Below are 52,636 nucleotides of genomic sequence, written 5' to 3' on the forward strand. Positions count from 1 at the left end.
GTCATAACTTTCCTTCCAAGGAGTAAGCGTCTTTTAATTTCATGGCTGCAATCACCATCTGCAGTGATTTTGGAGCCCCTCAAAATAAAGTCTGACTCTGTTTCCACTGTTTCCCCATCTATTTCCCATGAAGTGATGGGACCAGATGCCATGATCTTCGTTTTCTGAATGTTGAGCTTTAAGCCAACTTTTTCACTCTCCTCTTTTCACTTTCAAGAGGCTTTTTAGTTCCTCTTCACTTTCTGCCATAAGGGTGGTGTCATCTGCATATCTGAGGTTATTGATATTTCTCCCCGCAATCTTGATTCCAGCTTATGCTTCTTCCAGCCCAGCATTTCTCACGATGTACTCTGCATATAAGTTAAATAAGTAGGGTGACAATACACAGCCTTGACGTACTCCTTCTCCTATTTGGAACCAGTCTGTTGTTCCACGTCCAGTTCTAACTGTTGCTTCCTGACCTACATATAGGTTTCTCAAGAGGCAGGTCAGGTGGTCTGCTATTTCCATCTCTTTCAGAATTTTCCAGTTTATTGTGATCCACACAGTCAAAGGCTTTGGCATTGTCGATAAAGCAGAAATACATGTTTTTTCTGGAACTCTCTTGCTTTTACTATGATCCAGCGGATGTTGGCAATTTGATCTCTGGTTCCTCTGCCTTTTCTAAAACCAGCTTGAACATCTGGAAGTTCATGGTTCACTATTTCAAATCCTGAAAGATGATGCTGTGAAAGTGCTGCACTCAATATGCCAGCAAATTTGGAAAACGCAGCCGTGGCCACAGGACTGGAAAAGGTCAGTTTTCATTCCAATCCTAAAGGCAATGCCAAAGAATGCTCAAACCACCCCACAATTGCACTCATCTCACACACTAGTAAAGTAATGCTCAATACACTTGTTGCTGCTGCTGCTGCTAAGTCGCTTCAGTCGTGTCCAACTCTGTGCGACCCCATATATGGCAGCCCACGAGGATCCCTCATCCCTGGGATTCTCCAGGCAACAACACTGGAGTCGGTTGCCATTTCCTTCTCCAATGCATGAAAGTGAAAAGTGAAAGTGAAGTCGCTCAGTCGTGTCCAACTCTTAGAGACCCCATGGACTGCAGCCTACCAGGCTCCTCCGTCCGTGGGATTTTGCAGGCAAGAGTACTGGAGTGGGGTCCCACAGAGTCAGACACGACTGAAGTGACTTAGCAGTAGCAGTCCTTTAAAATAAGGCATGCTACGTAAATCTGAGCAACGGGTAAAAGGTTTCTATTACCCTATTCTTTTGCAGTCCGTGGGGTCTTAAGAGTCGGACACGACTTAGCGACTGACAACAGCAGCAACTCTCCTTTTGACATATTTAAAATAAAAATGTAACGGACTTTGATTAAAAGCACTAAAGCAATGCTTGACTATTTGCTGGAGAACCAGCACCATCAGGAGGACAGCTCTCGACTCCTCAGTAATGTCATTGAGTGAGTGAGTGAGGTCACTCAGTCGTGTCCGACTCTTAAGACCCCGTGGACTGTAGCCCACCAGGCTCCTCCGTCCATAAGTTTCTCCAACCAAGAATACTGGAGTGGGTTGCCATTTCCTCCTCCAGGGGATCTTCCCAACCCAGGTTTCGAACCCATGTCTCCGGAATTGCAGGCAGACGCTTTAACCTCTGAGCCACCAGGGAAGTCCAGTAATGTCACTGGGTCCCATCAAAAGGTCAGGACACAACTGTTAACAGTATTACAATGTAACTCAATGGCTTTAAGGCAGATTCACAGGTCACCGGAGCTGTGACCTCACCGCTTAAAGCTACCAACTGCAATCACGCGATCAAGTGTAAAATTAAATAAGAGCAAGAAAGGACGTCCACGTTTGGAGGCGGTGTCGGGGTCGACGGGGGGGGGGGGGGGGGGGCGACACGTGCGGACACTCATCAAAGACAGATGGACAAGCACGTCTGGCCTTGAACAGCTCGGGACTAAGGGACTTCCAACAAACTCAATGTGCAGCTGAAGTGGATTCCACGGCACCGGAAACGGCAACTCCCACTTGGGGCGCTGCGGACACACGAGTCCAGGCTGCCTTCCAGGAAGCCAAAAAAAAAAAAAAAAGGAAAAGAAAGAAAGAAAAAGGAGGGATAGTGGAGAGCAGGGCTCCGGCCGCCGCCCACAACGTCGAGCCCTCGCCTCCAGACGGTCGCTGCAGACCGCACTCGGCCCCAGGCACTTCCAGGTGGCCCAGCCCTCAGACCCCGCGGCCGGCCGGGCGCTGCCCGCCGGCGGGGACCTCAGGTGCGTATCCCGCCCCCGCCGCAGCCGCCATTAAGAGCGGGTGCTTTGCTTGGAACTTTCTCGTCCCGAAGACCTGGCGGAGGGGAAGCCTGGGGAAGCTACCCGCCCAGGCGCGCGCTGCGAGCGCCCCCTCCTCAGGCGGCCCGACGGGCCTCCCGAACCGGTTCCCGGCGGGCAGGGCCCAAGGAGTGGGGGTGGGGCGGGGAAGCCCAGGCACGGGGGCAACGGTCGCACGCACGGAACGCGCATCCCTCTCCCTTCTGATTGGCTGAGCGGTGGCGGTGGGGGCGGGTGCTTGCCGGTCTGGAAGCTAGGGCCTGATGTGCCGGAGGTCACGCTCCGGCGGTCGTACGCATGCGCTGCGTGTGGAAGTGCGTGATTGGTTAGGTGGTGGGGGCAGGTTAGCCGCTGTTGCCTGGTAACTGCGTCCAGCTCCCCGGCGGAGGCGTCCCGATCCCTTGCCTCCTGTCGCGCGCGTTGACGAGTGCCGCGCGACGTGGGTTTTGTCGTGGGTGTGGTCAGTGGGTTGGTCACCCGCGGCCGGCTTGTGAGCAGAAAACCAATCCAGAGGCCGGAAGAAGAGTCTCTGGTCCTGAACTACACTGCATCACGGTTATGATTTAGACGTAAAGGAGAAAAAAGCCTTGGAGGGCTGTTTTCCCCGTCCTTAAAACCCAAGGCTTGATGTTTAATAGCAGCTTTATTGACACTCCATGAAATTCACCTTTAAAAGTGTGTAGTTTAGTGTGTGTAAGGTGCTAAATCGCTTCAGTCGTGTCGACTCAACGACCCAATGGAGCCCGCCAGGCTTCGCTGTCCGTGGGATTTCCCAGGCGAGAATACTGGAGTGGGTTGCCATCTCCAGGAGATCTGCCCGACCCAGGGATCGAACCCATGGCTCTTGGCCTCCTAGGCGGGTTCTTGACCACTAGCACCACCTGGAAAGCCCCGTATAGTTAAGTGATTATTGTTCATTCACAGTTATGCAGCCATCACCACTAATTGCAGAACATTTCAGTTCAGTTCAGTCGCTCAGCCGTGTCCGACTCTTTGGGACCCCATGAATCGCAGCATGCCAGGCCTCCCTGTCCATCACCAACTCCTGGAGTTTACCCAAACTCATGTCCATCGAGTGGTGATGCCATCCAGCCATCTCATCCTCTGTCATCCCCTTCTCCTCCTGCCCCCAATCCCTCCCAGCATCAGGGTCTTTTCCAATGAGTCAACTCTTCGCATGAGGTGGCCAAAGTATTGGAGTTTCAGCCTCAGCATCAGTCCTTCCAGTGAACACCCAGGACTGATCTCCTTTAGAATGGACTGGTTGGATCTCCTTGCAGTCCAAGGGACTCTCAAGGGTCTTCTCCAACACCACAGTTCAAAAGCATCAATTCTTCAGTGCTCAGCTTTCTTCACAGTCCAACTCTCACATCCATACATGACCACAGGAAAAACCATAGCCTTGACTAGACGGACCTTACATTTTCATCACCCCCAAAAGAAATGCCGGATCCATGAAGACAGTCGTTCCCCTTTCCCACCCCAGCCGTGGACACTTCCAATATTCATTCTGTCCCTATGTCTCTGATATTCCAAATAGTTCTTGTTCCAGATTGTTCCTAAGCACAGAATCATCAAAGGATCTTTGGGATCTGGCTTCATTCATTCATTCCTTCTTATGGCTGATTAATAATCCATTGTATGGGTATACCACATTTTCATTTTCTGTCAAATGATGAATTTTTTAAATTTTTTCCACTGTTTGGCTATTATGAATATTGCAGTGAACAGCCATGTTCACGTTTGTGTGTGTGTGGACGTTTGTTTTCAACTCTTGAGTACCTGCCAAGGAGTGGAATTGCTGGGCCAAAAATGTCACCGTTTAGTTTCCTGCTGCAGATATGTAGATACAAGATTGGGAATTGGGAAACTGGGTATTGCTCACAGCTCCAAGTGAAGAACTGAGCAGGCTCTTCTCCCTTCTTACATTTGGAGAGGAAGGTTTGGTCTGCGTGACCGGCCACCTTGCCTTCAGAGGACACAGGGCTTGGCACCAGGCAGCCGCAGGTGTCAGTCCATTTGCAGTGGGTCCCTGTTCTTCCTGCCTTCCTGTTATTTAGCCCTAGGGTTTGCTGCCCAGAGCTCTGGGTCTTTGCCCACACCTGCAGCCTGGATGGTCTCTTCGCTTCTTCTTAGGCTTTAGAACTTGCTCACATGCTTTCATTGTCATCCCGGACATTGTTGACTCAGCAGACTAGGGGAGCAGACTCAGGGGCATCTGGCTCCCATTTTGCCTTTATCACCTGCTATTCTGCTGTGTCTTTGCTGCTGTGTCTCACTCCAGAGCACAGGGTGTGGATTTTATTCACTTTTGTTTCCCCCGTCCTTCCTGTCAGCAGTATATGTTTTCATACAGCTGGTGCACATTACATTTTAAAAACTTTCAAGCATGTGTTCGGCTAAGCTGAAGCACTTGACTATTTGTTAAGCATTTAATTTTAACTAGTTTGGTTTTTTTTTTTTTTTCATTTTTTTGTCATTGAAAATATATTTCTAGTTCTTTTCCGTACTCCTTGATCCTTCCAGAAGAGTCCTTGTTGTCTTGAAATTTGTTATTATTCTTTTTTTTAGAATATTTTCCCCAGATTGAGATATAATTGACATATAACTTTCTATTAGTTTCAGGAGTACAACATAGTGATTTGACATATGTATATATTGTGAAATGACTGGTGAACATCCATCACATCACATACTTAACAATTTTTTTATCTTGTGGTAAGATCGATTCTCTCAGCCACTTTCAAATATACAGTACAGTATTGTTCGCTATGGGCTTCCCAGGTGGCTCAGTGGTAAAGAATTCACCTGCTGATGCAGGAGATGTGCGTTCGATCTTTGGGTCAGGCAGATCCCCTGTGGAAGGAAATGGCAACCCACTCCTGGATTCTTGCCTGGGAAATCGCATGGACAGAGGAACGTGGCAGGCTACAGTCCATGGGGTCTCAAAGAGTCAGACACGACTGAGCACACGTGCACGCATTATTAACTATTGTCACCAAGCTGTCTGTTACATCCTCAGAACTTACTGATTTTATAACTGGGAGTTTGTACCTCTCGACCACTTCAGTACGTTGCTGTTGAACGGTGAATAGGTACACTTGGGTTTGCAGTTTCCGTTTACTGTAGACCCGGGAGAAGGTGGCACTTTAGGAACTTGCTAAATACAATCAAGGCCTCAGGGACCTGAAAAAATTAACCTTTGAAAAGAAAAATCTGGGAACGGCTTAAAAAGCAAAGCAGACGTCTGTTTCAGGATTTCAGAGTTTTGATAAATGGAGTGGATGCTATTCCAAATGATGAAAATTATAAGTGGTAGAAATGAAATCTAGAACAGGGATGGGCAAACTTTTTTTTGCAAGGGGTCAGATAATAAATACTTCCAGCTCTGAGGGCACGTGGTCTCTGTCACCTGCAACCCTGTCTTTGCGGAAAAACAGTCAGTGGACAAGACTTGAACCAGTGAGTGTGGCTGTGTTCCAGTACAACTATTTGCCAAAATAGGAGGCAGTCTGGTTTGGATGTTCGTTTTTCATTAGTAAAACATAACATTGAAAAGGAAAGTCTTCAAAGGCTTCTGGGAGAGCTAAGAGATTTGAGAGTTGTTTTAGTGTACATCTCAAGTTTTAAAAAGGCAAAAAGTTAAGCACAGTGTAAAATCTGTGATCTAAATGAACATTCCCAGTGCTTTGAATTTCAACCACTATATTGGCTTTGGGGGCTTGAACTCCGTGGTACTAGCTCTCATTGTCTAGGACTTTTACTTTATTAGAATGCAGTGATTTCTTTTTTTTTCCTCAGTGTTCTCAAGGTGAGAAACCACAAAATTAGCTAATCATGGTTCATTAGTTTTGATGTGCTATTAACGCATGATGTGTTCTAAAGCATAAAGTATAAAAGACAAAGTTCCTGCCTCCATTTGTTGTTAAGTAAAGGGTGCAAGTAGGCGATAATTACAAAACATTCATTTTTAAAATTAAATTACAAAAAAAATTAAATTACAAAACATTCATTTTTTTAAATTACTACCATTGATGCCCACTGATAAGATCTTTTTTGAGTTCCAACTAGTTTCATTCTGCCTATTATTTTATTCTCTGTTAAAGTTTTGGCATCACAGTCCTCTCAGAGATTTTTGTGGTGTAATTACAGATTGTATGCGAGCGTAAAATAAGAGCCTGGAATACGCCAGTCCTTTAAGTGGGCTCATCTCTGGTAGCTGTCAGTGTGAGCATCTCACAACATCAAGTCTGATTATATTATTTTAAAATGTGTATTTTTCATACATTATGGCCCCTCACTACATCATTGGATAATTAATGGTGGCAACAATGATCCATGTCAACACTGCAGGGAAAACTGGCTCTGAGGGACTTAGCAAGAGATCACAGCAAGGTCACGATGAATCCAGAATTCATGCCATCGACAGGAGAGTCACCAAACTGTGGCATTGAGGGCTCCGGTGGTTGCTAAGTGACCAGCCAAGAGAAGGCTTGAGAGAGGCTGAAAAGTATTAAAGTTGTGGCTGGAAGACATGAACTCTAACGACATATCTGTCAATGGCAAAATTCTAAGACAAAAGGGAAACCACCACCAGAGAGGGGATGGACTGGCGATAGACAAGGCAGAGCCTGCCAAGGGTGGCTGACACATTTCAGAACCACTTACCCGAAAAAGTGTGCAGTGTCGGCAAGGTTGCACATGCAGATTAAGAGTTAGAAAAGCCTCTCTCCTAAACAATTAAAGAAATCGTAGAAGAAAAGTGTTCCCTCTGGGAAAGGTGTTCATTGCTTCCTCCGATGGTGTTGACCGTACTTGAATTTGCCTTTCGGTGTACCTACTTGCATTGTAAGACACAACTCTGCCAAACAAGATATAGTCTTATTTTTAAGCAGTATTCGAATTAATTGACTCAGAAAGATGATAGTCAAGAATATCAGTTTCTTTGGACTTCCCTGGCAGTCTAATGGTTGACACTTCAACTTCCAATGTAGGAGGTCTGGGTTTGATCCCTGGTGGGGGAGGGCAGCCAAAAAACCAAAACATAAAACAGAAGCAGTATTGTAAACAAACTCAGTAAAGACTTTCAAAATGATTCACATCGAAAATAATATTAATAATAATAAAGACTATCAGCTTCTTCATCACAGTTTTAAATAATGCCTCAGATGGTAAAGAATCTGCCTGCAACGGAGGAGACGCAGGTTTAATCCCTGAGTCAGGAAGATCTTCTGGAGAAAGGAATGGCTACCCGCTCCAGTATTCTTGCCTGGAGAATTCCATGGACAGAGAGAGGAGCCTGGTGGGCTACAGTCCAGGGGGTTGCAAAGAGTCAGACACGACTTAGCGACTAAACATCAACAGCAAGATAAAAGTTGACCAATGTTCGATATATTTAAAAGCTGATTTAAAAATCCTTGTGAGATTTCTATAACTTACAATGGGAAAGAGATTTTAATATTTCAACCAAGTAATGCAGGCGATGTGTAAAAATATAGAGAAAAAATAGAAGTGAAATTCTGTCTTTGCCAATAGATGGATTTTGCACAAGTAAAAATTATTTCAAGTTGGGCCTTTCCCATGAAGTAGTTTAATCTGAATTCTTGATGATACAGTCTAAATACTTATTAAAGGAATTATAAAACCCATTGACTGTACAATTTTAAGAAACAGAAATGTGTGTATATTTGATGTAAGCTTAAAAAATAATTTTTAGAAATTTGAAACAGTATCAAACTTACAGAAAAATTGCAAGTGTAAATACAAAGAAGTTTTATTTTTTCTGAACCATTTGAGATGAAGTTATCTGGCCACATCATCCTTAGATTACTGATAAACATCATAAAGTTTTATCAGTTATCTCTGTGTACTGTTCCCTATAGCAAAACATTGGGTTGCTACATTTCCCAATATAGGAAATATTGGGTTGGCCCAAAAAGTTCATTTAGATTTTCCATACCATCTTATAGAAAAACCTGAATGAACTTTTTGGCCAGCCCAATATTTGCCCATCACACATAAAAGATTTGTATCCAGAAAATATAAAGAATCTATAAACTCAATAATAATAACCACAATCTAGTTTCAAAATGGACAAAAGATCTGAACAAGACATTCCACTAAATAAGCTATATGGATGGCAGAAAAGCACATGAAAAGATGCCTAGCATTTTTAATCATTAGGAAATTGCCAACTAAAACTGCAAAGTGATATTACTACCCACCTATTAAAATTGTGAAAAAGAATTTTTTTTTAAGTTGACAATACTGCATGTTGACAAGGATGCAGAGCAACTGGAATTCTCACATATTAGTGGTAGGGATATATTCTCATAGGGCTTCCCTGGTAGCTCAGTTGGTAAAGAATCCGCCTGCAGTGCAGGAGACCTTGGTTTGATTCCTGGGTCAAGAAGATCTCCTGGAGAAGGGAAGGGCTACCTGCTCCAGTATTTGTGTGCTTCCCTTATGACTCAGCTGGTAAAGAATCTGCCTGCGATGCGGGAGACCTGGGTTCGATCCCTGGGTTGGGAAGATCCCCTGGAGAAGGGAAAGGCTACCTGCTCTTGTATTCTGGCCTAGAGAATTCCATGGACTGTATAGGCCACGGGGTCACAAAGAGTCGGTCACGACTGATCGACTTTCCTTTCACTATCTTCTCAAATATTAGTGGTAGGAATTGGAAAAGATCCTGATGCTGGGAAGGATTAAAGGCAAAAGAAGAAGAGGGTGGCAGAGGATGAGATGGTGAGGTAGCATTACTGACTCAATGGTCATGAATTTGAGCAAGCTCCGGGAGATAGTGCAGGACAGGGGAGCCTGGCCTGCTGCAGTCCATGGGGTCAAAAAGAGTCAGACACGACCTAGCACCCAAACAACACCAAAAGTGGTAGGAATACAAAATGGTACAACCAGTTTGGAAAACAGTTTCACTTCTTTTGAAGCTAAAAAAAAACAAACCAAAAAAACCTCAAGATACATGACCCAGCAATCCCACTCTTAGGTCTTTACGCAAGAGAAATGAAACCTTAGGTTGACACAATAGTGGTTTTATTCACCAGTTCAGTTGCTCAGTCATGTCTGACTCTTTGTGACCCCATGAACTGGAGCACGCCAGGCCTCCCTGACCATCGCCAACTCCCAGAGTTTACTCAAACTCATGTCCGTTGAGTCAGTGATGCCATTCAACCATCTCATCCTCTGTCATCCCCTTCTCCTCCCACCTTCAATCAGCATCAGGCTCTTTTCCAATGAGTCAGTTCTTTGCCTCAGGTGGCCAAAGTTTTGGAGTTTCAGCTTCAGCATCAGTCCTTCCAATGAATATTCAGGACTGATTTCCTTTAGGATGGACTGGTTGGATCTCCTTGCTGTCTCAAGGGACTCTCAAGAATCTTCTCCAACACCACAGCTCAAAAGCATCAATTCTTCGGTGCTCAGCTTTCTTTATAGTCCAATTCTCACATCCATACATGTCTACTGGAAAAACCATAGCTTTGACTAGATGGACCTTTGTTGGCAAACTAATGTCTCTGCTTTTTAATATGCTGTCTAGGTTGGTCATAACTTTTTTTCCAAGGAGCAAGCGTCTTTTAATTTATGGTTTTATTCATAGTCATCAAAAAACTTCAGACAGCCCAAAAGTTCTGTAAATGGCAAAAGGGTTAATTTAACTGTGTTTCATCCCTACAGTGGAATATTCAGTAACACAAAGAACAAATTACTGATACAGCCCCAGCACAGTATAGGATTCCATTTATGTGATATTCAGGAATAAGCAAAACTATTGGGACAGAAGACAGATCAGTTCTGGCCAGAGGTTGGGGTGGGGTAGCTGACAAAGAGGCATGGAGGAATCTGGGGTATGATGGAGCAGTTCACACCATGATTTCAGTGGTGGCTACGTAACTTTATATTTGCTAAAAATGTACAGAACCATACATTAGACAAGGTTAAACTTTTTGCAAAGTGTACTTCAATTTCTAAAAATATTTTTAAGGAGAATTCCCTGGAGGTTCAGTGGTTAGGAGTCGGCACTTTTACTGTGGAGGACCCGGGTTCGATCCATGGATCGGGAAGATCCCCTGGAGGTGGGCATGGCAACCCACTCCAGTACTCTTGCCTGGAGAATCCCATGGACAGAGGAGCCTGGCGGGCTACAGTCCATGGGGCCAAAAGGAGTCAGATACAACTGAGCAACAGGGCACACAGACACACACACTCAGCAAACTAAGATCCTACAAGCCACGCCTTGGCCAAAACCACCACAACAAAAATTTTTTTTAAGGATACATGACTTCATGTTCAAGTGATTTTTTTGTTTCACAAACCACCCACATGTTACAATGCATCTTCCAGGCGCTTGAGAGAGAGAAGTGAAGTGAAGTGAAGTGGCTCAGTCGTGTCCAACTCTTTGTGACCCCATGGACTGTAGCCAGCCAGGCTCCTCCGTCCATGGAATTTTCCAGACAAGAATACTGGAGTGGGTTGCCATTTCCTTCTCCAGGGGATCTTCCCGACCCAGGAATCAAACCTGGGTCTCCCGCACTGCAGGCAGACACTTTACTGTCTGAGCCACCAGGGAAAGAAGGGAGGACTATTAATGACTTACCTGCAAGGCAGGTTACATGAGTTCTGTCCCAGCCGAGGACGTGTGGTCTCTCTAATCGTGGGGCTCCTGCCTTTGGAGATCCTTTTTCTAAGCTCCCTGAGCTCCTTGGTTTGCCATCCGCTCCTCCACTGCGTTCCCAGCCCCTGTTGCTCCACGAATCATCCTGTGCGTTAGCATGGGACCTTAGACAGTGTGCGGGTAGCAAATCAGATGATCAGAAAAGCACTGGCATGTGGTGTATGTTTGGGGAGTGTTAATTTCCTTTGTCGCCATCCAACCTCTCTTTGATTTCCTTTGATTTTCTTTCTAATTTTTAGTTTTTTGGCCACGCTGCACGGCATGTAGGACTTATTGCCCCTAAAGGGACCCACCCGAGCCCCTTCCTTGAAGCAGAAGGGTGGAGCCTTAGCCACTGGACCACCAGGGAAGTCCTGTCATTTGATTTCTTAATAGCTTTTTGTCCTTGTTGTTGGGCCCACAGCTGGGCTTGTGGGAGCTTAGTTTCCTGACCAGGGATTGAACCCCCCGACCCGGCAGTGAAAGCACCAAGTTGTAACCCCTGAAACCACCCCCCTTTCTTTTTTTGAAATAAAATTCACCCATTTAAAGTATACAGTTCAGTGGCTTTTAATATATGCATATGGTTGGGCAATCGTAACCACAGACAATTTTAGAATAGTTTCATCACTCCTGAAAAGAAACCCTGTACCATTTATCTACCCACCTCCCAGCCCTAAGCAACCCGAAGTCTACTTCCATCTCTGTAGATTTCCCTGTTCTGAACATTACATATTCATAGACTCCTATAAATGTGTGGTTCCCTTGATTTTAAGGCGAGGGGGCTCATAAAAGGTGAGAGGTGAAAAGACCCTTCCTGGGAGGTGAGTAATCGGGTGTCTGATCAGAGAGGAGGCGGCGGAGGGCAGCCCACCGGGGTCTCGGAGCTGCTTGGTGGTCTGGGGCGCCCTAACCTGGCTTTCCTGCTCCTGGCTCTGGGAGGGCCCGCCCATCTGGCCTCGTGCTCTGGAAGCTCGTGTCACCACCTGGCCTGGTGTATCCTCGCGCGGTCGCAGTTAATGCGGCGGTGCGATGACAGTTTCTTTCTCGCAAAGGGCGGAGGAGCGGACGCAGTCAGGGGTTAGGGGTGCAGGGACTGTTCCACGCGCCCTGTTGACTAAGGGCTCTCAGGGAAGTGACCCAGATGCAGCCATTTCTAGAGAGCAGAAAGCCCCAGACAGAATTGGCCTTCCCCATGGAGCCCAACTGGACTCCACCGCCTCCAGGGTTCTTCCCATCAAAGAGTACTGAGATGGTCCCGAGAAGTTCTGTTAATGAAGCGGGAGCTCTCGTCTCCTGTGGCTTCCCCACAGGCTGTTAGGATGGCATCCCTCCCATTATTTTTGTAAAATTTTTTAAATTGAAGGATAATTGCTTTACAATGTGTTGGTTCCTGTTGTACGTGAATCAACCATGTGTAGACATATATCCCCTCCCTCTGAAGTCTCCCTCCCTCCCCTCTAGGTCGCAGCAGAGCACCAGGCTAAGCTTCCTGAGTTACATAGCAACTTCCTACTAGCTATCTGTTTTACATGTGATAATGTATATATCTCATTGCTACTCTCAATTTGTCCCACCCTGTCTTTCCCCATTTCTTAACACACACTGAATGTGATTGATATCATAGCAATGCATACATGCATGCCAACTCACTTCAGTCACGTCCAACTCTTTGGAACCCAATGGACTGTAGCCTGCCAGGCTCCTCTGTCCATGGGGATTCTCCAGGCAAGAATACTGGAGTGGGTTGCCATGCCCCACTCCAGGGGATCTTCCCAACCCAGTATTCAAACTCCTGTCTCTTACATCTCCTGCATTGGCAGGCAGGTTCTTACCACTAGCACCACCCAGGAAGCCCTGACATCTCAGCAGACCTAGGGCAATTGAAGGTGAGAAGTGGAAACAGCAGTAGCCAGAAAGTTGCCCTGGTTCTAGCTTTGCATGGACAAATCAACATGTTTGTGACCTGAGAATGCGTCTGCTCCTTTTTCTGTGTCTGGGATAGTAGGCAAAATGCGAATTTTGAATGAAAGTATTCTGAGCTCCCAAAGTAATAAGGATGGAGCATAATCTAAGTGAACATTCTGGTGAGTGGGAAGCATAACGTGCCTTTGCGGCTTCATACTTTGTGATACGCATTTCCTTGGTCTGATGTGCAAAGTGATAATCATGGAATCTAGCCGCTGCAGGAAAGAGTTTCTAAGACAACACGAGTGCCTGCTGGGTGCTGCTTGCTGCTTTTTCTTTTTCAATTTTTTTTTTAAATTGAAGGATAATTGCTTTACAGAATTCTGTTGTTTTCTGTCAAACCTCAACATGAATCAGCCATAGATATACACATATCCCCTCCCTTTTGAACCTCCCTCCCCATCTCACCCCTCTAGGTTGATACAGAGCCCCTGTTTGAGTTTCCTGAACCATATAGCAAATTCCCATTGGCTATCTATTTTACACATGGTAATGTAAGTTTCCATGTGACTCTTTCCATCCATCTCACCCTCTCCTCCCCTCTCCCCATGTCCATAAGTCTATTCTCTATGTCTGTTTCTCCACCGCTGCCCTGTAAGCAAATTCTTAAGTACCATTTTTCTATATTCCGTATATGTGCGTTAGAATATGGTATTTATCTTTCTCTTTCTGACTTACTTCATGCTGTATAATAGGTTCTCGGATCATCCACCTCATTAGAACTGACTCAAAGGCATTCCTTTTTGTGGCTGAGTAATATTCCATTGTGTATATATATCACAACTTCTTTATCCATTCATCTGTTGCTGGACATCTAGTTTGCTTCCATGTTCTAGCTATTGTAAATAGTACTGCAATGAACAATGGGATACATGTGTCTTTTTCGATTTTGGTTTCCTCAGGGTATATACCTGGGAGTGGGATTGCTGGGTCATATGGTGGTTTTATTCCTAGTTTCTTAAGGAATCTCCATATCATCTTCCATAGTGGCAATATCAGTTTACATTCCCACAAACAGTGCAAGAGGGTTCCCTTTTCTCCACACCCTCTCCAGCATTTATTGTTTGTAGACTTTTTGATAGCAGCCATTCTGACTGGTGTGAGGTGATATCTCATTGCAGTTTTGATTTGCATTTCTCTAACAATGAGTGATGTTGAGTATCTTTTCATGTGTCTGTTAGCCATCTGTATGTCTTTGGAGAAGTGTCTGTTTAGGTCTTTTTCCCACTTTTTGACTGGGTTGTTTGTTTTTCCGGTATTGAGTTGTATGAACTGCTTGTATATTTTGGAAATTAATTCTTTGTCAGTTGTTTCATTTGCTATTATTTTCTCCCATTTTGAGGGTTGTCTTTTCACCTTGCTTATAGTTTCCTTTGCTGTTTAAAAGTTTTTAAGTTTAATCAGGTCCCGCTTGTTTACTTGTGTTTTTATTTCTGTTACTGTAGGAGGTGGGTCATAGAGGATCTTGCTTTGATTTATGTCAGTGAGTGTTCTGCCTATGTTTTCCTCTAAGAGTTTAGTAGTTTCTGGTCTTACATTTAGGTCTTTAATCCATTTTGAGTTTATCTTTGTGTATGGTGTTAGGAAATGTTCTAATATCATTGTTTTACATGTAGCTGTCCAGTTTTCCCAGCACCAATTTATTGAAGAGGCTGTCTTTGCCCCATTGTATATTCTTGCCTCCTTTGTCAAAAATAAGGTACCCATAGGGGCATGGGCTTATTTCTGGGCTTTCTATCTTGTTCCATTGGTCTATATTTCTGCTTTTGTGTCAGCACCATACTGTCTTGATGATTGTAGTTTTGTAGTATAATCTGAAGTCAGGAAGGTTGATTCCTTCAGCTCCATTCTTCTTTCTCAGGACTGGTTTGGCTATTCAGGGTCTTTTGTGTTTCCACATGAATTGTGAAATTTTTTGTTCTGGTTCTGTGGAAAATGTCATTGGTAATTTGATAGGGATCACATTGAATCTGTAGATTGCGCTTGGTAGTATAGTCATTTTCACAATATTGATTCTTCCTACACAGGAACATGGAATATCTCTCCATCTGTTTATGTCATCTTTGATTTCTTTCATTAGTGTCTTATAATTTTCTGTGTACAGTTCTTTTGTCTCCTTAGGTAAGTTTATTCCTAGATATTTAATTCTTTTTGTTGCAGTGGTGAATGGGATTGATTCCTTAATTTCTCTTTCTGACTTTTCATTGTTAGTATATAGAAATGCAAGTGATTTCTGTGCATTGATTTTGTATCCTGAAACTTTGCTAAATTCACTGAATAGCTCTAGTAATTTTCTGTCTTTAGGGTTTTCTATGTACAGTATCATGTCATCTGCAAACAGTGAGAGCTTTACTTCTTTTCTGATCTGGATTCCTTTTATTACTTTTTCCTCTCTAATTGCTGTAGCTAGGACTTTCAGAACTATGTTGAATAATAGTGGTGAAAGTGGACACCCTTGTCTTGTTCCTGATCTTAGGGAGAATGCTTTCAGTTTCTCACCATTGAGAATAATGTTTGCTGTAGGCTTATCATATATGGCCTTTACTATGTTGAGGTAGATTCCTTCTATGCCCATTTTTTTAAGCGTTTTAATCATAAATGGGTACTAATTTTTGTCAAAGGCTTTTTATGCATCTATTTTTATATCATATGGTTTTTATCTTTCAATTTGTTAATATGGTGTATCACATTGATTGATTTGCATATATTGAAGAATCCTTGCATCCCTAGAATAAACCCAACTTGATCATGGTGTATGAGCTTTTTGATGTGTTGCGGAATTCTGTTTGCTAAAGTTTTGTTGAGGATCTTTGCATCTATGTTCATCAGTGATATTGGCCTGTAGTTTTCTCTTTTTGTGTTGTCTTTGTCTGGCTTTGGTATCAGGGTATGGTGGCCTCATAGAATGAGTTTGGAAGTGTTGCTTCCTCTGCAATTTTTTGAAAGAGTTTTATAAGGATAGGCATTAGCTCTTCTCTAAATGTTTGATGGAATTCTCCTGTGAAGCCATCTGGTCCTGGGGTTTTGTTTTGGGGGAGATTTTTGATCACAGCTTCAACTTCAGTGCTTGTAATTGGAGTTGTTCATAATTTCTGTTTCTTCCTGGTTCAGTCTTGGAAGATTGAACTTTTCTAAGAATCCGTCCATTTCTCCCAGGTTATTCTGTTTGCTGCTTTTTCTGACTCCAGCTCTGTTGCTGAAACAGAGTCCTTGTGATGGGCAGCAATAGTCACCAACTTCTGTTTGTTCTCAAATGCGGTGTAATAACAAGAAGAGAGTCAAAGGCTTGATTTTAAGATAATTGTTTTAAAGATTCAAATTGGGACTTCCCGATGGTCTGGTAGTTAGGACTCCAAACTTCCACTGCAGAGAGCACAGGTTCCATCCCTGGTCAGGGAACTAAGATCTAAGATCCAGCATGCCTAAGTGGCATGCCTGGTACATAAATCAATTTTTAAATAAATAAAAACTTCAAATTGATGTGTATTTCCTCACCTGTTCATGCCCAGGTCATGCCTGTTAATTCATGTTCTTGGGCTTCTCAGGTGGCTCTAGTGGTAAAAAATCAGCCTGCCAATGCAGGAGACATAAGAGTTGTGGGTTCGATCCCTGGGTCAGGAAGATCCCCTGGAGGAGGGCACGGCAACCCACTCCAGTATTCTTGCCTGGAGAATCCCCATGGACCGAGGAGCTTGGCAGGCTGCAGTCCACAGGGTCGCAAAGAGTCGGACACGACTGAAGTGATTTAGCTCGCTTGCTCGGTATGATGTCACATTCTTATGCTCTATTTCATAATAGGCAGAGTTGTTTTAAAAAAAAAAAAAAAGCTTTAATTCTAACAAATTCTAACAATTTGCATCCTAATGGCTCTGTGTGTGCTAGTCTACTTTCTTTCTCAGGGAGGCTTTGACTTTAATGTAAGAGATCCTCAAGGATCCTCCGGTGGCTTCAGAAAATCCAGATAGATGAGTAGTTACATTTTTAGAGTTCCTTTTCAGCATGGTTTATCCATCCAGATTGGCCAGGGTAAGCGATGGTCAAAAAACCACCAGATTTGGGTGCGTTCAAGGAGCAAGGATTGATTCCTTGTTTGCACTGGAGGTCTCTTGTGAGTTGGCTGTGGGTCTGATCTGTGTTTTTCTCTGGAACCTGATCACATGGAACCTGACAGATCAAACTGCAGAGGAAGAGGGAGTACAGTGGAATCCCCATCGTGGAAGTGATGCCACTTCCCTGATGTCCTCGGCCAACACAAGGCACATGGCCACACACCTTCAAGTGGTCAAGAAATCAATTCAGGAAGAAACATTTGCAGATATTTCTGAATAGTCTTAGAGGACCACCATGCTTCATGCCCATAGATCTTTGGGCTTCCTCCCATATAGTTATGTTGATCTGTTTATCTTTTGCTTACAAATATAATTAAGTTAGCTATTGCAGGGACAGGACATGACAGATATTAATACACTGCGTGCTCTATTTCAAAGAACTCTTTTTACGGTGCTGCAGAAAATTTTTCAAAGAAGCTTTCTAATGCTCACTTGGTATAGAATTTAGCAAAAGCTAGCATGAGCTTTCATTGCAGGAGAAGTCCTAAGAGGAGAGGAAGGAAGGGGTTTTCTTCTCTTCCAGGCTCTAGTACACAAACCCACTGCCCTCCTTTTTCTGTGTATGTGGCCCGGAATGTGGTATCAGTCACCACAATGCTGGAATCAGACAAAACAACGCTGGATCAGTAAGAGACGTTACCTTCTCTCCTCCTCACTTGGGAAATAGGTAACATGCCTCTCTAGTGTAATACCCGACTTCATTTAATGAAATACATGTCGAGGTTTAGTGGGAAATACACAGTCTTAGGCAAATCATATTATTGTTGTTCAGTCGCTCAGTCGTGTCCAACTCTTTGCGACCCCATGGACCGCAGTGCACCAGGCCTCCCTATCCATCATCAGCTCCCAGAGCTTGCTCAAACTCATGTCCATCGAGTCAGTGATGCCATCCAACCCTCTCATCCTCTGTCATCCCCTATCCTCCTGCCTTCAATCTTTCCCAGCATCAGTGTCTTTTCTAATGAGTCAGTTCTTTGCATCAGGTGGCCAAAGTATTGGAACTTCAGCTTCAACATCAGTCCTTCCAATGAATATTCAGGGTTGATTTCCTTTAGGATTGATTTGATCTCTTTGCAGTTCAGGGGACTCTCAAGAGTCTTCTGCAACACCACAGTTAAAAGCATCAATTCTTCACCGCTCAGCTTTCTTTGTGGTCCAACTCTCACATCCATACATGACAAGTGGATCATATATTGTCCTTTTTTGGGGGGAGTGGGAGGTGCTCTGGGTCTTCACTGTGGCAAGCAGGCTTCTCTAGTTGCAGCATACAGACTTAATTGCCCCTTGGCTTGTGGGGCCTTTAGTTCCCCAACGAGGGATCACACCACAGTTCCCTGCATTGGAAGGTGAATTCTTAACCACTGGATCACCAGAGAAGTCCCCATGTACTGGTTTTAAGTGCCAGCTTTAAAGGAAGGTTTGCACTAGGTCACCTGTGAGGACCCTCCCAGTTCTAAACGAGTTGAGCAGGACACAATTTCTACCACTCACTTTCTTAATACTTCTCTCTCCTAGGGATTATGGCACAAGTAGCAGTGTCCACGCCGCCCATTGCACACGAGGAGTCCTCGGAGAGCAGAATGGTAGTGACCTTCCTCGTGTCTGCTCTTGAGTCCATGGTGAGATGGTTTGCAGTTCTATAAAATGTCATCTGGTTGGATCACTGCTGAATTACAAAACACTTCGCCAACATGTCAGACATTCAGCTACAGAGTTAAATCCTATTTGTGTACACATACCCTTTTTAAGAAAGAATGATGGGCTTGTCAGATAATTAAGAACTGTTTTCCTACTTTATGGATGGAATCATATAAAGCTAAGCTCTCCAGATCTGAAAATTTAATGCAGGCATTTCTGTTACCTTGTTTGAAAATACTTGTTTAAATTCAAAGGTCAATTAATAATCTATTTATATGCATCTATTTACATCCAAAGTATAAACTTTACCCAATGGGTAAAAATTTGAGGGGAAATCTACATAACCTCAGGGGCTTCTCTGGTGGCTCAGATGGTAAAGAATCTGCCTGCCATGCAGGAGACCTGGGTTTGATTGCTGGGTTGGGAAAGACCCCCTGGAGAAGGGAATGGCTACCCACTCCAGTATTTTTGCCTGGAGAATTCCATGGACAGAGGAGCCTGGTGGGCTACAGTCCATGGGGTCACAAAGAGTAGAACACGACTAACTTACATAATCTCAAAGCATCTGATTACAAGATACTTATGGATTAAACCAGGAACAATCAGTAACTTTATAAAAGTGGACAAACTTGACAGCCACCTCCTTAATCAAGTGATCAACAGGAACATGGGCAGAGATGGGCCAGAGGGACCTCTGGAGCTTCCTGGTGGGAGGCACTCAGAAGCAGCAGTACTGCTTCCATGGCATTCATGCCTCGAAGGAGGGAGCATTGAACAAACCCAAAATAACTGGGCTGCACTTCCATAAATGTCAGTCTCGTGCAAGACAAAGAAAGACGGAGATCTGTCTGTCCCACATGGAAAGAGACTGGAGAGACAGGACAGCAAAAGAAAGTGCAACCCTGGATTGGATCCTGGACCACGAAAAAATCAGCTAGAGAGATTTTGTTTTTCTGTAATTTTGTGTTTTTTCTTAAAGCAGACCTCCCAGGCCCCACGAAATTTGGATCCACCCATGTAGATAACATTTCATTCTGTTTTTCATTTCAGTGTAAAGAACTGGCCAAGTCCAAGGCGGAAGTGGCCTGCATCGCTATGTATGAAGCAGATGTGTTTGTTATTGGAACAGAGAAAGGACGTGCTTTTGTCAATGCCAGGACGGATTTACAGAAGGATTTTGCAAAATACTGTAGGTGTTAACGATTTTATCCTTTGTATTCATAAATCTTACAGGCAAGACTTATATATTGTTTTCTTCTAAGATGTCATCATGGTGGCTCCATGGAAAAGAATCTGCTTGCAATGCAGGAGACCTGGGTTCTATCCTTGGGTGGGGAAGATCCTCTGGAAAAGGGAATGGCCACCCACTCCAGTCCTCTTGCCTCGAGAATCTCATGGACAGAGGAGCCTGGCGGGCTACAGCCTATAGAGTCTCAGAGAATCAGACAAGACTGAAGCCACTTTGCATGCATGCACGTTAAGGATGTTATCCTTTGTATTTATAAATCTTAGAATATTTGCAGGCAAGACTTGTGTGTTGTTTTCTTCTAAGATGTCATCAGCATTATCCTAAAAATGGTTTGGACACATCCCTTTGACCTAGCAAAACACTGAGTCCAAGACCTCTCCCGTTTTTGCTTACTGGCTCCAGGCAGGGAAGACCAACCTCTGACCTGCTGTCTGTTCTGCTAAGTCACTTCAGTCGTGTCCGACTCTGTGTGACCCCGTAGACGGCAGCCCACCAGGTTCCCCCGTCCCTGGGATTTTCCAGGCAAGAGTACTGGAGTGGGGTGCCATTGCCTTCTCCAGCTGTCTGTTCTAGAACCTCGCAAATCTTTTTGACTCTCTTTCGCCCCCTGGTGTCTCCCCGCAGAACTGCAGCTCTGAATTAAGTCGTGTGCTCTGAGTCAGGCAAGATAGAAATCAGTTCCTCCAGCAACTCCCAGACAAGCCAGAAGGTTGAACACTCAGTCCACTCTTGTGTTTGCACCCCAAGGGAGGAGGCTCAGACTGAGGGATTCCTTCCCAGCTGCTCTGCACTGTGCCACGTAGAAGGAGAGGCACACACAGGCACACCAAATGCTGAGAATCTTCCTACGCCTATGCTGAAGTCTCTTCTTGGTTTTCCAGTGGCTGGGGTGCTGTAGCTTCTCAGATGGTCTGTAGTTCTCGAAGAGGTGTTCTGCTCCATCTATTGTTAATTTGGTGTATCCGTGGAAGAAAGAAGGCCTGTTGCTTCCTAGTCTGCTATCATGCCAACATCATTCTTGCTTTTGTTTTTGAAGAATTTTTTTTTGAAGTATAGTTGATTTTACAATGCTGTGTTAGTTTCAGGTGTACAGCAAAGTGATTCAGTTACACCTGTGTTTATATATTTTTTCAGATTGTTTTTCATTATGGGTTATTGAATACAGACCCCTGGGCCACCATGCAGTAGGTTCCTGTTGTTTTTTGAAGACTGTTTTTCACTCGCTGTGAAACCTGGCTTGACAGTTTCTTTCCCTCCAGCCTTTTTTTCTGGCCATGCCGCAAAGCTTATGGGATCTTAGTTCCCCAACCAGGAATTGAACCTGCGCCCTCGGCAGTGAAAGCATGGCGTCCCAACTGTTGGACTGCCGGGGAATTTCCTTCCTCCAGCCCTTCAGCTGTTTCATTCCATTGTCTCCTGGCTGCCACTGTTTTAGATAACAAAATTAGGTTAGAATTCTTATTTTTGTTCCCTTGGAGGTAATGTGTGTTTTTCCCTAGCTCTGTCTCATCTTTGGTTTTTAGCCATTTGACCGTGAAATGCCCATTTATGACCTTCTTTGCTTCTGCCTTACTTGGTCTGTGGAGTTTACTGAATCTGCAGGTTGATGTCTTTGTTAACAGTGGACGTTTTTGGCTATCATCTCTTCAAATATTCATTCCAATTCTCTTCATTTACACAGAGAGGGAAAATCGCTCTTTATTGTCTCACAGGTCATTAAGGCTCTGTTCCTTTTGTGTATGTGTCCCTTTTTATATTCAAGCTTCAGATTGGATAGTTTCTACTAGCGTTTCTTTGAGGACACTGATTCTTCCTTCTGCCATATCCAGGGCACTATTCATCTGGGGAAATTTTCATTTCCACCTGTTTTCCATTTCGAAAATTCCATTTTCTTTCTTCTTTCTCTGGTTAGCATTTTCATTTCTCTGTTGGAATTCCCCTTATATTCATTTGTTGTGCTCACCATGGCTATATAAAGTCCTTCGTGTGTTTATAGCAGTTGTCTTAAGTCCGTATCTGGTCATTTCAACTGAGTCATTAGTGGTTCTGAGTCTATAAATTGCTTTTTTTCTCTTTTGATCATGGGTCACATCTTCCTGCTTCTTCACATTTCTAATTTTTTGGTTTTTTGTGTATGGAGCTTTTGGGTTTTTTTTTTTTTTACTGTGCTGTACAGCATGTGGGATCTTACTTCCCCAAACAGGGATTGAACCTGTGCCCCCTGCGTTGGGAGCCCAGAGTCTTGACCACTGGACTGCCAGGGAAGTCCCTACTAATTTTAAATTTCATACAGGGTATTATGCATGCTGTGTTGTAAAGGTCTGCTAAATAAAACTGCGTTTTGTTCTGGCAGGCAGGTCACCTGGTCCCCACGTGGACAAGTGATGTCCTTGGCCCTGGAGGATCCATCCCTCTTAGTCTCGGAGGGAGGCCCCTCCTCCTAAGATGTGCCCCTTAGTTTTACAAAGTGTTCAACAAGCTTCCCAAACCTGGCGAATCCTAAACCCTGTTTAAATATGTTTAAACCCTGTTGGGTGTTAAATCTCTGCTAAACAATTTAGCTTCCAAACGTTGCTTCTACTTAAAGCCTCACCCTGTGCTTGCACAGTTTGAGGACCAGTTGAGGCTCCTCTGGTGGCTCAGATGGTAAAGAATCCGCCTGTAGTGCAAGAGACTTGGGTTCGATCCCTGGGCCAGGAAGATCCCCTGGAGGAGGAAACGGCAACCCACTCCAGTATTCTTGCCTGGGAAATCCCATAGACAGAGGAGCCTGGCGGGGCTACTGTCCGTGGGGTCGCAAAGCGTGGGACACGACTTAGCAACGAAAACAACAAGAATCCGAGGGAAGTTGCTGTGACGATATTGGGTCTTCCACCTTGTGACTCACTCTTCTCCAGAACTTCCGCTTCACTGTCTAACCACAATGGCAGTCCTGACCTGTGATGTAGATTTCCTCATGTCAACTAAGTCCCCTGCTGTTAGTGCCCAGGCACTCAGTTGTGTCCAACTCTTTGCAGCCCCATGGACTGTAGCCCACCAGGCTCCCCCATCCATGGGATTCTCCAGGCAAGAATACTGGAGTGGGTTGCCGTTTCCTCCTTCAGGGAATCTTCCCGGCCCAGGGATCTTGCATCTCCTGCATTGGCAGGCAGATTCTTTACCCCCAGCTGCTTTTTTTGGTTAAGCTCTATTTCTTCCGGAACCCCAGGTGAAGTAAGGAGTTCCCACAGGGGAAAAGCCAGGTCAGCATGCATCTCACTCCCTGTGTCCTTCCCTTCTTTCAAGGACATCATTGCTTTCTGGTTTTGCCTATTTCTGACTGTTCTTCAAAGCTTTCATGTAATCGATCCTAGAACTTCCCTTGGTGGTCCGAAGGTTAAGATGCCATGTTTCCAACGCAGGATCCATAGGTTCAATCCCTGATCAGGGAACAAGGATCCTACGAGCCATGCGGCATGGCCAAAAAAAAAAAGAAGTAATTCATCTTAAGATTTTGTTCAGAGCTAATCACTGGGGGGCTGGTCCTAAATCTCTGCAGTTCTGAGTGTCTTCCTGCCTAGTGACTTGCAAACTCAGTAGTAAATAATTTTCTATGATATTTCCCTTTGAACTACTAAATTCTGTTTCCTCATATGTGAATCATTGATTGTTTATCCATAGAGTCATTTCAGAGACTATCACCTTGTTATTTTACCCTATTTTTTTAATTAAAAGATCCTGTTTTATGTCAGTTCCTTTCCCCCTTTTTCCTTCCGGTACTGGAAGCATGGATGTTAAGGAAATGAACTATACAGATGCTTGGCTTCTGACTTTGTACTGATGGCTCATTCACAGGTGTTGCTGAAGGGCTGCAGGAGGTGAAACCCCCAGGCCCCGCCAACGCCAGCAGGATGCAGGTTGATTCAGGAGAAACGGAAATCCTCAGAAAAGCTGTTGAAGACTATTTCTGCTTCTGTTACGGTAAAGCTCACCTTAGGCATTCATTCCCTGACTAGTTCACTACAGAAGATGGTGGTGGTGTTTAGTCGCTCAGTCGTGTCCGACTCTTCTGTGACCCTATGGACTGTAGCTGCCCCCAGGCTCCTCTATCCATTGGATTCTCCAGGCAAGAATACTGGAGTGGATGGCCATTTCCTTCTCGAGGGGATCTTCCTGACCCAGGGATGGAACCCTCATATCCTGCATTGGCAGGCTGATTCTTTACTGCTGAGCCACTAGGGAAGCCAACAAAGATGGTATTCAGTTCAGTTCAGTTGCTCAGTCGTGTCCGACTCTTTGTGACCCCATGAACCACAGCACACCAGGCCTCCCTGTTCATCACCAATTCCCGGAGTTTATACAAACCCATGTCCATTGAGTCGGTGATGCGATCCAACCATCTCATCCTCTGTTGTCCCCTTCTCCTCCTGCCTTCAATCTTTCCCAGCATCAGGGTCTTTTCAAATGAGTCGGCCCTTTGCATCAGGTGGCCAAAGTATTGGAGTTTCAGCTCCAGCATCAGTCCTTCCAGTGAACACCCAGGACTGATCTCCTTTAGGATGGACTGGTTGGACCTCCTTGCAGTCCAAGGGACTCTCAAGAGTCTTCTCCAACACCACAGTTCAAAAGCATTGATTCTGTGGTGCTCAACTTTCTTTATAGTCCAACTCTCACACCCAGACATGACTGCTAGAAAAACCATAGCCTTGACTAGACAAACCTTTGTTGGCAAAGATGGTATTAGAGATCATTTTATCAGTGTGACTATATAAACTCTCTCTAACATTAGAGAAATCCACATTTGCATCAAGTGAACAGCCAGTTAAGTACCAGATCAACTTGGTCTCTTCCCATTTGTCAGAACATCTGGATACATCAGCCTTCAGTCTGCGGAGCCCCCTCCCCACGGCCACGTAGTTATGACAGATGTTCATGCTTGGTTCACACACCAGCCTCATCCTCACTGGTCTCCCCACAGGCCTGGAGACGGGAATTTTTTTTAATTTATTTTTTAATTGGAGGAAAATCGCTTTGCAGTGTTGTGTTGGTTTCTGCCGTACAACAGCGCAAATCAGCCATAATTATACACATATCCCCTCCCTCCTGAGCCTCACTCCCCTGAGATGGTTTTTTTTTTTTAAATACCTACACAATGCTTTAGATAGGGGTGTTCCCAGGTGGTCCAATGTTTAAGAATCTGTGCTTCCACTGCCAGGGGCGTGGTACTATGCCAGAAGTAACATCTGGCATGCAACACAGAGCATTTAAAAAAAACACACACACAAAACAAAAAACCACTTAAAAGCTAGATAACAAGGATGTCTGCAGGTGTTATATTTGCATTAGAAGCCCATGAGCATCTTCGGGCCTGGCTCTTCTTTCCTATACAGCTGCACACATCTGTGTGACCTGCAGTGAGCGTCTGTATTTGGGGACCCCAGCTAGGGAATCTTAAGGTCTCAGGTTATACTTCCCTATGAAAAATGAGGCTCCAGCACCTTGGGGATGGCCAGCGGTGCAGAGAGACTGCCACAGCCCCAGGTGGTGACGTGAGGCCTCAGCTGTCTCCAGGCAAGGCCTGGTCTGTACCATGTGACACAGGGACAGATGAGCTTTGGGCCAGGCCCTCATCCTCAGCTGGCAGCATCGTGAATAACCACACAGGCTGTTCCCTGCAGCCCTGGGTGCCCCAGAGTGCACACCCTGAATCGTGTGACCGCCAAGAGAAGAGAAAAAAGACCTATTGTTGTCTTTTCTTTCAGAAATGGATTACTTTTAGTTTACTTATTGAAATATAGTTGACTTACCTTATATTACTTTCCAGTGTACAACATACTGATTCAGTGTTTTTATAGATTATGCAACCTGTTATTTTCTCTTCTGTGAAGATTTAAAGGAAAACAGATTCTATGTATTCTTTTGGCTGTTTGATTGGAAATGTTACGAACTTGAGATATAGCGGCATGGGACACTTCAGGATTTTAATAAACTTTGGAGCCAAATGTCACCACCTGGGTTTATGGCATTAACTGAAATTGACGGTCAGGGTTTCTTATGCTCCTGTTGTTTAAAGATGTCCTGCTGATGCTTCCAGGCAAAGCCTTGGGGACAGCAGCCATGGTACCTGTTCCTTACGAGAAGATGCTGATGGACCAGGAGGCTATAGTGGTGCAGGGGCTCCCAGAAGGGGTCCCCTTCCAACACCCTGAGAACTATGACCTTGCAACGCTGAAGTGGATTTTGGAGAACAAAGCGGGGATTTCATTCCTCATCAACAGGTGACAGGCTCTCCCCCTTTTCTCACAGCTGGTTCATCTGCAGATAAACTGACAACTTAATTTCAGTTGGTTAAATCTGTCCCGATATGTTTATTTATTGGGATTGTTGTATTTATTTAAATGATTTTATGTATCTATTTTGACTGTGCTGGGGCTTCATTGCTGCATGGGCTTTTCTCTAGTTGCGGCGAGCAGCGGCTCCTCTCTAGTCGTGACGCACAGACTTCTCATTTAGGTGGCTTCTCTTGTTGCCGATCCCCACCTCTAGGGCACGCGGACTTCTGTAGTTGAGGCACATGGGCTCAGTAGTTTTAGCTCATGGGCTCTAGAGCACAGACTCAGTAGTTGCAATGCACGGGCTTAGTTGCTGCACGGCGTGTGGGATCTTCCCAGACCAGGGATCAAACCCATGTCTCCTGCATTGGCAGGCAGATTTTTTACCACTAAGCCCCCAAGGAAGCCCCTGTCCTCTTATGTTTAGAAGTTGGTTCTTCAGATGTTTACTCTGTGTGTCTGGTGTGTGCATGTCAGCTGTTAATATATGGGTTTTTTTTGCAGACCTTTCCCGGGTCCAGCGAATCAACCGGGTAAGTGACAGCTTCTCCTACTTGGTGGCTGCCCAGTTTGCTTTTCTTAGTTAAAGTGCGAGTTTGGCACATTCTAAAACTTGTTTAGGCTGTGTCTTTCCTGCATTGAGGAGGCCACCTCTGATCCCGGGACCTGGGGTGATGTTTGCAGGCACTACAGCTCAGGGAAACACACACATCCAGCCCAGGAGCCGAGACACCACCCTCCTCCAGCTTGCATGCCAGCGGACTTCTGCGTGCAGGCTTCACAGGGCGGGAGACCTGCCTTGTCCACACGCATAGGAAAGTGAGGATGCTGGTCTTTGCACACCAACCATGGGCCAGGCATTGTGAGCTTCAAGAGTAGGTCTGGGCTGTGTGGCCATTCCTGTAATTCTGAGATGTCTACGAGAAGGAATGAGACTGTTCAGAGAACCAGGGGTGGTGACCCTGAGAGCCCTTGGGAAAGGGTTAGAATTGTATGGTCAGAATAGCTTCCTGGAGAAGCTGGCCCCCGAGATAAGCAGGGTCTTAACAGCTTGGTTCCCCCAGGAAGCCCATTCCATGTGGTCAGGCAGAAAGCTTGTGCAGGGTGTTGGAGACTACGTTTGGGAACCCAGAACCACTCATAATCTCCTCATAATGATGAAGGAACCAAAAAAAGAAGCAGTCTTACCAGGAGCATTTAGAGATCCATCTACGCCCACTTCTTGTTTTCTCAGATCGTTATTCTGGATGTAGATGGAAACCTTGGGTCATGAAATGTTCATGAAAGACCAGGTCTAAAGAGAGTGTCATGCTGAGCCTACCTAGGTGCAGAAACCAAGTGGCTGGGGTGGGCGGAGGTCTCACTGTCCACAAGACGCACCTCGGGGTACAGACAGTGATGAGACCCTCCTGTGCATGGACTGCTCACAGAAGAAGTATTTCTGGAGCAGTTGTGAGTTCCTGGGGGCCCAGCTCACCTTAGAGGAGGGACTGGAGCGTGAGGGGTGGCTGGTGACCGCTGTCCCAGGAGGCTTGTGTTGTCCCTACAGAATAATGATAATAACTGCTGACACATTCTGTGATGGACACTGTTCTAAGCACCTTGCATGGATGAATTAATCCTTACTCAACCACCATCCTCAGATGAGGAAACTGAGGCATGGGGAGGCTTAGTAACCTGCTGGAGGTCACTCTGGCCCCATCTGCTGCTCAGCCCCTATCTTGCCCACACAAGTCGCCCAAGCCTTGGGGGCTGCTTTGAGCTGGTCTCTCTGCTGCCCTTCTCTGATGACCTGGAACCTGGAGTTCGGTCCTCTCTGTATTTGCCTTCCCTTTATATGCCTTTGTCATGTTTCAGGATGCATGAAACCAGCTAGCGTGTGTCTTTTTACTCCTGCACAGGTGGGCCTGGGGTGGTAACTGACACTGATAAGTCAGTGACATCACCAAGTGAAAGGTAAGGGACAAATAAAATATTAACTCCACATCTAAACCCAATGTGTTAGTGTTTAGAGTATGGAATGGCTTATTTTGTTACATATTCCTTATTCAAAGGGATGTTTGGGGTTATGAAACTATATTCTGTTGACACCTTTAACTTTCTTCATGGTGTCATTTAACTTTATGAAATTAAAGTCGAGGTAGCTGTGCATTCAGTTTGATGAGGGGCGGGGTACCGTGACATCACGGAGATCTGGGGAGTGGGCTCAGTGTGTCCAGATGCCTGTGGGCAGTTCTTTTCCTGCCCATCTTGACCAGCGTTCCCTTCTCCTTTTAGCTGCACCCCCATCCGTGTGAAGACTGAACCCATGGAAGATTCTGGTATGTATACTGATGCTTGTAGAATGAGCTATTCAGCAGGTCGTTATTTGACTCCTTTTAATACCCACTGCAGTATTTTGGCCTGAGAATTCCATTGACAAGGGGCCTGGCGGGCTACAGTCCATGGGTCTCAAAGAGTCAGACACGACTGAGCAACTTTCAGTTTCACTTCACATTTTTTGTAAAAATGGTACTTTCAGTAAAGCAGGACTAGAGAGGAACTTCCTCAACTTGATTAAAAAATTCTTCAAAAAACCTATAGCTGACATCATATTTAATGATGAGAAACTATAATTTTTCCCACTAAGATCAGGAAGGATGTCCCCTCTCATCACTCCCTTTCAGTATCATACTGAAAGTCCTAGTTAATGCAATAAGACAAGAAAAGGAAATATATGGTATATGATTGGGAATAATCAATAAAACTGTCTTTAATTTTCAGATGATCTATTGATCCATGTAGAAAATCCAGTTAACCTCAACTGTGGCCTTATTTGCAGAATCATATTTTACTCAAATATCTAGAAAAAAGTCTTCTAGTTCAATAAATACTGGGTACTAAAATGTTATTGGGCTTCCTTGGTGGTTCAGACAGTAAAGAATCCACCTGCAATGTGGGAGACCTGGGTTTGGTCCCTGGGTTAGGAAGATCCCCTGGAAAAGGGAACGGCTACCCACTCCAGTATTCTGGCCTGGAGAATTCCATGGACAGAGGATCCTGGCAGGCTACAGTCCATGGGGTCACTAAGTAGATATATTTGTATGTAAAGTGTTATTTTAATCGTATGGAAATTAGAACTTGACTGTTAAATAGGTAAAAAAGTCTTATACATTTGGAATTATGAATTTGATTTATGAATAAAGTATGAATAAACAACTTGTTTTATTGCTTTCTTACACTCTGTAATTTCTAAATGTTCTACAATAGACATGCATTACTACGATAATCTATATTGGCAGAAAAGAAATCCCTCTTTGATGGGTGAGAGCAGTTAACCCCCATCCCTGCCTCTCCCACTTCTCAAAAAAGAAAAGAAAAAAGAAAAATGGCATTAGGGGAAAATGTTAAAGGTTAAAAATAGAAAAAAATTTAAAAGTCAAATGTTTAATCAAGGAATGGAAAAATATTGAAAGCATTAGAAGTTAAAAGCTTAGGCAGCCTAAAATAAACAAGTACATAAAACTAAACCTCAAACCTCCGAAAGGTAAAGATGAATGCAAACTGGCTATAAGGAGGTAAAGGGCTTCCCTGGTGGCTCAGCGGTAGAGAATCTGCCTGCAATGCAGAAGACAAGAATTTGATCCCTGGGTCGGGAAGATCCCCTAGAGAAGGAAATGGCAACCCACTCCAGTATTCTTGCCTGGAGAATCCCATGGACAGAGGAGCCTGGAGGCACACAGTCCCTGGGGAAGAAAGAGTTGGACATGACTTAGTAACTAAACCACCTACTACCATAAGGGGGTAAAACTAGAATTTAATGATGTTTAGAAAAGCAATCTAAAAATAAACAGTTCCAAACTTCCAAAAGTTAAATGAGAGAATCTAAAAGAAAAATATTCAACATTAAGACTACATGTAGAGGAAAGGCAGAGAGAGACTTTATCTTCAGTGAAATGGAGGTCAGAGCATCCACGTTTCTGAAGGTGTCAGGGCGTGGTTTATGCCCGGCTGCCTCCCCCAGTCCCTTGGGGCAAGAGAGCCTGACCCGTCCCTTGTCGTACACCAGGGTCACTCCTGTCTACATGGAAATGTGTGCTTGGTGGAAGCTCCACCTTAAATACCATGGTCTGAAAAATAAGAGTGCATGTCCATTGTAGTTATTCTGGGTAAAACCAACACAAGTCAGGAGGAGCCGAGGATTCCAGCTAGCAGAATTCAGCTGTGTAGTCTTCATCCCCCTTACACGTGATGCCCCTTTAATCTTAGGGATGTGTGTGCGCTCAGTCATGTGCGACTCTTTGTGACCCTATGGACTGTGGCCCACCAGGCTCCTCTGTCCATGGGCTTTCCCAGGCAAGAATACTGGAGTGGGTTGCCATTTCCTCCATCAGGATGTCTTCCTGATCCAGGGATCAAACCCTCATCTCCTGTGTCTCTTGCATTACAGACGGATTCTGTACCGCTGAGCCGCCAGAGAAGCCCCTGTAATCTTAGCCATGATGCATTTCCAAGATACAGGAATGCATTTCAGATACATTCTGCCTGTGTCTCTGTTGGTCACGGAGAATTTAAAACCCCCAAGCCACAGTCTCCTGTCAGAAACTTGGAAAACAGATGGGATGAGAGTGAGGGGTTGTTAGCCCTCCCTGAGGGGGGCCCTTTCACAGAACCATGCCCCTCGCCCGCCCCCGCCCCCCTCTCCTTCCTCACCAGCTGTAGGGTGGATGAGCCATTCCCACTGGCCTTAAAATAGGCCTCTTTTGTGGAGGTCTCTGTTTGGAGATGTGGTTCCCTTTAAGATAAAATATGTGTTCCCTAATAATGTGACTTTCTGCTGTGAATTTCATGGTACGAATCGCTTCCAGCTGCCTACAGGCTTCTGAGAGCTGACCATCCCTTGGCCTTACTTCCCACGACGTCTGTGTAGCACCTGACGCACCGAACAGCTGTTTAAACGGGTTCTGCCTTTTGAATTTCCGCCTCGTGTGTTGAGGAAAAGCTGAAGCCAGCCCGTTTTCATTACCATTTCAAACACATTGTGCATTCCGCAGCTTCAAATCTGCTTTCAGTTGCCTGCATTGAACAGGCGTTTTTCTTTGACAGCCCAGCCGTCACATATTTATCAGATGTTTGAGTACAGGCATTAGTGCCTAATCAACTTGGAAATTGTACCTAGAAGTTTGACTGTAAGTTACAAAAGCTATACACGTTTCAAACAAAAATTCAGGCTAGTGATATGTGAAAAGTGAAAGTCGCTCCGTCGTGTCTGACTCTTTGCTACCCCATGGACTATACAGTCCTTGGAATTCTCCAGGCCAGAATACTGGAGTGGGTAGCCTTTCCCTTCTCCAGGGGATCTTCCCAACCCAGGGGAAGAACCCAGGTCTCACACATTGCAGGCAGATTCTTTACCAGCTGAGCCACCAGGGAAGCCCTTTTGATAATCACATTCTTTAATACCCCATCTCACTATCCCTATGCCAACAGAGCTGTTAATTTCAGAAGGCCCCCACCCCCACCACGGAACTTGTTAATTAATGCTGAACAGTGAAATCCCAAGCTGTGTCACAATTACTGTTTTTGCCTCTGTTAACTTCCACAGTTAGATTATATGTATACTTCAGTATCAGTTATCTATTGCAGTATAAAAGACCGCCTGTACCCCAGAACTTAGTGGCTTCAAACTGTGATTCCATCTCTCTCACACGTCTGTGTGTGGACCAGGCTGTCCTCTGGGCTGGGCTGGCCGTCCTCCGGGGTCGCGGCCTCAGGCAGCAGAGCTGAGTCTCTCTCCTCTGAGCCTCACATCCTCCAGGTTCATTCACCTGGCATCTCTGCTCCAAAAACAACAGAAGCGGAGCCCCAGGCACATTTCAAGCCTCTGTCTACATCCCATTGGCCGAAGCAAGTCACATGGCCACCCCAGGTTTACAAGGCGGGTAGTTTTCCACTTGGAGAAAACAGGAGTGGGAAAGTTAGGTTGCAAACAGGCGTGTATACTGGGATGGGAGACATCTGTGGCTAATTTTTGCCATCTCCCACACCTTTCCCTGATAAAGCCTTTGGGTTTTACTAATGTAGTTTCCCCAGCTTTTGAAATTCATCCTGTTGTAATAAGTAAATTAAGATAATCTGTGCCAATTCAGGCCCCATTACAGAAGAAGATTTACAGTATTTCATGTGAATACATGCACATATTCAGCCATCTTGAAAGGGAGAATCTCTCCAAACTGGGAACTAGACCTCTTTCTCCTTCTCTTCTTTCCCTCCCTCCCTCAGTCTTTCATTTCTTTTATGCTGTGTTATATTTTTATGTGGATTAACCCATCCGTTCATAGCGCATGAGCTACAGGTTCTTTTGCTGACCACAGTGTTACTGTGTTAAACAACCTGGAAGGGATATTAGCTGGTCACATCTCTGTTGGTGAGTTTAACGCATCATTTTATAATTTCCATTGCATTCCAAGGTATTTCACTGAAAGCAGAAGTTGTGTCAGTCAAGAAAGAATCAGAAGATCCTAATTACTATGAATATAGTATGCAAGGTAATGCCATTTTATAATAACTTTCTTCTCTAAAAGTTGTCTGTGATGGAAACTTTTAATTAGTGCTCATCTGAACAAATAAGCAAAGAGTCATAAAGATCCATGTATATTTATGTAGAATCTAGCACAGTGACATTAAGGTGAACAATTTCACAGTCATAAAATGGATTGTATTAATACGTAGCCTGAATCCATATGATTCTGGGCATACGTGACTGTAAAGGTATTTCAGGCTGCCTTTTACTTGAGTTTGTCTATTAAGTATTGTTTTGTGTGTTCTAAAATATTCCCCTCTTAAGCTGCTTCTGTCCAGTCTGAGTTGCTGAGAAGATATTAAGATAAAAGAGATGGAGACAGAGTTAAGAAACTCAAGTGCCTTTTTTTTTACTAGAAAGGCAGCATATGAGTTCCCTGCCAGCATATAAATTCAACAGGAAGAAGATGGTTGTTATCAAATGCACAAGCATTCCAAAGGCGGTGCAGGTGGGGTGGTCTGTGCGGTCGGGTGGCTCTGTTCTCCACGCAAAGAATCCTGCCAGCCCCCGGCTGATGATGGTTGATGGTCAGCTGGGGCCCTCATGGTGACAGGATACCGTCTTACTGCTATGACAACTGCACAGTGTTCCAGTCCTTTCTCCATCTTCCAGCTCCACTGCAGAGTGTAGGACGATTTGCAATTACTTCCTCAGACATTATCAGATTGAAAATGTTTCCTACAAAATCATAAACTTTGGAATTTTCCTGCAGCATTACTTAGCTCTGTAAGTTTTACTAAAAACACCTTTTCCAAAAGATCTAAAAGGCAGAGACCAACGGAAGTTCTGTTGTAATTGCTCTGTCGTGGGCCAACCCCACCCACCCTCTTCTGCCCCCTCCTGCCCTGTGCCCCACGACCAGTCTCCTTACATCTGGGCAGAGGGGCAGAGGATCTCTTCTCAGCCCATCCCATACATCCTGCTGCTGCTGCTAAGTCACTTCAGTTGTGTCCGACTCTGTGTGACCCCATAGACGGCAGCCCACCAGGCTCCCCCGTCCCTGGGATTCTCCAGGCAAGAACACTGGAGTGGGGTGCCATTTCCTTCTCCAATGCATGAAAGTGAAAAGTGAAAGTGAAGTCGCTCAGTCGTGTCCGACTCTTAGCAACCCCATGGACTGCAGCCTACCAGGCTCCTTCATCCATGGGATTTTCCAGGCAAGAGTACTGGAGTGGGTGCCATCTCCTTGTCCGCCCATACATCCTAACCCACCCCAATTGTGTATTCTTTGAAAGCTGGGATCTGTTCACGTCTCTCCCCCATTCACATTGTCTGTGGCTCCGTATCACCTGTAAAGTCCCAGTTTCCTTCCATGTTCCTACTGTTCCTTTTCTTTTTTGGCTACCCCATGAGGCATGCAGGATCTTAGCTCCCTGAGAGAGAGAGAGTGAAGTAGCTCGGTTATGTCCGACTCTTTGCAACCCCATGAACTGTAGCCTGCCAGGCTCCTCCATCCATGGGATTTTCCAAGCAAGAATATTGGAGTGGATTGTCATTTCCTTCTCCAGGAGATCTTCCCAAACCAGGGATTGAACCTGGGTCTCCTGCACTGCAGGCAGACTCTACCTGAGCCACCAGAGAAGCCCTAGAGGTGAAAATTGCTCAGATCCCATGGACTACACAGTCCATGGAATTCTCCAAGCCAGAATACTGGAGTGGGTAGCCGTTCCCTTCAGCAGGGGATCTTCCCAACCCAGGGATCAAACCCAGGTCTTACACATTGCGGGCAGATTCTTTACCAGCTGAGCCACAAGGGAAACCCAAGAATACTAGAGTGGGTAGCCTATCCCTTCTCCAGCAGATCTTCCCAACCCAGGAATTGAACTAGGGTCTCCTGCATTGCAGGCGGATTGTGAGCAGACCAGGGATCACATCTGTGCCCCAGGCAGCGGAAGCTCAGAATCTTAACCACTTGACCGCCAGGAAAGTACCCCTGCTGCTCTTTCTGGTGTTCCCTCCTGTGTCATCTGCCTCCCCCACCATCACCCTCCCTCCGTTCTTCAGACACGTGCTCTGTCTGTGGTTCCTTGTACATGGCCCCGAGTCCCCCTTCCACGGGGCTTTTATATAAGCTGATCCCTCGCTGTGGCTCTCCTTCCTATCCTGCAGACTTCTGAGGAGCGTCCCCCTTCTTTCTGGGCACAGTCAGAACCTCAACTCCTGCAGGAGCTTCCAGCATTTAGTGTGACCTGCTGTGTTCTATTTTTGCCTTTTTTTTTTTTTTTTGGGCACACCAAACAGCATGTGCCATCTTAGTGCCCCAACCAGGGATCGAAGCCATGCCCGCCCACATTGGACGGGTGGAGTCTTAACCCCTGGACCGCCAGGGAAGTCCTATATTTATGCTTTTACCGAGGACTCCCTCAGCTAGTGGCGGGAAACATAGCATCTTACTCCCGCCCTGGAGTCCCAAGCCCGGGACTTTCTACATCCTGGACATTCAGATGTGCTTGCTGAATTCAGTATGAAGAATCAGTGTAACATTTGTTTCTAAATGACTGTTGTTCGAAACAATAGTCATTTAGAAACAAATTCTTAACTCCCAAGAATGTATTTTTGAACTTAAATGATCAAATTGTGTACAATCAGGGATAGGATACTTACTGATTCTGCTCTGAAAGGCATCAGTGAAATAAATAAATTAGATGCACCTGCAATCACTCTATTTTAACTTTTCAGAAAGAAGTACATTGTTTGAAGAGAAATATTTACATTAAATGTATGACTTTATAGTCTTTCTTCCACTTGGCTTGAAAATGACAGAACCATTCAAGACATCTTTGTAGAACAGCTTCCTTCTTGATACCAAAAAAGCTCCAGATTGCCTGACATCATGGACAATATTCCATAGCACTGAATGTTTTTATAACCACTTAGGTTAAATACATGCTGAAGTATTGATATCTTTCTGTCTCCTTTAAGTAAGGGAGATAGTTTTAAATCCAAAAAGACCATCAATGTGACCTGCTCAGAATGGCGACTGGCCCCTAGGGAGCCCCCAGTGAAGTCAGCCATGGCCCCACAAGTGCTCAGAAGCTACCCCACACACACACCAGGACCTCATGATCCATCTGTAACACAGATCTCTCAGAAGACCCCCGACACAACGTCTACACAGGTTCATATAGTATCCTGGCCCACGTGAAGCCCATGGACGTCCCGTAGGTCTTTTAGGTCTGCAGGGACCCATCTCTTCCCGGAAATGAAGAACGCCCTGTGTAAGCTTTGCTGAGCTGTACTGCACCCAGGCTGCCTTGATGTGGATGGATGTCAGAGCACCACTACCATTCTGGCCTCTTCCCGGCCGACGTGGCGTGATGTGGGGGGAAAGGCTTCCAGGACAAGGGAACAAGGTCAAGGTCAAGGAGCCCAAGAACAAGAGGTCCAAGGTCAAGAAATTAATGTAGCCTTTCCCAAAATACATCACTGCAACACTGATCTTTCTGCCTTCCTTTTCCACATTGAAATACTCTGAACATTGATTACACAGAGCCCAGCTGGATAATGCAGGATAATCTTTTCTGAAGGTTATCAATGAGGACACCTAATCCTATCTTCCCCTTGCCATGTAACATAAAAATTCACAGGTTTTGGATATCTTTTTTTTTTGCAGGGGCGGGGGGGTCATCTGCCTATCACAAATAGTAAACAATTGTATGCCAACAAGTTGAGTCACCTAAATGAAATGGACAAATTACTGAAACTGACTAAAGATAAAACACAAATTTTGAACAGTCACATAACAAGAATTTTGAATAGTCGTTGAAAAGCTTCCTACAAACAAAAGCCCAGGATCAGGTGACTTCACTGGTGAATTCTACCAAATGTTTAAAGAATGAACACCACAACTTCAAAAACTCTTACAGAAAACAGAGGAGGGAATACTTCTCAACTCATTCTGTTAAGCCAGTATCACCCTGATACAAAAACCAGACCAAACAGCACAAGGAAACTACAAAACAATATCGCTTATTAACAGATAAACAAAAATCCTCAATAAAACAGTCATAAGTTTATACATCCATACCTGTTGGGTATGTACCTCCGCCTCAGGCCTGCAAACCTTGAGAACAAAGAAAAAGCCCAGCGACAAAGACATCAGTGGCTTATTGGATAAGGGATCTTACACATCTGAAGCAAAGTCCTGGAGCAACACGCACTTTGTGCAGCAAACAGCAGACAAGAAGTGACAGCAACCTTCGCTAACTCGGAGGAGGAGGCTTTCATTTATAGGGAGGAACTGACGTCAGATTGGCTCTTCGGTTACCGGGGAAACCAACAGTTGGGGTAGGGGGCAAGCGAGGTAGGTAGTTACTAATTAAGCCCCAATTAAGAGGATGGAGAAGGAAATGGCAACCCACTCCAGTGTTCTTGCCTGGAGAATCCCAGGGACGGGGGAGCCTGGTGGGCTGCCGTCTATGGGGTCGCACAGAGTCGGACACGACTGAAGTGACTTAGCGGCAGCAAGAGGATGGAGGTAGTCCTGTGGGTGAAGCAGGGTCTGGTTGAGTGGGGAGATGTACTAAGAGCAAGAGAACAGCCATCTTGAATGGCCTGACCACACAGTGACCATATAGTGATTGCTCCTAGGAAGGCAAGATTAGCTCAACTTATGGAAATGAGTCAACAGAAGAGCAACATAATGAATAAAGGACAAAACCCACATGATTGTCCTCGTAGATGTAGGAAAAAGGCATTTGACAAAATCTAATACCTTTCATGATTTTTAAAAAACGCTCAAGAAACTAGGAACCGAAGGGAACTTTTTCAACATAATTAAAAGCGTCTATTTAAAAACTTATATAGATCATGTCATACTTAAAGATTGAAGACTTTCCCCCTAAGACCAGGAACAAGACAAGTATGTCAGGGACTTCTTTGGTGGCCCATTGGTTAAGAATATGTCTGCCAATGCAGGGGACATGGGTTCGACGTCTGACTCAGAAAGGTCCCACGTGCTGCGGGGCAGCTAAGCTCGCGCACCACAACTACTGAAGCCCCTGCACCTGGGCCCTGTGTTCCACAACGAGAGAAACCACCGCAGTGAAAAGCCCGCGCACAGCAAGGAAGAGTAGCCCCTCTCTCTGCAGCGAGAGAAAGCCTGCACGAAGCGACAAAGACCCAGCACAGTGAAAAATAATGATTAATTAAAAAAAAAAAAAAAACATGTCTGTTCTTGCCACTTCTTTTCAACACTGTATTGAAGGTCCTAAGCAGAGCAATTAGGCAAGATCAAAAAAGAAATCCAGATGTGTGTCTCTATCTGGAGCCAGAGATCGGGAAAGACAAAGATCACAAACGGTAAATTATTAGCATTTTGCTATCTGAGTAAAGGGTAGATGGAACTTTTTTGTACTATTTTATTTTTGCAACTTTCCCGTAAGTTTAAAACTACTTCCAGTATAAAGTATGTGTCTTTTTTTTTTCAAAGACAGGTATGAGAATTGAGGAAACTTGGAACACTGACTAGATATGAGATGATGATGCTAATTGTTCGTTGTGTGGGTCGTCGCAATACGGTGTCGCTAACAGAAGAGAGATGGACTCCTCCAGTGTAGGCATTTGCACACTGCATTCCGAGATTCACAGTGAACTACCAATGGGGGTACTTACTTTTCTTTGCCCACAAAGTTCGTATACTCAAAGGCACAGTTCTTCCAGTGGTCGTGAGGGTTGGATCCTAAAGAAGGCTGAGCTTCAAACAATTGATGCTTTCAAACTGTGGTGCGAGAAGACTCTTGAGGGTCCCTTGGACTGCAAGGAGATCAAACCAGTCCATCTTAAAGGCAACCAACCCTGAATATTCATGGAAGGACTGATGCTGAAGCTGAAGCTCCAATACTTTGGCCACCTGACGTGAAGAGCCGACACATTGGAAAAGACCCTGATGCTGGGAAAGACTGATGGCAGGAGAAGGGGACGACAGAGGATGAGATGGTTGGATGGCATCACCGACTCGAGAGACATGAGTTTGAGCAAACTCAGGGAGACTGAAAGACAGGGAAGGCTGGTGTGCTGCAGTCCATGGGGTTGCAAAGATCTGACACGACTGAGTGACTAAACAACAGCAGCCGGGGGGGTGGTGGTTGGGGCACAGATAGAATGACCTGAGTCGATGACTTGATGCTGGAGGATGGACAAATGGCCTCATTTTGCCTTCTCTCTGCTTTTCTATGTTTTAAGTTTTTCCAAAGCATAGGTTAAGGGGAAAAAAAGCATAAAGAAAGGATCATTTGTATGAATTCTATTTCAAGGAGTCTATAAATATTTCGTGGGTATTCCTTTGTGGGTCTTGAATTCTTTGCCTTAGTTTCAAATGATGTCTTTTTTAAAATATGTGTTTCTGCCTTTTTAATATATTGTTTGCTTTCCTTTCAGAGAGCCGTCATTCTTCTGCAGGCACTGAAGTAATAGAAACGGAATTACCAATGGAAGGTTAGAAAATTGAGGCATTCTCTCTCTCTCTTTTTTTTTTTTAGTTTACAGTATTTTGCAGAGAATAAACTTTTTCTTAAAAGACTATTTTGATATGAACCATTTTTTAAAAGTCTTTATTGAATTCGTTACAATACTGCTTCTGTTTTATGTTTTGGTTTTTTGGCCCCGAGGCTTGTGGGATCTCAGCTCCCCGACCAGAGATCAAACCCAAACCCCCTGCTCTGGAGGATGAAGTCTGAACCACTGGACTGCCAGGGGAGCCCCTTGTTTGATTTTTAAAAGCTTTCTATTTTATGCCAGTCCCTTTATTCTTTCTTTATTGACCAAACCACACGGCCTACCAGATTTCAATTCCCTAGGCAGGGATTAAAACCCACACCATGGTAGTGAAAGCCCAGAAAGCCCAGGCCTAACTCCTAGGCCACCAGAAAACTCCCTGAAACCTTTTTATTTTAAAGGAGTTATAGTCGATCCCCGGGTCGGGAAGATCCCCTGGAGAAGGAAATGGTAACCCACTCCAATATTCTTGCCTGGGAAATGCCATGGACAGAGGTGCCCTGTGGACTATAGTCCATGGGGTCGCAAAGAGTCAGACACAGCTTAGCAACTGAACAATAGATTCAGAAGAAGCTGCAAGAACAGCACACGCAGCCCAATGTGCCTTCAGCCATTTTTCCCTAAAGGTTGCATCTCATACGACGACAGTACAAAATCAAAACAGTCTTGTGTTCTAGTCTTTTCTTCTTTTACTAACAATTGATTAATGTAACAACTGACAGATCTTTCTAAAATGAGCCCGTCAGGTGAGATAATCTAGCCAGGCTCTTGTCTGTATGTAGAACGTGTATGTTGTTGCTGTTGTTCGGTCGCTCAGTTGTGTCCAGCTCTTTGCAACCCCGTGAACTGCAGCATCCAGGCTTCCCTGTCCTTCACCATCTCCTGGAGCTTGCACAGACTCATTTCCATTGAGTCCGGTGACGCCAGCTTGATGTACGTGTCACAATTCTTATCCAGCAGAAAACTCAATTATGAGTCCAAGTAATGATAGACCTTGAATCACCTGGGGGCTGCTGGCAGGATAAGAGAGGAGCAAATAGCTTTCGAAAAATCTCAGTAATTCCCAACAACAACCAGAAAACACTGTTGCCAGTGAATTCCATTAGCTCAAAGAGAAGAATATTCTGTGTCCCTTACTGTGGGTAACTTCGTATCATTTGCTCCCTGAAAGTTTCTTATCTCCCCTTATCCCCTGTAAGTTAAGGCAAACTTTTATTACTCTGTTATCCCTTTTAAAATTAAAATTACCTTTGTGTTTATACCTCTGTTTATTAAATATGGAATGCATTTAAAATGCCAGGATAAGCGACTTTGGGGATAGAGAAGCAGTAAAATATTAGAACATGAGCATATGTAACAATGAATGTCATTTTAGAAAATTTTTTTCTCAAGATTCTACTCAACTTGTCCCTTCAGAAACGAGTGAGGACCCTGAAGCTGAGGTGAAAATTGAAGGTTGGTTGCCAAAAACCTTGCCGAATTTGCACTGCTAAGTATAGCGTTCCTTTTGCCTCAAAAGACTGCTCCGGGGAAAAGAGTGAAATCGATGTGTGTGTGTGTGTGACCAGGGCAGGGAGGAGCAGGGTGGGGTGGCTCCTCATGTCCTTCTGAGGTCTTGCTCTCCGACGTAGAATCTCAGATATCCAAGTAGTTAATCGTTCACAGAACACAGGGACTGAGCTCCGAGTCCCTCAGAAAGGACTAGACGGGCTCATTTCATTTCTCACGTAGAACTTAAGGGAGCGTAGTGTCTGTCATTTGACCAGACCGTGATAATATCAGCTGCGCTTTTACTATTTAACCCCATCTGAGCTTTTCCTTGACTGTCTTGTTTCATCATTTCTCATGGGTCGTCTGCTTCTTAAGTGCTCTCTTGTATGCACTCATATGTCTTCCTTTCTTCACCCCTCCTTAATTGAGAATAACAATAAAGGGATTTTTTTTTCTTTTCCTTTGGCCAAGTGGCATGCAGGATCTTAATTCCTCAAGCAGGGAATGAACCTGTGCCCCCTGCGTTGGGAGCTTGGGGTCTTAACCACTGGACCACTAGGGAAGTCCCGGGAAATGTATTTTTAAACAGTCTTCTTTTTAAATCAATTTAGACTGACTGTGAGGTATCAGGGGCTACAAACTAAGTAAAAGCCATGGAGCCCTTTCCCCTTTGACACAGAGATTAAACTGCAGAGACTCAAACATCAATTAATGCCAAGCCAGCTTGTTATTCCACAGCTAAATATTCTCTGGAGTTTTAAAAATTTAGTCTGGCCTTTTTTTTTTTTTTTTGGCCACATTGGGCTGCTTGCAGAATCTTAGTTCCCCATCCGGCACTGAACCCGGGCCCTTGGAGGTGAAAGCCCCAAGTCACAATCACTAGGTCACCGGGAATTCCCTCCTCGGGCCTTCTGATCAGAATGGCAGTTTGATAGTTTTAGAGCAGAAGTCGTCTAATTTTCTATAAGTTCTGAATTTCAATTTCTGTTTAAGGAAACACCAGTTCACCCAATATTACAAATTCTGCAGCAGGTGTTGAAGACCTTAACATCGTTCAGGTGACAGTCCCAGGTATAGAATTCTATCTGATTTTGTCAAAATTTAGACTGTGTTTTTCATTTTATTGTATTTTAACTGTTTTGTGACATGGGTTAACCTCTCGGAGCTATTTCTTTGCTAAGTTCACCCTGTCAACTAAGGACAGACATCTCTAATGCCTTAAATTTACAAATTTACAAAATGCTTACTTTTTGCTAAACGTAAATTGATAAGCCAGGTAAAGTACTTTCTCGTGAGCTAATGGGGGTTTTCTCCAATGGCCTTTTGGGGTCGGGGGCAAATACATAAATAAACTTTTTTTTTAATTTTTTTAGACAATGAGAAGGAAAGATTATCAAGCCTTGAAAAAATAAAACAACTAAGAGAGCAAGTCAATGACCTTTTTAGCCGAAAATTTGGTACGTTTTTATATTGTTGCATATTCAGAGTTTTGAATATATATTTGAAATATTTCTTTCTAATTAATTACTTTAAGAAATTGATCTTTCTCTTAAGGAGCTGTGATCAAAATTAGGGTGTATTTTACACAGAAACACTAATTACATAATAGTAATAATAGCTATCTTTTGGCCAATAGGCACATGAAGAGATGCTCAACGTTATTATTAGAGATATGCAACTCAAAATCACAATGAGGTACCACCTCACACCAGTCAGAATGGCCATATTTTAAAAATCTGCAAATGATAAATGCTGGAGAGGCTGTGGAGAAAAGAGAACCCTTCTACATTGTTGGTGGGAATAAGTTGGTGCAGCCACTGTGGGGGACAATATAGGGATTCCTTAGAAAACTAAACATAGAACTACCATATGATCCGGCAATTCCATTTCCTGGCATATATCCAGACAAAACTATAATTCAAAAAGATACGAGCACCCCTATGTTCATAGCAGCAGTACTCACAATAGCCAAGACATGGAAACGGTCTAAACGTCCATCGACAGATGAATGGATAAAGAAGACCTAGTACCTCTGTTTGATGGGATGCTGCTCAGACACACAAAAAAAATGAAATAATGCCATTTGCAGCAACATGGATGCAACTAGAGATTGTCACGCCAAGTGAAGTAAGTCATAAAGAGAAAGACAAATACTATATGATATCACCTCCTGTGGAATCTCAAATAGGACACAAGTGAGCCTATCTCTGAAACAGAATCATGGACGTAGAGAACACTCTGGTGGTTGCCAAGGAGGAGGAGGTTGGGGGAGGGATGGAGTGGGAAGCTGGGGTTAGCAGATGTAAGCGTTTATAAATAGAATGGATAAACAGCAAGGTCACACTGTATAGCAAAGAAAAATAAAGTCAATATCCTAAGATAAACCATAGTGGAAAAGAATATTTTAAAAAGAAAATGTGTGTGTGTTATATATATATATATAACTGAATCACTCTGCTGTACAACAGAAATTAACACATTATAAATTGACTATACTTCAATAAAAAATTGTTTTAAAAAGCTATCTTTATCAAATCATTATGTTCTATGCCCAAAACTAATATAATGTTATATATCAATTTTATCTCAATTTAAAAAATAACTACCATAGCTATCTTTGACTTACCAACTTCTTCCCATGGCTGAGTATTGTTTTTAGCGTTTGACATGTGATGAATCATTTAATCCTCAGAAAACCTTTTTAGGTGGACAATCCCTATTTCATGCATAGTAAAACCGAGTCTGCTATCCTACCCATTCCCAATTTCCAAAATCACTAAAATCACTCTTGCATCCTAGCACACCTGGAAAATAAAATAATGGCTGATCACCATTGTTATCACTTGACGTGAATAATTTTGAAAGCTTGACCTTAAAGATAAAGCTCGGTTTGGGAGAAGCAAGTAACAAATTGAACTGGCTTTATGCTCGTCTCACCGCAGGTGAAGCCATTGGAGTGGACTTCCCTGTGAAAGTTCCCTACCGGAAGATCACCTTCAACCCTGGCTGCGTGGTGATCGACGGCATGCCCCCGGGGGTGGTCTTCAAAGCCCCCGGCTACCTAGAAATCAGCTCCATGAGAAGAATCCTGGATGCCGCAGACTTGATCAAATTCACAGTCATCAGGTACATGAGGGTTCCCTGCCAGGTCAGGAGAATGAGCTGCAGATCTAACTTCCTCAAGGTGGACAAGTCGGGGGGGCACCAGGATTCTTACCCCAGAAGGTGGGCGGTGGGTCCCAGCGGTCAAGTCAGTCAAGTGCTGTGTGATACTGCCCCTCATACTCAGCTCATGGTGTTCCTTTAAAAAAAAACATTTATTTTAATTTATTTATTTGACTGCACTGGGTCTTAGTTGCGGCATGCGGGATCCTCATTGCAGCAGGCGGGAACTCTTAGTTTCAGCATACGGGCTCTACTTCCCTGACTAGGACTCAAACCCTGGCCCCCTGCATTGGGAGCTCAAACTCTTAACCACTGGACCACCAGGGAAGTCCCAGTTCATCGGCTTCTGCTTCTGGGAGCTGTGTGTTTTAGCGCCCATTTCTTGGTAATCGTTGGGCAACCAGTCTTACTTTAGCCCGTAGCTGATGTCACAAAAGTTTGTCAAATAGAACTAAATGGACAAGACAGGAAAAGTGCCCTTTGTTGCACTCACCAATGTCTCTTTTTCTCTTCAGACCACTTCCAGGTCTTGAGCTCAGCAATGGTGAGTATTCCGGGGGAGAGAAGATGGTTCCAGCCCTCGATGTGAGGTGTGAGCTGTCTTCGGGGCACTCACCATGGGGTCCTTCCTTCCTGAGCCTTGAGTCTCAGAGCAAAGCATGCCACTTTTTACTTATTTATTTAGCTGCTCTGGTTCTTAGCTGTGGCATGCAGGATCTTTAGTTACAGCACGTGGGACCTAGTTCCCCGACCAGGGATCGAACTCGGGGCCCTCTGCATTGGGAGCTTGGAATCCTAGCCATTGGACCACCAGCAACAAGTCCCAAAACATGTTGCTCTCTATGTTCATTTTTTCTGCTTCTTATAAAGCGCTTTAATTCTGTTGCTTGTGTTTTCTTAGCCAGGCCATTTTTTTCTCATATTAGTTTGGTGGAGCTTGCTCTGTGTGATAGCACACCACGCTCTTATTCAAGAGTCCTTTATGGTGGAGGAAGGTGCTCATAATACTGAACTACTGCTGCTCCACCTTAGTTGGTAAATAGTACCTGCCTGGCCACCGCAGCCCCGCCTCCAGAATCTCTAACCACTGACCTCCCCACGGTTCAGAACCAGCAGGGCTCCTGCCTGGCACAGCAGGGCTCCCAGAACCCGCTCCAGCCAGTGCCGAGGCTGACTTCTGTTCTGATGGAGCGATGTTCCAGCCTTTCTGCTTGTTAAATTTCACTTTAATTTAAAACTTTTTTTTTTGGCCGCACCACTCGGTATGTGGGATCTTAGTTCCCCAGTCAGGGATCGAACCCACGCCTCATGCAATAGAGGCTCATCTTAAGCACTAGACCACTGGGGAAGTCCAGATATTTTTCACGTCTCCCCTAGAATCCTTGCAAGCAAGTCAGAATCCTATTGGATATTAAAGCGGACAATGTAACTGTCAAAGACCTGCTGTATAGCACAGGGAATTATACCCATCTTGCATTAACCTATAATGGAAAAGAGTCTAAAAAAGAACATATGTATATAATACCTGAAACTAACACAACAGCATTGTAAGTCAACTCTGTTTCAATGTAAATTTTAAAAAATAAGGTGTCTCTAGAAAGAAAAAAAAAAAGTAGAAAATGCAGAGATGGTTCCAAAAGTTTGAATCACTAGAGAACCTCCTCACTTAAATTTTGGAAGCTCTGAACTTCCTTGGAAATCCAGTGATTAAAATTTCACCTCCAGGGCTGGGGGTGCAGGTTCAATCCCTAGTCAGGGAGCTAAGATATCCCACATGCCTCAGGGCCAAAAAAGTCAAAACCTAAAACAGAAGTAATCTTGTAACAAATTCAATAAAGACTTTAAAAATGGTCCATCTCAAAAAAAAAATTTTTTTTTTAATTTTTGGAAGCAAAACTCTTCTCTTGAAATGCACAGTTATTATTCCTAAATTCATCTGGTTGCTAAATAGCTTTGTACCTTTTTAAGAGCTTTATTGTGGCATAATTTACATACCATAACATTCACTTGTGCAAACTGTACACAGTCTAGTGATTTTTCTCGGTAAAGTTACAGAGTTGTGCAACTGTCACCATAATCTAATCTTAGAACATTTCCATCATCCCCTAAAGATTCCTCCTGCCCATTTCTAGTCATTTCCCATCCCCACCCCCAGTCTCAGGCAACTACTGAACTGACCGTCTCTGTCTGCATTTCCTTAAAGTGAATTTTTATACCTGTGTTCTCTTGAAGCAAAGCTCACGTACATTGTGGCCCATTTCTTTACACTGAAACCATGTAAGTTCTGTGAGGGTCTGTGGCTGTCCCCAGTGTCTTTTGGGACTCATAGCAGGTAAATCATATGCCTTCTGTGCTCATCCCCTTCTCTGTTATTTCAAAATTCTCTTGAAAAGCCATTGAAAAAAAATTATGTCCAACTCTTTGGACTGTAGCCCGCTAGGCTCCTCTGTCTGTGGGATTTTTCAGGCAAGAATGCTGGAGTAGGCTGCCATTTCCTCCTCCAGGGGATCTTCCCGACCCAGGGATCGAACTTGAGTCTTCTGTGTCTCCTGCATTGCAAGCAGATTCTTTACCTGCTGAATCATCAGGGAAGCCCAATATGTTAAAATGCAGATACAATCTCAAATCATTCTCATTTAAACCAGGTGGAACAAACATAGCCACTTACTGACCCTCACCAAAGACGTCTTTCATTTGACTCATCAACCTTTTAAAAAGGGAATTAGTGGCTGATACGGAAAAACCAGGGGCTTTTTCATAAAAATTCATTTCCAGGTTTTCTTTAGAAATCTGAAGATCCAGCCAGCGTGGGGCCACGCTCCCTTGGCAATAGTTCACTGGCCCTGAGTGTCCCCAGCCCCACCCCCGACCTCTGCAGAGCTGGGTTACTCTCCAGTTAACCCACGCCCCCCAGCCACCTTATCCCCTGCATTTGTCATCATGATTTTGCTGATGTTTTTCTAACAGTCAAGAGAAAAGTGAACTCTTTCTTGTCTCCATGTCTCTATCAAAAGTGGGAAAAAGGAAGATAGATCAAGAGGGCCGTGTATTTCAAGAAAAGTGGGAGAGAGCTTATTTCTTCGTGGAAGTGCAGAATATCCCTACCTGTTTAATATGCAAACAGAGCATGTCGGTATCCAAAGAATATAACCTGAGACGCCATTATCAAACCAACCACAGCAAGCACTATGACCAGTACACCGAGAAGATGCGTGATGAGAAGCTCCAGGAGCTAAAGGAAGGACTCAGAAAGTATCTCTTAGGGTCATCAGACACCGTGTGTCCCGAGCAAAAACAAGTGTTTGCCAAGGTGAATCCAAGGGAAAATGCGGCCGTCCAGCCCGTGGAAGATGTGGCTGGGAACCTGTGGGAGAAGTTACGTGAAAAAATCAGATCTTTTGTGGCTTATTCCATTGCCATCGACGAGATCACAGATATAAACAACACCACCCAGTTGGCCATCTTCATCCGGGGAGTTGATGAGAATTTTGACGTGTCAGAAGAACTTTTAGATACGGTGCCCATGACAGGTACGAAGTCTGGAAACGAGATCTTTTTGCGTGTTGAGAAAAGTCTGAAAAAGTTTAATATCGACTGGTCGAAACTAGTCAGCGTGGCCTCCACCGGCACCCCTGCCATGGTAGACGCCAACGATGGGCTGGTCACGAAACTCAAGTCCAAGGTGGCGATGGTGTGCAAGGGCTCCGATCTGAAGTCCGTGTGCTGCATAATCCACCCGGAATCACTCTGTGCTCAGAAGTTAAAGATGGACCACATCATGAGTGTGGTAGTTAACGCCGTGAATTGGATCTGCTCCCGCGGACTGAACCACAGCGAGTTCACCACTTTGCTCTATGAGCTGGACTGCCAATACGGCAGCCTTCTGTACTACACAGAGATTAAGTGGCTCAGCCGTGGGCTGGTGCTGAAGAGGTTCTTTGAATCCTTGGAAGAGATTGACTCCTTCATGTCCTCCAGAGGCAAGCCCCTGCCTCAGCTGAGCTCTCAAGATTGGATCAAAGACTTGGCCTTCCTGGTGGACATGACCATGCACCTGAACACGTTGAACATCTCCCTGCAAGGGCATTCCCAAATTGTGACGCAGATGTATGACTTGATTCGGGCCTTCTTGGCCAAACTGTGCCTCTGGGAGACTCATCTGGCCAGGAATAACCTGGCCCACTTTCCCACCCTGAAGTCAGTTTCCAGGAACGAAAGCGACGGCCTGAACTACATTCCCAAAATCGTGGAGCTGAAGACGGAGTTCCAGAAAAGGCTGTCCGATTTCAAACTCTACGAAAGTGAACTGACCCTGTTCAGCTCCCCTTTCTCCATGAAGATCGAGAGCGTCCAGGAAGCCCTGCAGATGGAGGTGATTGATCTGCAGTGCAACACGGTCCTGAAAACCAAATACGACAAGGTTGGAATACCGGAATTCTATAAACACCTCTGGGGCAGTTACCCCAAGTACAAGACCCACTGTGCCAAGATCCTGTCCATGTTTGGGAGCACCTACATTTGTGAACAGCTCTTTTCCATTATGAAACTGAGTAAAACTGAGTACTGCTCCCAGCTGAAGGACTCCCAGTGGGATTCCGTACTCCACATCTCAACGTGACAGAAACACATTCCTGCATGGTCCCAGGGGCTGGAAGCCTAGAATCCTCTAGGTCTGAGGGGTTTTGAGACGAAAACGTGTTATTAAATATTTCTGGTTTTTTTCCCAGTTTGACTCGAAAATATCATTTGCAGTTAGCATACCTGTTTGTATGACATTTTGTGCTTCCCCATAGCCCAGTAAAAAAAAAAAAAATCAAGAAAGTTTTATTGTATTTCTAGTAGTTGACTCTTCTTACGCCTGGCCTGTTTCACTCACTCACATGCTGGCTTGACCCCTGCGGGCACTGGGACTGCATCCTGAAGTTTAAATCGGGGAGAGAGATGGGGTTATACATACACACACATCTACCTCCCTGTCATCTGCATGGTATTCCATGTGATTTCATATGTTTGCAAATTGAAGGAGAATCAGAAACGTGTTCACATACTGTGGTGTCTCTGCCTTCCCAAGAAACCGGAAATTTGGGACTTAAAAGAGAAACTCCCTTGGTAAAGTAACTATCATTGTTGTCTAGCGGTTGGGTCCTGTCTGACTCTTTCCCGACCCCATGGTCTATAGCCCACCAGGCTCCTCCATCCATGAGATTTCCCAGGCAAGAATACTGGAATGAGTTGCAATTTCCTTCTCCTGGGGATCTTCCCAACTCAGGAATCGAACCCACATCTCCTGCCATGGCAGGCGGGTTCTTTACCACTGAGCCACCTGTGAACCCCAAAGCAACTATACTTCAATAAAAATTAGTAAAAACAAAAGCAGATGATGATGATGAAAAGCAAAATACAATATAAAATCCAAAAATAAATAACATAGGCTTTCAAAGACTAAGTTGAAGTTTGGAGGCTTTTTTTAAACCTTTATTTGAAAGAATTTCAAATGCATAGAAAAGTTAAAGAAATAAAAAGTGCATGAAGAACAGTTAATTCCCTTTTGACAGATTTTCATACTGTTTTATCATTTGTTTGTTCTCTTCCCCCATCCCTCTCTCTCTCTCTCTCGTGTGTGTGTACATTTCCTGTGTGTATAAGTGTCTTGTTTATCATTATCTGTATATGTGTATAAACATATGTACATAGTTCTTTTCTGAACTGTTTGAGAGGAAGTTACACCTTATTTATCTCTAAATACTTTGGGGAGTATTTTTAAGGAGAAGGATATTCTTGGCCATAACCATGATTTAGTTACCAATTCCAGTAAATTGAACACTGATGCAATATTTTTATCTAGTTTAGCAATCATACTCCAATTTCATCAGCTGACCAAATCACTTTTCCTTTGGGGCATTTTTCCCTTGGAGGGTTGTCATATAGATGCGCCTGAAACCAACACAACATTGTGAATTAACTATACTTCAATTTTTAACAAATCATCCTAAGCAATAAAAATTTATTAACTCAAAAAAATATATATATAGATACAGATCAATGCAAAGAAATAGAGCAAAACAATGGAATGGGAAAGACTAGAGATCTTTTCAAGAAAATTAGAGATACCAAGGGAATATTTCATGCAAAGCTGAGCACAATAAAGAACAGAAATGGTATGGACCTAACAGAAGCAGAAGATATTAAGAAGAGGTGGCAAGAATACACAGAAGAACTATACAAAAAAGATCTTCACAACCCAGATAATCACGATGGTGTGATCACTCACCTAGAGCCAGACATCCTGGAATGTGAAGTCAAGAGGGCCTTAGGAAGCATCACTACAAACAAAGCTAGTGGAGGTGATGGAATTCCAGTGGAGCTATTTTAAATCCTGAAAGATGATGCTGTGAAAGTGCTGCACTCAATATGCCAGCAAATTTGGAAAACTCCACAGTGGCCACAGGACTGGAAAAGGTCAGTTTTCATTCCAATCCCAAAGGAAGGCAATGCCAAAGAATGCTCAAACTACCGCACAATTGCACTCATCTCACAAGCTAGTAAAGTAATGCTCAAAATTCTCCAAGCCAGGCTTCAGCAATAGGTGAACCATGAACTTCCAGATGTTCAAGCTGGATTTAGAAAAGGCAGAGGAACCAGAGATCAAATTGCCAACATCTGTTGGATCATTGAAAAAGTAAGAGAGTTCCAGAGAAACATCTACTTCTGCTTTATTGACTATGCCAAAGCCTTTGACTATGTGGATCACAACAAACTGTGGAAAATTCTTAAAGAGATCAGAATAGCAGACCACCTGACCTGCCTTCTGAGAAATCTGCATGCAAGTCAAGAAGCAATAGTTAGAACTGGATATGGAACAACAGACTGGTTCCAAATCAGGTAAGGAGTACGTCAAGGCTGTATATTGTCACCCTGCTTATTTAACTTATATGCAGAGTCTATCATGAGAAATGCTGGACTGGATGAAGCACAAGCTGGAATCAAGATTGCCGGGAGAAATATCAATAACCTCAGATATGCAGATGACACCACCCTTATGGCAGAAAGAAAAGAAGAACTAAAGAGCCTCGTGAAAGTGAAAGAGACGAGTGAAAAAGTTGGCTTAAAGCTCAACATTCAGAAAACTAAGATTATGGCATCTGGTCCCATCACTTCATGGCAAATAGATGGGGAAACAGTGGAAACAGTGACAGACTTTATTTTGGGGGGGCTCCAAAATCACTGCAGATGGTGACTGCAGCCGTGAAATTAAAAGACACTACTCCTTGGAAGAAAAGTTATGAGCAACCTAGACAGCATATTAAAAAGCAGAGACATTACTTTGCCAACAAAGGTCCACCTAGTCAAAGCTATGGTTTTTCCTGTGGTCATGTATGGATGTGAGAGTTGGACTATAAAGAAAGCTGAGGGCCAAAGAATTGATGCTTTTGAACTGTGGTGTTGGAGAAGACTCTTGAGAGTCCCTTGGACTGCAAGAAGATCCAACCAATCCATTCTAAAGGAGATCATTCCTGAATATTCATTGGAAGGACTGATGCTGAAGTGGAAACTCCAATACTTTGGCCACCTGATGTGAAGAACTGACTCATTTGAAAACAGCCTGATGCTGGGAAAGATTAAAGGCAGGAGGAGAAGGGAACGACGGAGGATGAGATGGTTGGATGGCATCACCAACTCAATGGATGTGAGTTTGAGGAAACTCTGGGAGTTGGTGATGGACAGGGAGGCCTGGCATGTTGCAGTTCATGGGGTCGCAGAGTTGGACACGACTGAGCGACTGAACTGAACTGAACAGGTATAAAGGTATAAAGTTAGAGATATGCGTTCTTAGTATCTATTAGTTGCTGGAATTAGTGACCCGAAATTGTGAATACTTTCCAGATTTGGCGGAATTAACCTGATTAGGGTACAATAATGTAGGAAAAGGCTTTGATACAAATTAAAGGAAGCTGATGGGAGAAGAGACCAGCCTCCAACTGGTCACCCTGTGTAGGGGACCCAGCCCCAGCTGGGGCCTGGATGGATGTCCTCAGACACAGGAATGACCCACGCTGGGCAGTTCCTGTCTTTATGAGGCTGACTGCAGGTCTGGCTGGGTCCAGCTGGGTCTGAGGCTCACTTCCTGGGAAATGAGTCCGGTCACTTTCGGACTAGTTCACGGCAGGAGTCTTGGGAGGCCGGCTGCTGGTGTACCAGAGCAGAAGTTGACTCAGTATAAGAGGCGTGGTCCTGCAAACCCTGCCGGGAAACACCAGCCCCCAGGTTTTCAAACAGTCAGCTGGGGCTCAGAATGATTAAATGGCCTGCCTGAGGCCACATAGCCAGGAAAGGATTCAGTCCTGGGTCCGCGTGACTCCGAAGTCCATGTTCTTCTTCCTTTTCTAAGCAGCCACCACGCTTCTGTGAAGACCTGGGAGGCGTCTGTCTTAGAGCCCCGCTCATCACTGTCAACTGTGGCTCCCTGCTGGTTAGCACACTGAGTATTAGGGAGGGGACCATAGAGTTCAGCCAGGGCTGCCTTCTGTTGGCTGGGCTATTCATGGGGCTGCTTTGCTTTGATTCAACTCCCAGGGTCCCCAGGTTCCTTCTTGACCTGTAGAGTGTCCTGGGACCAGGTGGCTTGACCAACACAGTCACTTGTATGACTAAGCCAA

At 44.4% G+C, this 52,636-nt stretch overlaps 1 protein-coding gene across 4 annotated transcripts; it reads left to right on the top strand.

Moving 5' to 3' along the window:
* The first annotated feature begins 1,932 nt into the window (after nucleotides 1-1,932).
* LOC109578737 (general transcription factor II-I repeat domain-containing protein 2) lies at nucleotides 1,933-48,800 on the top strand. 4 transcript variants are annotated; one of them, XM_070780005.1, is made up of 16 exons: nucleotides 1,933-2,272; nucleotides 18,584-18,687; nucleotides 19,757-19,895; nucleotides 23,790-23,915; nucleotides 26,029-26,212; nucleotides 26,771-26,799; nucleotides 28,168-28,222; nucleotides 28,544-28,587; nucleotides 32,716-32,793; nucleotides 39,207-39,263; nucleotides 40,716-40,778; nucleotides 41,808-41,885; nucleotides 42,188-42,271; nucleotides 43,757-43,940; nucleotides 44,495-44,523; nucleotides 46,446-47,136. In XM_070780005.1, the coding sequence occupies exons 2-16, from the start codon at nucleotides 18,589-18,591 to the stop codon at nucleotides 46,583-46,585; spliced, it is 1,389 nt and encodes a 462-aa protein (XP_070636106.1). In that variant the 5' UTR covers nucleotides 1,933-2,272; nucleotides 18,584-18,588; the 3' UTR covers nucleotides 46,586-47,136. The 4 variants fall into 4 exon arrangements, with proteins under 4 accessions (XP_070636106.1, XP_070636107.1, XP_070636104.1 ...); XM_070780006.1 differs by having other exon boundaries at nucleotides 1,935-2,272; nucleotides 46,625-47,136; XM_070780003.1 differs by having other exon boundaries at nucleotides 1,938-2,272; nucleotides 46,994-48,800.
* Nucleotides 48,801-52,636: the final 3,836 nt, after the last annotated feature.

The sequence above is a fragment of the Bos indicus genome, chromosome 25 (assembly GCF_029378745.1).
Source record: "Bos indicus isolate NIAB-ARS_2022 breed Sahiwal x Tharparkar chromosome 25, NIAB-ARS_B.indTharparkar_mat_pri_1.0, whole genome shotgun sequence".
NCBI classification, from domain to species: Eukaryota; Metazoa; Chordata; class Mammalia; order Artiodactyla; family Bovidae; genus Bos; species Bos indicus.

What these genes read in the sequence shown, in the direction of transcription:
- LOC109578737 (XM_070780003.1), top strand. Translation starts at nt 18,589, where the DNA reads ATGGCACAAGTAGCAGTGTCCACGCCGCCCATTGCACACGAGGAGTCC. An exon ending in AGCTGAGGTGAAAATTGAAG is followed by an intron (nt 40,779 to 41,807) that starts GTTGGTTGCCAA and finishes TTTCTGTTTAAG; the next exon opens with GAAACACCAGTTCACCCAAT. An exon ending in AGGTCTTGAGCTCAGCAATG is followed by an intron (nt 44,524 to 46,993) that starts GTGAGTATTCCG and finishes CTCTATCAAAAG; the next exon opens with TGGGAAAAAGGAAGATAGAT.